The sequence below is a fragment of the Dipodomys spectabilis genome, unplaced genomic scaffold (genome assembly GCF_019054845.1).
Source record: "Dipodomys spectabilis isolate Male_0828 unplaced genomic scaffold, ASM1905484v1 ptg000440l, whole genome shotgun sequence".
Lineage (NCBI taxonomy): Eukaryota > Metazoa > Chordata > Mammalia > Rodentia > Heteromyidae > Dipodomys > Dipodomys spectabilis.
Window position 1 is genome coordinate 30,747 of NW_024871117.1, and position 72,089 is coordinate 102,835.

Below are 72,089 nucleotides of genomic sequence, written 5' to 3' on the forward strand. Positions count from 1 at the left end.
TCAATAGAAACACACTCAGGTTTGCAAACTTTTTCCTGAGCAGATGAACTTCATGTAACTAGTGTCAGCCAATCAATTAAAGCTTTTTGGCACATAAAGGGGTTGAGATTTAAACTATCCCCCACATTTTATAACATTAGCTTTTTACTATCATAGAGGACTGGCAAGTTCCTGTCTCTTACAAGGTAGTCATGAACATTAGGCATGCTTCCAAACTATCTTCCTATGACCTCCCGGCTCTGACCAGTTTTGAAAGGCCACGCACAAATGACACTAGGATCTGACATTTCTGCCATCCAAGCAGTGGCTTACTGCCTCTGGATGCTCCTCCATTGCTTTTGTCCCAGGAGTGTCTTCTCCACATTGGGATAAATGCCTCATTGGCATTTCCCTTTAGCTGGTTGCTGGACTCGAACTCAGGGCCTGAGCACTGTCCCTCAGCTCTACAGCTCAAGGCTAGCACTCTGCCACTTTGAGTCCCAGACTCAGGGCTTGAATGCTGTCCCCTAACTCTTCAGTCCAGGGCTAGTACTCTGCCAATATGAGTCTTGAGCTTGGCGCTTGAGTACTGTCCCCTGACTCTTTAGTCCAGGGCTAGTACTCTGCTGGCTGAAGAGAGGTGACAGTCTCACAGGGACCTTTGTCTGCCCAGGCTGGCTTCGAACCAGTTTGCAGATCAATGCGTCTTATGAAAGGCCACTTTACTCCAATTAAAAGCAACAAGGTGGTCAACATAGAAGTAGCTTTTAAGCATGCTCTTACCTGAAACTTATTAAGAGTCAAAGTTACATCTGACAAACTTGTAAGAATCCTCTGTGCTTTGCTCTGGGCTTGCTGGAAACTTAAAAAACCTATAAGAGCAAACTAGAATAGCAATTCTTTTGATAATCTTAATTTTTCCTTTGTGCACATTGAGGCCAATGTCAAGAACAGTTTTACATTTAAATTTTATATCCAAAAATCCATTTTTTAATTAATTTTTTTAAAAGCCTCTTATTAATCACCTTTAATATTTCATACTTTAGTTTTCATTTGCGTTTTGAAAAGATCCCTTGAAATCTTGAGGCCAAGTGTCACTCATTGCCTCTTGGTTGCTTGTTTTAAAGCAGACACACATTAAGATTTTTAAACTCAAATGACAATTTTTCCTTAATGCCAAAAATTACAGTCACCATCATTATACCACGAGGCTAGACTTAACACCTCTATAACTTTTAAAAACATCCTAATTGTAAAACATAATTGAAAGTAAGCCACATTATACAAATAACCTTTTGGCCCTCTTTTTAAGGCCTTTCTAATTTTAATGTTAACACATCCAAGGGAAAGTTTTAGCAATACTAATCAGGTCATCACATCACTTATTTTAACCATCATGTTTTCAGTGTCTGACTGCAGAGAAAAGAGAGAACGAAGATGGGCCGTTCGGCCCCTTCTATGGAATGGGCACACCCAATCTGACTCTTTAGGGTTAGATGAACTGCGTTTGTGCCAGCTTACCCTCTTTCACCCTGCGTGGACTCTTCCCAGGGCCTGTCCCACCATGCATGGCCAGCTGAACTGCACTTCTGCTTGTTCACCCCTTACCCCTAAAGATAGGTCTTCTGTTGGTTTCTTTTCTCCATCTCTTCTCTTGGTTCTCGAATGAAATACAGTTTTAGACAGACAGAACAGGTAACATCTTTGACAGTGTTAAACTAACCTTTACATTTAAATTTTTAATATTTATCTCCAAATTTTAGCCAAGGGAATTAGATCTCAAACTGCCAATGCATTTTTGTTAAGCCAGATAATTTGATTACAGTATAAACAGTCTTATGCATTTTAAAACATTAGTCTGTTAAAATACCAGATTTTCTAATTTGCAAGTTAAAGAATCTTTACAAAGCCATTTAAAACAATGTGAAGATTTTTTTAAAATCTTTGGTAATGTCCAAACCTCATAACCTTTTGAATTTTAAATTTAAACTCACCCAATTGTTACAGCATGCTGACAATTCTTATCTTTGAACATGTTCACAGACACACACAAAGCACTCACACAGATCTTAAAGCGCGCAAAAATCAAAATCAGTCGTACGTACACCTTTTAAAGTTCTTAAACAAAAATTTAAGACAGTATTTCTTTTAACTAGGTACCTTTGTTGGGCTTTATTTTCCCAGAGCTTGCTTATCTAGCAAGGCAATTCACTAATTAGTCTTTTGAATCCCTTCTGTAGGAGGAGGGCTGGGGGAGGGGGTCACCTAAAACTAAACTGGCCAGATTTTTACATTGTCAGGACTAGTTGAAAAAGTCCAAACCAGACACACAGCCTTTTACACCCTCCCTGCTAGCAGCCTGCACAAGGAGAAAAATGCAGCCTGAGGCTTGAAGGGAACCAAACTAGCCCAGTAACCTTCCATGCCTCACAGGGAGGGTGGGCGTAGCAGGTCTGTGACCCAGCCCAGCTGGAACTTTTATTCCCCCAGAGATGTTTAAATAAATAACAAAAACACAGATAAACACAAAAACCAAGGATCCACATTTAAAACTGGTACCAATTCTAAAACAGAACTAGACAAGAACTGAAGGCTGAGTTGGGGACTAATGAGCCCCCGTTTATCCCTACTGGAACTCTGTGCTGTTCTCACTCAGCAAGCTGAATCCAGAGGCTGCTGATTGAGCCTGTCACACTCACCCAGAACTTTCCTACCCCAGAAAACATAAAACAAACACATACTAAAGTTAACAATACAACCAAGTGGCCACAAAGACAAAATCAAGTCTCAGTGAATGGGGCGACATTTCACCACCATTCACTTACCAGGGGGCTCAAACCCCCTATTTACCTCCGGAGGATTTTTTCTTTTTTTTTTTTTTTTTCTCTTTTTTTCCTGCAGACGTTGACCCAGGGGCCTTCCAAGGCGGAGGAGAATTCCCAGTCATCTGGGGCAAGGGAAAAGAAAAATCCCTAGCGGCCGTCCCCTCAGACTGGCAGGTTCTCCCCCACGCTCAGACCCCCTGAGCCAAGGCCCAAGGCTGAAATCTAACTGGGGCCACTCACAGGTGGTCAGTGGCAATTTCATAATTGACAAACAAGCAAGTTCCTAAAACCTGACAATCTAGGCTCAGGCTGTCCTTCCAGTGCTGTAAAGTAAGGCTAAGGGGGGGTTGTGACAGTCTGTCCCATGCTTAAATTTTAACAAACACAAAAACAATACTGACAACACTTAGAACATTTAGCTTCGCTGCGCGTTTTTGCTAACAAACTGAAAGCAAAACCTGATGGAGACTTTATTGAGAGTCCGGATCTCTCGTCTCCCCTGATGAACCACGCGTCCAAAAGGACCGGGTTCCAGATGGGCCACTTTTTCAGGCCCTCCGATGAGCCACTTTTTCAGGCTCCCAGAAGCCCCCAAGACGTCTCCTGGGGACCGCGGTCGGGAGTACGAGCTCGTCAGCTCCTCCACGGGTCCGCCTGATACAGACGAGAACGGCCGAACTCACCAGATTCGCAAGCGCACAACACTTGGCCACACAAGACTTCAGACAGCGTACAGACAGCACACAGACGACACACAGATGCTGGCCAGCTTACCTCCCGAAAATGGGTCGGTGGTCCCTGGGTGGGGGTCTCTATCCCGGACGAGCCCCCACATGAAAGACCCCCGAAGACTTGGGGTGTCCTTCAATCAGAAGAGACCCTTCCTCAAGGAACAACGAGACCACTTGTGCGGATGCAATCAGCAAGAGGTTTATTCGGGCATGCCTCGGCTCCCAGGTGCACTTAACCACGAGATCCACAAGGTTCGAGTCAAGTGTCTGAGAACCGGTTACACGGGTACCCGGGGCGACAAAGTCTATCGGGAGACTTGCGCGCCGAGTGCTTGAAAGCACCCTCTTTTTATGGACAGCAGAAGCGAGGTTACAGAAGCGAGATGCGTGGTTACAGGGGGATGATTGGTTAATTTCAAATTACGCTCAGGGTGAGGATTGGTCAGGTTAAGCTAGCCAGATGGGGTAGGTGGGGTTGGGGGGAAAGCTGACGTGTCGGTACTTGCCCGGACAAGTCTGTGCGGGTCGTTATGCACCGAAACTGTTTGTTCCCTAATTTTGACAAGTGATTTATTACATCCTGCCCTACCCTGCCATTAGGGTTAAGTTTTACAGGAAGGGACAGGTGGGTCGGCTATTTTCTAGGAATGTCTGGCTTTAAGGCATGTACTAGGGTCAGGCTAGGGTCTGCAGGCGGTGACTCAGAGGCTCGAGGTTTCGTTTCCTGGTTAGCGGCCTGCACTTATCCTGCCCCACCACCCCCTTAGGTATGCAGGGTAAGGGGCAGCAACTTTCTTGGGGTACCTAGTGGGCAAGCACGGGCTGGGGTCTTTCATTAGGAGCCATTATAGCTTACCTGTGTAACAGGTTCAATTAAGAGAACAGAAAATCAAGGGAAAGTACAAGTATATCAGAATTGAGCTTCTATTTTTAGGTGGAAATTCCAAGAGAATTACAAAATTGTGTACTAAATGAGGTTAAAGACAATGAATGTTTCAAACAAACAGACTGTTATTTTCAAATTTTCTATATAAAACATCAGGTGGAAACTCAAAAATTCACTAGAAGTTGGAGAAGTGTTGCAATTTCCCTGTTGGGTAATAGTTCCTCAACTGAGTTGTACTGATGGGTCATTCACAACATTACAGCTTGTTATTCTTTTAAATTTTATAGCATTATCATTAAGAAGAGGTAGAATTGTATGAGAGAAATTGCTTTTCAGTTTTGGAAACTGGGTTGGAATGATGTTCTTTGTAAGAGAACTTAGTAATACAATGAAGGATAATTGGAACTAAAAAAGAGTGAGTATATGAATGTGCCAGTGCACATTGATTTTAAAAGAACTGAGAAAAATAAGTTATTGTTTTAAGAAAAAAATACATTTTCAAAAAGGTGACTTTACTTTTCTCCAAAGAAAGGGACTCTAAAAAGTCAAGTCAATGATAAAATTAATGTAAACATATAATAAATAATTAGAAATAATATATGAAGACTAGAAATACAAAAACCACTAAGATAAAGTAGAAATTCAAGGTTACCCCTAACATGATTACATCTTTTGATTTCACACGAGTGAAATAAAACCATAAATATGTAAGAAGAAAGTGTGGTTTAATTGAGAAAGAAAAGAATGAGGAACAAACATAAAAGCCACTGGGTAGGTAGGATGCAGAGAAGGCCAAAGATTTGAATTGTTATGACTTACAACAACCAGAAGTAAAATAATATAGTTTAAAATAATAATAGTTTAAGCTAAATATAACCTAAACTAATAATAGTTCAATAAATGGATGTTGATACAAAAATAATACAGTATTAACCACATTTTAATTTGTCCAATAAATTATCTTAGAAACCTTGCAAACAATATCTCATTGGACTTTAATAAAACGTTGACGTAATTAGTATAACCCAACTGACATTTGAATGGAACTCAAAAGTCTTGGGAAAAATGTGTTAAATATTTTGTTAATTATGCATTAATCTATCATTTCACTAATGCAGTTCTGTATTCCAGACAATTTCCAGTAGCAAATGCAAGTCAGTCCTTATCCACTCTTCTTTTTCCATTGTTTTAAGGACAATTATCTTTATTTTTGAAGTGTTTACCAATATTAAAATGTTGAAAATCAAAATTCAACAATAAACAATCAATAAATGGTTATGGTATATTTATAAGTCAATACAGTGCAGCCTTGAAAGTTATGCAAAGACATCTTAAGCCAAAAGAGTTGGTGAAAAAGCAAATATAAATAAACTTCCAAAAACAACTATCAAAAGCCATGGATTAATATTTGTCAAAACAGAGTAAGAGTATTCATCAAAACAGACGTGGTTGTTAGCACTAGGTGTTGAATAATCGTATCATTTGCCTTCCATTTTCATATTTTTCTTCAATTGTTCTATACCCATGTTATAAAATTGAAACAACAGTGTTCTACTAATAAAAATAAATTAATAAGATCAATCATTTTTAAAGACAAACAATGAAGACTGATATTTATAAGTGTAAATCTTTAAAAAGTATTATCTTTTTTCCAGTGTTTCTTTTTTATGATTATTTTATTGTGAAAATACTGTACAGAGGGGTTACAGTTACATGTAAGGTAATGAGTACATTTCCTATCAAGCATTATTACCACCTCCTTTGTTTTTCCCCTATCATCCCTTCCCTCCCACCTCCACAACTACACTCCCACACTTTCCTCACCACCCCTAAATTGTAAAGTTCATTTTTCAACATACTATCTTGTACATCTTATTGTTACAATAGATCAACCTGTGTATCTGTTTAAGCATTTTGTTTTTTCCCCTCCCCTCCCCAAGTCAGAGAAGCATATATACAAGATGCAGAGCACCAACATCAAATACAGTGAAAACAGGGGTTATACCATGGGAAAGGAACATACAAAGGAAAACAAAAATAAATACATTAGGAACAATAGCAAGAAAGAAAAAAAAAAAAAACACTTGTATCTCTATTTTGCTTAACATCATCTTATCTGGTCTTATGACCTTTTCTGCTTGTCCCAACATTTACTAGTTATTGCAAATAAGGGAAACCATGGGCCCTATGTTTCTTTGGGCCTGGCTTACGTCACTTAATATAATTTTTCCAAGTCTTTCCATTTCCTAACAAATGGAATGATGTCATTCTTAAGACTCCACATAGAGCTCCCCTATGACCCAGCAATCTCACTTTTGGACATTTACCCAAATGATCAAAAAAGGCCATACTAAAGCTACCAGCCCAACTATGTTTATTGCAGCATTATTTACCACAGCTAAGATATGGAACCAACCAGATGCCCTTCAGTAGATGAATGGATCAAGAAAATGTGATATATATGTATATATATGTATATAAATATATATATATATATATATACTGTGCATATATATGTATATATATATATATATATATATACACACACACATGATGGAATTCTATGCCTACATGAGAAAAATATTTAAGTGATTATTTCAGAGCGATAACATTTAACAAAGCAGTATAGGAATACAATGAGTCTTGATCTGTGACATCCCCGTCAACAATCTTATCCACCTTTAGCCCACCCCATCCCTTACATTTCTCAGTGTTTTGATAAACAATGAATTCTTCACTGCACTCCTTCTCATCCTCCCTTCATTGTCTAAGCCTCTCCTCTTAGTCTCAAACCTTTGCAAATACCCATTTCTTGGTGATTATTTTGCTGAACTCTAACTCAGTCTTTCTAAAAATGGTTGTATTTAAGCTCCTTATGTCATCTCTTAGAGTTCAATTAATTAATTTGGAGCTGGTTGCATGCTACCCAGAATGAATGCTTACTCATAGATTTATATGCACATTCTATCTGCTACTAATGAGAAGAACTATGTGATCTTTTGCTCCCTGTTTCTGGCTTATTTCACTTGATATAATTCTTACCACTCTCTCCATTTCCATAGAAATGATGGAATGTCATTCTTTCTAACGGATGAGTAAAATTGCATTGTGTCTACATAGCACATTTTCTTAATCGATTTGTTCCCTGGGGGGCAGCTGGGCTGATGCTGTATTTTGGCGATGTTGAATTGTGACGCAGAGGACATGACTGTGTTGGTACTTTTACTATAGCCTTGTTTGTATTCAGTTCACATTTGTGTCCTCACATCCTGTATTGGAGTCCATCGTAATCGCTTGAGATTTTTTGTACAGTGTCACACTTTTTTGACTCAATCATCTACTCTAGGCTACCCTGCTCTCTCTTGCCTCATGTGTTGCCTGTAATTCTGGCTGTGTGTCTTAGTAATGGTTGTTTGGTATGTATCATCAGACACTCAAGATGAAACATTTCAGCACTGACTCTAAAGAAAATCTCAGGTAATTTTTGTTTGTTTGTTTGCATTTTTGGTTTTAGTTTGTTTCTTTGTCTTGACTTTGTACATTATCTGAATAAATTTTGGTGCTAATATTGGGAAAAAAGTTATCTTTATCCTAATCAACCGAACTTTGTTTAGACAGAATGACAAAAGTATCCTCTGGAACAACAATTTTTATTAAGAGCCAAAGGTAATTTTCCTACTTTAATATGTATCATGACATTTCCTATAAGATTGCTGAAAATTAAACGGGGTAAAAAGTTAAAGGTTTGGTCAAACTATGAAACACCCAAATATATTCAAAATGTTGAATGCTGAGCAGCTTTGGCAAAGTGCCCAGAAGAATAATTTATATTATCCTGGCTATGTAAGCAGGTAGAGGGTGTTACTGATTAAAATCTATTTGTAAATAGAACTCCTACATATTCTACAGAAAATGACCCAGGTTTTCACCAAAGCAGTTCCAAACTTCATGGAAACATTTTAAATCAACAGTTTGTCCATTCCAGCTTAACTTGAAGAAAGTCTTTAATACAGAGGTCAATACAGACTGGAAACTGACAAAGAGTTATCATGGTCTAGGTCTAGGCTGATGGTTGCTCACATAAATAATAGTGAAATTGTTCCTGGAATACATAATCCCTCAGAAATTCCTTATATTCCCAACATCCATTGACCACTATGCAACTCCATAACATCACATACATGTTCCCTTGATCAAAAACAACTTGGAGATGGTGTAGGAACAAGGTCATGTGCTCTGTGAACAACTTGGTGATTCCCTAATAAGGGATGTTATTACACAGGTGGATGTTGTGATAAAAGCATCCACTTTGGCCTGAGGTCTTGCTCTAATGATACTGAATCCATAGAAATCATTGTTTGTTATGCTGCATGGTGGAAGGATATCCTAGCTCCTTTCCTTGCTTTAAATATTCAAGAGTGGGTATATAGTGTCTGTGCCAGAATGACATGACACCATTAAATGGAGAACTCTAACTGGTGTCCTAGGGACAGAGAGTTCCTGCAGAGACAGAAAAGAAAGTGCCTTATAGTTTGAAAGAGCATGGACATCCTTCCTATAAATGGCTGCCTCCAGCTCTGTACAAGGCTCTCAATGACATAGCAATCCTTTGCTGATATGGAAAGTATCTTAAGCAATGTATATCTATCTCATAGAACACCAATGCCTTCTCAGAACAAATTACTCATTCTTCATCACTCCTGCCTCTAGTAAGATCACCTCTTGAAAGTACATTGATGTAAGTTTTATCCTTGTTTGAAAAGAAAATTGTGTTCATGAAAATCTATGTTAATGTGTGTTGGTTGTTTAGTACATGACATTCATTCAGTGGTTTTTATTCAGTGACAAATTATTAAGCACAAAGTCTGTACTAAACACAATTTCAGCTTTCTGAAACCATATTTATCATACCTGCTCCATAAACTCCATTTATGTTTGATAGTGCAATCCAGACCATAGAAAATAGTGCCTCTCTCTTTTTCCTCAATTAACATTACTAAGCTAGCCAGTTGCCTTTAGGATTTTGAAACATATGATGTTTATTTGAAACAAATTATTTTTATTCAAAAAATATTTTCTTGGTAAATGTTCTTGTTAGTATAATTGTGCCTGAGTTTTCAAAATTAGTGCCAGTATACCATGTCATTGAACTTATTTAAAATCCATGAGCTAACATTGATGCTGATAAACAGAAATATTTTTAAAATAAATGACATATACTCAACATTATCCAGGAAATTAAAAACATCCTAATCTGAATTAGGAATGTAGCCCAAACAGGACACATACAATGAGAAATGTAAAAATGAGGTATGACAAGCATGTCCTTGAAGGAAAATCCAAAAAATATGGAGAAGTGTTAAACATGAGAGAAACAGATACAGACATCAGGTATGGAAACAAAATCAGGTCTTCAGAGAAATAAAATAAACGAAATGCAAAAAAAAAAGGTACATGCAAAATGTGATAGCAAGCGTGAACGTGACAGAAACACACTGAGAATTAAGACAAGGTTTAGGAGGATGAGCATGCGTGTCAGGAAAATTCAAGCATCTGTAATAGCAACGGAAGTAAATTTCCAAAATTAGTAATTGTTTTTTAGTGTAGTACGTTTAAATGTTTAAAAAGTCAACAAATGATCAAAACACTAGAATCAAGTTAACCCATAAATTCATGTGAGAATAACCATGGTTTATATTACAATAAGGAGATTGTGTCTGGGCAATGGGCCTTGATAGTAGAGGACATCCTTTGATTTGCAGATGTCTCTTGAGTTGGTGGGTTCCAGAGAAGTCTTACTTTCCTTAGATGATTGGTTCTTGGTTCCTCTTTATTGTGTACATATTTGATTTGTTTTGGCTATTGTTTAACATCTTTGTTAGATTTGGGTGTTCACTGTTTTTTGACTTACTTTTATTGTGTTCACATCTGATTTGCTTTCTACTTTGTTAAAATAATTTCATGCACCTTGTGTGGTTTTGGACCACACAAGCAGTGTGCTACTTGTATTCAGCATGGTAGGGCTTTGTGACTGGAGTGGCCCTGCTACCCACTATAAAATCTTAATATTTGGCTTTGTTAAGTAGTGGCTTCTATATTCTCCTGACTAGATCTACCATACAACATCATGACATTAAATTCAGGATCTTCAACACTGCTTTGTTGACTTGTTTTGTGTGTCTGTGTCAGTGTGTGTCTCTGTGCATTCCAGTCCTTGGGTCTAAACTCAGGGCCTGAGCACTGTCCCCGAGCTTTTTAAATCAAGGCTAGTACCCTACCACAGATCCACCTCAAGGTTTATAATAGTAAATTGGAGATAAAAATCTCACAGCATCAAACCTTAATACCAAGATCCTCAGATTCAGGTCACAGAAATAACTAGGATTACTAGTGTGAGCCACAAGCACTTAGCTCTTGTTGAAGACTTTTTAAGCTTGATAGGCCATATTTGTGAAGTTGAAAAGTCACTACCACTTAATATGGAAAAAAAGGGTTAAATGGAAGAAGTAGAGGCAGAAGCATGCTAAGGTGTAACTGCAAGGGTTTAAACATGATAAGATGGAGAATCTAAACACAGAATTTGCAACAGAGTTAAAATGTGCAGGTAAGACATTTCAAAGAGAAAATATTGATGACAATTATTTTTATGGGTTTAAAATCAAAGTAGGAGAAAATATGAAACAAATGACTATCTTTGAGTACTAGAAAAAAAAAACCCAGCATTTTGATGAGGTGACTCAAAAATAGATGGTGGCTGAGAATAAGGAGGTTGGACAAGCATGTAGCTGGAAAAGTAAAGTGGATTGTGTGAAGGAAAAAGCTAATAGTTATGAAGGCATAGGGAAGTTCAGACTCCAATTTCATTTAAAACATACAATTAGGAATTTTCAAATAGATAATGTAGTCTTACTTAGTATCATCTTTATTCTGTATAGTAGATCACTTATGATTTTGCTTCCTATTTAATTGAATCTATTTACACTTTAACAAATGAAACATTCTCAACCTATTTCCTTCTAAATGTTTTTAGAAAGAAGATAAATATACAAAATAATAATTTTAGGGATATTGACTGAATCATTCTACAATGTAAACACAAAAGATTGTAATGCATAAAATAAACATGTAATATATACAAACTTATTATAAGTTGAATTTTAAGGTTCTTAGTATTTTTATTTTTTTTTTCTTGTTCAGAAGTATCTGAGATTATTCTTTAAATTCACATTGGTGAAATTTTTAAAAGTATATGTACATAAGAATGAACATTATAGTGAAAAAAATCTAGCTTTTTTACATGACTCAAAGAGAAATTTACTCATTTTGTGTCACTTAAACATTGAAATATCTATGATCTATCATTTATTCACTGGAGAAAATACTGTAGTCCTTTACAAGTACTATCACAAAATCATATAAAATAATCTATGCATTTAAAATTATGTCTTTATATTTTGCCCAATTCTGGGGTTGAACTCAGGGCCCGGCACTTGCTCTGCTCTGGCTTATTCATGAGTATTGCTCTACCACTTGGACCACACGTCCAGCCTGACTTTCTGTTGACTAATTGGTGATGGAGTCTTGTTTACTTCTCTTCCTGAGGTAGCTTTGAAATTTAGTCTTTCAGATCTCAGCCTCTGCTGGGGTCTGTTGTAAGGTTTCTTATCAGCAAAGCCACATTTTGGAAGATGGAATACTGGAGTCTTTCTTACAACACGAGCAGTCAGCAGGCTTCCCATTGTAATAAAGGTCTGCAGCTCCCCACATAACACGGTTCAGAAACAGGCCAGCGAGGAAAGAAAGATAAAAAAAAAATTATACCAACAAACCAATTCGGCTTCGACAGAGAGCTGAATTAGGATGCCATGACCACCGGAGATGAGCCAGGAGACAGGACACAATCACGGGGACACACGTGGCACGGCAGCCTGGTGCCTGTGCTGGTCTGGGCCTAAATAAGGTCCGAGCAGGAGGCAGGTCTACAGGAAATTCGCAGTCCCAGGTGCTGAACTGACAGGTTCAGTAACCTATCAGCCAAGTGCTCGCCCCTGCCTCCAGGAATCCAGGCACATCCATTACCTGGGAGGTCAGGCCTTTCTTTCTTCCAGCATGAAGACAAAATACCAGACCCCACTATCCACCCTGTGGCCCATATTGCCCTGCCCAGACCTGATCTCCTTACTTTAGTATGAGCCACATTTGGCCCACGTTAAAATTCTCTCTTGACTGGTTTTCTTTTATAACGATCTTGTACTTTTATTGTTACAATGGCAATGCTATTTTTAAATTTAATTACTTATAAACACAAATTTTAGATTATCTAATTTTGTTTACGATGCAATTGAGTTTGAAATCTTGGTAATTATCCTAGTTATAATTATCCGTGAAGCAGCACATTTTCAAAGTGTTAAATTTCCCTCGGTTTTAAATCTACCCACTTGTAGCAACTAAATGCATTTGTTTAAAATAACAAAAACACAGATAGGTTAGTTTTCCTCATTTGAATGTTAAGTTGCCTAGTAAGATCATCACTGAAGTAATGTCTGGAGAACAATTTATAAGTACCAAAATTATTTACTATAAAGATAATGCACATATTTACTCTCCCTTTCTTCCTCTTTGAAGCTTCACACGGACCAAGATAAAGGAGACGGAAATTTAAAATACATATTAACTGGAGATGGGGCTGGCAGTCTCTTTGTTATAGATGAAAATACAGGAGACATTCATGCTGCAAAGAAGCTCGACAGAGAAGAAAAAGCCTTGTATATTCTCCGGGCCAAGGCCATCGACAGAAAGACGGGGCGGCAGGTGGAGCCGGAATCGGAATTTATCATCAAAATCCATGATATCAACGACAATGAACCGAAATTCACAAAAGACTTGTACACTGCCAGTGTCCCTGAGATGTCTGGCGTTGGTAGGTATATGCTAACCCACCCGTGCTAGCGTTGGTGTTTGTTTTATAAGGTACTTACCATGACGCGTGATTATGATATGTAAATTCCTTCAAGATAGGAGTTATATCTGGAAACTGCTACTTTCTTGTTTGTTTGTTTTTTTTTCTGTTTGTTTGTTTTGTCACCACCCACAGCCTGGGTGCTGTCCCTGGGCCCTTTTTGCTGAAGGTCAGGGCTCTACTACTTGGATCCCCACTTGTGGTAAACGATTGGAGATAAGAGTCTCACAGCCTTTCTTACCCTGGCGAGCTTTGAACCTCGCTCCTCAGATCTTGGCCTCCAGATTAGGATTATCTAGGAATGTAGGCATGAACCCTCAGTGCCCTGCCTCATGTAATTTTATCTAGCTTCATGTCTACTTTTATGTTGCAAATTATCGAGTACAGTTCTTTGGTCACACTAGAATTATCACCATCACCTCTAGACTTCTGAGTAGAAGTGGAAGGTGGTGTTCCTCCAGACTTCCCCATAGAGGTTGAAGGCATTGTTTCTGGAAGTAAGGGAACCTATTGGTTGCAGCCTAAGGCACTGGTGCTTGTGTTATGTTGACTAATAACAGCTAACCTTTGCTTTTGATGGAAATTCTTCTGAATGCTTATGTTATATGATCAATAAAACAACCCTATGCAGTAGGCTTGGAAAATACAACATTCAATCTCCCCATCCTGTGGTTTTGCAATCTACGATTCAGAGATAGATAACAAAATAATTTTGATCAAATATCCTAGTAACAAGATTACATATTTCTTCAATCTATTTCTGTCTTGAACCATTGAAAACTGTTGAACGATACAAATTGAAAATAGTTTAGTTTTTAAGACTGTCTTTTTTAACGGTATATGTCATCATATTTGATTGCATTCATGTGAAGAGTTTGTGAATGAAATAACAGCTGATACTTAAATCATAAAATATTTCTCGAAATCATAATAAAATTATAATACGTAAAAAGTAAGCATTTTTCTGATTTTAACATAATTCAGTTGAATATCACTTATAAATCAGTTTCAACTCATATACATGAACAATCATACATATACAATTTTATTCTCCTTAACCATTTCCTATTGAACTCTAGTTTGAAGTATTTTTTTTCTAGCGAATTGCATTATCTGTGGCAAAACAATCATTTTGCTTGTGTGTAATTTTGCCAGCTATTTTCCTGTATGAACAGACAATTGTACTTTTTAATTCTTAGAAAAACTTGACATATTTGGAACTGTAAAAATCAAAATTAAGATGACAGCAATCTTTCCCTGATGGATTTAAATTCATTTTAAGAGTTATTTCCTTCAAGATATTAAAAGTATTTCCTCATTAGAAATCATTGATGTTTAAATTTCTTGTTAGTATTTTTCTCCTGTATCATTCTGTATTATTCAGTAAATTTTAATAACTTACACTATGCATTTTGATTATGTGATTGCTTGATTCATATTGAATACTAGATGGATCTATTCTATATCACCACACAACCACGTCAATTCTAAAATGTTATTTGTAAAAAATATAAAAATAGCTTTCACAGATCCATCTTCTCAAACTATATTAAAATTATACAAGTTTAGGCATGAAATTAAATTTGTAGATTACCATATCCAATAATACGTTCTGGAAAAGGAGCTATGTGGCACTTACATATGCTTTTATCTTTGAGCACTGCACCTTCTGATTAGTGTAGTCTTTGAACATAAGAATTGGAGCCTTTATCAGTCAAAGAATTGGAGCCTTTATCAGTCAAATCCTCTCCAGGTCTAGGATTCCTATAAAACTGATAAAATCACATAGTATGACACTGGATACTAATTTGGTAAAAGTAAATAAAATCTTAAGAATATGAACAACAACAACAACAACCACAAAACATAAATTCTTCCTGGTTAAAAGCAGTTTAATTATTCTGTATGATATCTCCCCTAGCTTCTTTCATTGAGTTTATGTATACACATATTATATGCTTACAGTTTAAATTTTAAATCACCATATCACTGTCTACAATAAGCATATGCAGAAGACAACATACTTAGTTTAATAAAAATTAATATAAAGAAATTAAATACATTTGTCCCAAACTAGAATGAATTGGCTATTAACTTACATTGTAATAGAAAAATAAATAGACCGGCAGATATGTATGTAAATACATAGATATATAGACAAAATAAAAGTCAATAGATATAGAGGTATCTGGACATCCTTAATGCCTATTTTCCACTAGTGGTTGTAAAAAAAAAAAACTCCTATTTTATTAACTTCTAAAGAATGTCTCTCAAAATAACATTGCCTTATACTATTAAACTTTCATTGAAGTTAAATTCAAATGAAGGGAAAAATCCTTGTATTTCTCCATGTAGTGTAGGTACATTACACACACACACACACACACACACACCTATTAAAAGATGTATTTTTGAGCCTATCATTATATGGATCTTTGGTTCTAATTCAGATACATTACTTTTTTCAATTTTTTTTATTGTGATTAAGTGGTTACATAATTTCCCAAATTTATTGTGAGATAGTGATGCTCAGTTAAAGTCACAAACACATTCTAACTTTCCTGGAGCAAATTGACTATCACGGTCTGTAACATTTATGAGTTCTATGAGCTTTGCGATACAGTTATTTATTCCACGTTGGGTGGTATGTACATTTGTTTTGCATAGCATTAGCAGTTCCCTCTTTCCCACTTGTTCCTTCCCTCCCATCACTGCCATTAAGTTACTTAGTTCATTTTGGTCATTGTCCAGTACAGCTGATGGGTCCCACTGTTATATGTTTTTCCCTGATTCCTTCTAGTTTTGTGTCATCTTCCTGGTTTCCCTCTGGTGTACACATATACACCATACATGTGATCAGCAACAAGGGGTGATTTAGTAGTGGTTCGACCAGATGAGTGGAAGTCCTTTGTTTCTTAAGTCCTGTTAATTTTTATCACCTAACATTTTGGATTTAACATCCACTTATCAGGAAGACCATGTACTGTTTGTCTCTTTGCTCTTGGCTTACCTCGCTCAACATGATTTCTTCTAGCTCCGTCCATTTCCCTGCAAATGCCATTATTTTATCATTTCTAATGGCTGCATAATATTCTATTGTGTATAGATACCACAATTTTTGGATCCATTCATCTGTGGTGGGACATCTGGGTTGTTTCCATATCCTAGTTATTGTGAACAGTGCTGCAATAAACATGGAGGTGCATGTGTCCTTGTATACTGGTTCCTGTTGTTCAGGATGGATGTCTAGAAGTGGTATGACTGGGTCATAAGGGAGGTCAATATTTAGCTTTCTTAGGACCCTACAGACTGCTTTCCAAACTGGTTGTATAAGTGTACATTCCCACCAGCAGTGTAATAGGGTTCCTCTTTCTCCGCATCCCCTTCAGCATTTGTCGTTGGCTGACTTGTGGATGTGGGACATTTTGACTGGGGTAAGGTGGTATCTCAGGGTTGTCTTTATTTGCATTTCCTTCACAACCAGGGATGGTGAACATTTCCTCATGTGTTTCTTTGCCATTTTTATCTCTTCATCTGAGAAGTCTCTCTTTAGTTCCCTTGCCCATTTAGTAATTGGTTTGTTAGGTTTGGGAGGGATTAGTTTCTTGAGTCCCCTGTATATACTGGATATTAACCCCTTGTCTAATATATTGCTGGTAAATATTTGGTAAAGACAACCAATTGGTTGGTTGTCTTTCTAGCTTGGTTGCAATAGCTTTAGCTGTACAGAAGCTTTTTATTTTATGGTAGTCCCATTTGTCGAGTGTCTCCAATTTGTTGTGACCCTTTGACTCTGATCAGGAAGTTCCTTCTTGTGCCCATAAGTTCAAGTGTCTCTCCTACTGTGTCCTGCAGTAGTTTCAGAGATTCAGGTTTAATGGTAAGGTCTTTAATCCATTTTGAGTTGATGTTGGTGCATGGTGATAGGCTGGGGTCCACTTTTAGTCTTGTGCACATGGCCGCCCAGTTTTCCCAGCACCAGTGGTTGAAGAGGCTGTTTCTTCCATTGTATGTCTTTGGCTCCTTTGTCAAATACAGATAAATTATTTAGATGGAAAAAAGATTATGTCTTCATAATTACTGCAAGTGTAATTTCCTTAGGTTTTAGTTGTACGAGTAACTAATTTTTCAGTGCAAAACTAAGATAGATCCATTTTCTGAAATTTTGGCAGCTATATATTATTGATTTATCTTCATTTATTATCAAATAATAAAGAATATATCCATGTGTTCCTTATGAATATTGAAAATAATACACACCAAATAAAATCTAATATTTTATTACATAAATATTTTCATTTAAATCAATGAGTTAATACATAAGTAGTATTAATTTCTTGTGGAAATAAAGTCTAAAGCAGTAAATGGGAATGTAAGACAAATCCTTCAATCTACCTTTTCACTCATTTTTATTTATCTATTATATATAGTTATTGTTATTGTAAAGGTGATATACAGAGGGAATAGCATTATATAAGTCAGGTGTGAGTACATGGTTTTTTTGAATAATTTCACTTTTTCTCTCCTCCTCCCCTCCCTTCCGCACCCACAGGTTGTATAGTTCATTTTCAACACAGTGTCCACTGTGTACCACTGCTGTTTTATTCACCCATTGTCCTTCCCTTTGTGCCCCCTGTTAGCCTCCCAGAAACAGATAAATTTTCAATTTTGTATCATAAGGTTGTTACTACTTATTTTTATTCCTCACCTGATGTCCTTGTTTTCCCTTCTCTGGGCTTTCAAAATCAGATTCATATTACATTTAACTCTCAGAATCATATTCCATCCCTTTAAAATAGAATTCACTTTTTTTTCCAATGAAATAATGAAATCTAAGCTACACTATGGTCTTCTTATTCGAACATGTTAGTCAGATGATGAAGATACACGGTGATTTAAAATGGGATATTATTTGATTAAAATATTAGTGGAAAAATACACACACAAACATATTGTGTTTCCTATTTCCCATAGTCACAAAACTCTTGGTAAAAGAGTTTTGGTAAAAGATTGTTTCTCTCACCTTTCTGTATATGAGTAAGTTTTTTGGGAAGAAAGCTTAGAGGAGGTGGACACATAAGTCTGTGTTTTATCCCTGAAGTGACATGATGGATAAATTTCATCACAGCTCAGGTAATAGGCTTTCAGTTCTCATTGTATGTGAATTAATTTTTAGAAAACTGGAGAGACACTTGTAGCATTCAAATACTTTTCAAGGACTTGAACTACTAGCATCACTGTAAATGGAAAATATGTTTATTGAAATTTGCATACTTTTGTACACACAAAATTTAATAAATGTGCACTGCAGCTCAAGAAATGAACATTAGAGGAGTGAATAATGTATGTGAGGATTCATCTACATGAAGGAGTCAACATGGGATTTACTCTCTCTAAAGAACTTTTAATACAAGAGCCATAACAAGGATTTTAAAGAAACTAACGTATAATACATTGAAAATAGTCTATAAGTTCCTCTTGAGATCAGGTAAAATAATAGATCTATGCCTTGAATTTTTACAATGCTGAAATAGAAGATATTCAGATTATATTTCCAATATTTATCATCTAACACTAACTAGAGTTCTCTAGACTTTTAAAATAATATTTGTTTAATTTTTGACTTGTTATATTTTTATTATCATTTAGTAACTGTACAAATGAGTTACCAACAAAAAATCAGTTTATGAATATAATTCATCTTGATTGTTTTCACCCCTTTCATCATTTTCCTCCATCCTTCCCAAGCTCAATTTTCTAAATTTCATAGGATATGTATTCAGTGTTTTAACTTTTTTCTTTTCTTTTCTTTGTTCATTCATCTATGCTCCTCCTTTAGACTCTCTCCCTCCTCCCATACCTTTCAAGTCCCAGTTTCCTGTTATTCATTTTGTTGGACAGAGAGTTTCTCTAAGGATTTTCACTGCTTGAAATCTCCCTTGCAAATGTTGCATTTTGGTTAAAACACTTGTGTACACCTGCATACAATCCAATAAATGCATGCTTGTATGTATATAAATTAGTTCTAGCTTCCACATAAGAAAAATAATGTCTGCCCTTTGTCTCTCTAGATCTGGTGACTTTTAACCAAGTTAAAATGTCATTTTAGTGTTCTAATACATGACTGAAGACAAAATATTGATTTTTGATATGGTCTGTTGCATATAATTACATTCTTACATTTTGGAAACTACTGATATTGAAAGCTACTGATTTCCAGCCAGTAATTAACACTAAAGTATATAAATGTACATAACCATATCAGATTTACATATTAATGTATGTTGATAGATACAGGCATAACTGTGTCTCCATTTTAAAAATAAGCAGAAATACTTCACACAAAGTCCATGTATTTCTGTCTAAAAGTGCATGCACACAGGTGCATTCATTTTAAAGTTCAGTATGTTTTTGATGTGTTCGGGTTCTGGTTCTTGTACTCAGGTTTCACATTCTCAGTTGAGGCTATATCACTTTATGCCTGTAATTCCTTCACCACTCAATTTTCTCTATTTTTTACTATGATAATTTAATACAGGGCTTCTCTCTTGCTGAATCTACATTCTACAAGCAGGAGTATAAGAAATTTAAAGTTGCCAGATGAAAATATGTGCTCTAATGGCAACTTTGTTATATTCATATATTCTGTCCTTTAGAATCTTTCCACTTAATATTTCAGTTCATTATTTAGTCTCATGATATCACCTTTGTGATAGCATGCATAGCTATTATTCATTAATTTATCATAGCCAAAAGTAAATAGGGGATGGTTAGTTTTTTTTTTAATTGAGGGAAAAAAGGATTTTCATTGATGTTGTTCTTGCTTTAAGACAGTATCACTTATGTAACTTTTGTCAAACACACCATAGTCTAAAACAGCACACTACTATCTATAAGTTTTCAGAAAATGGGAAGGGGTGTAAAGGGGAAACAAAGGAGGAGGCTACAATGCTTGATAAGAAATGTACTTATTATCTTACCCATGTAATTGTAATCCCTCCCTATGGTATTTTCACAATAAAAAAATAAGATAAAAATAAAGTTTTCAGAAAAACAAAGACTAAATGTTTGCAATTCAAATATGTAGTGGTATTCACACCTCTTCCTTGGGGTGGGGATGGAACAGGTACCTCTGTCATACAAGTGACAGCCACAGATGCAGATGATGCCAATTACGGAAACAGTGCCAAAATTGTCTACAGCATCCTGCAAGGGCAGCCATATTTCTCCGTGGACCCAGAATCAGGTACAAACATTTATCTTGGTCTGATTCTCATTAAATCATACATTTGACTGTACAACTGTTTACTAAAAACATATCTCTGTGTTGTGAAATATACCCACGCATTGTCAGATTAGTGTTTTCTAGGGTTCTCCCGTGAAGACTCAAGCAAACTTTCTAATACTGAAACAACCTACTTGGCTGTTAAATTATTATTCGTTAAGTTTAATAACTACAAAATTTCACAGAGGTACAGCATATTTTATGACATTAAGGACTGAAACCTAAAAACTGAAAAGTATCCAAATTCAACCATGTCATATGCTATGTATTTTTTTCTAAAATCATTTCTTCTCTTTTCTTTCTTTTTTTTTTTTTTCTGATAAGACATAGGGCCTAGACTCTGTCCTTGAGCTCTATTCAAGGTTGGTGCTCTACCAGTGTAAGCCACAGACCCACTTCTGGTTTTAAAGTGGTTAATTGGATATGAGTCACACTGACATTCCTTCATAGGCTGGCTTTCAACCATGATCCTCAGATTTCAGCCTCCTAAATAGCTAGGATTACAGGCATGAACCACCAGCACCCTCCTCCAAATTCATGCTCCCCATCCCCCTAAAGATCATTGCCACTGATTTACCAAATTCAACTCCTTGAAAAACAGTCCTTTGGTCTTCAATTGGCAATTTTGTTTGTTTCTGTTTGCTTGAATGTTGTAAAATCCATTAGCAATATGACAAAGGTATTTTAGAATGCCAAGATTTTTGCTCATTTGTGATACAATGAAATTTACATAGCATGGCTTAATTTTAAAAGGCAGTGACTTGTTTATTTTTTTTTCCTGAAAGGCATAATAAAAACTGCATTACCAGACATGAGCAGAGAAAATCGAGAACAGTACCAGGTGGTTATTCAAGCCAAAGACATGGGTGGCCAAATGGGAGGTCTTTCTGGAACTACCACAGTGAACATCACTCTCACAGACGTAAACAACAATCCTCCTCGATTTCCACAGAGTAAGGAATGTCTCAGTGCTCCCCTGTAGCAAAGCTTCTGCAATGTACTAGGAGCAGAATCTAACATTTGTGTTTCTAAGTTCATGCATCTGATTAAGTCATCAGTCCTTCCCTTCACAAAAATAATCGCATCAATCGAATTAAAATCGAATTAAAAATGATGATCTTTCTCACAATTGAAGAGCTACTGAGAGAAAGCACAAATGAGAAATTCTGTTGCAACTTTAAAATCTCTATCTTCCTTGTTGTAGAAAGCAATGCAGACTCATTTCTCAACACTTACAATGAAGCTCTGATGCTTTCCTTCTGCCCTTCTTGGTTAGCAGTGTGGAATTTGGTTTGCCTTCTTGAATTCAAAGTGTAGGTCTTTCGCTTGCCTTACCTCAGTGCTCTCATTTGTCAATAGACATTATAGGAATTTAATTCATGCTAACTATTAGATTTGATGTTTTAATATCTCTGGAACTAATTTCTATATTAAAACCAATGCCAATGGTTAAATTTGTAGCATTTCTATATTTTATCAGTGAATCTAAACGTCATGATTTACATTGGCTAGGATGATAAGTTATTGATAGTTTACAATATGGGATGACATACTAAAATGCAGTATTATCAAATTAATTTAGCCACGAAGAATAAATTATTAAAATCCCTTTCAGTTGTCACAATTCTAGGATATGCTTTAGACTATAATTACTTTGTTTTACATGAAGATTGTATTTAAAAGAAGATTTCTGTTTGGTGCTATTTTTTTCTCAATAATACACTAAAGTTGATATTTTCAGTTAAGAGTACAAAGTTTGACTTCTAATCACTGATTTCAATGCAATTATTTTAATACATTATTTTCAGTAAATGTGCTTCAGCTTGCCAAATTTTGAAATATCTGTTGAATCATCATTGGTGGACGTATCCATAACATTAATAACATAACAAGTTTCTTTAATAATGAATAATAGACCTAAATAACATAAAGGTAACCACTGTTTAACAATTCCTTAAATATAAACTAAAAGTAAAACTTGATGAGTTCCCTCATAATTTTACAATTTGTAATTCCAAGAATTATTAGAATAGTAACAAATGACTTGAAACTATTACAGTTAAGATACTTACAGTAGTAACAAAATGATGAGAACCATATCCCCAATGAAATTAATTTCAGATCTCTAGTCAGTGTCCTAGCAAACATATGAACTTCTGTTAGTGTCTTTCTTATTTTATGAATGAGCACATTGACATCCAATTTGAGATAATACAACCTGCCCAATGGTTTAGATTTCTGGTTTAGATTTAAAAGAACATATATGTTTTAAAACATAATTTAATAGCTGTAAAATGTATGTTGAAGCAAGGTGCCGGTGGCTCACACCTGTAATAATAGCTATGCAGGTGGCTGAGAATTGAGGATTGTGGTTCAAAGCCAACCCAGGCAGAAAACTCCTTGATACTCTTATCTCCAATAAGCCACCAGAAAACCGGAAGTGGCCCTGTGGCTGAAGTGGTAGAGCACTAGCCTTATTGAGCTGAAGAGTTGAGGAACAGCACACAAGCCCAGACTTCAAGCCCCACGACCCCTCCCCCCCAAAAAAAGTAAACTTACTGTACAGAGCGGTTACAGTTGCATGAATAAGGTAATGAGTACATTTCCTATCGAATATTGTTACCTTCCTTTGTTTTCCCCCCTACCATCCCTCCCCTCTCCACCTCCCCAATTCCTCTCATCTCAAGTTATAAAGTTCATTTTCAACATAGTGTCTTGTACAACTCATTGTTACAATGGGTCAACCTGTATCCATATGTCAGCATTCCCACAGAGAAACAGTAAACAAAAACTGTTTGGGTTTGGGAGGGATGGGTGAGAATTTTGAAAGGAGTGACATGGATGTGTCCTATTCAAGTTTTTAATGGCAACTACTTTGTACAACTACTTAACGATAATAAAAATGGTTTTGTCTTATTTTCACTCCAAATTATAGGTTATAATATCATATTTCCATCTTTAATCTAGATAACTTTGGTTACCTTTATTTCACTATATTTTTCATTAACAAAGTGAGAATTTCTAAAACTTAAAAATGTTTTCCCATTTAAACTGTAATTTTGACAGCTTAAAATTCAACATGATGTAAAATATTTCCTGATTTAAAATTGTTTCACTAAAATAAGAGAGAGGGGGGAGAGAGAGCAAGAGCGAGCGAGAGAGAGAAAGATGACATGCCCAATGTCTCTGATTTAATTTGCAGGTACCTATCAGTTCAATTCTCTGGAGTCTGTACCTCTGGGAACCCACCTTGGAAGGATTAAAGCCAACGACCCTGACACGGGGGAAAATGCTGAGATGAAATACAGCATTGCTGACGGAGATGGAGCAGACATGTTTGATGTCATCACAGACAAGGATACACAGGAAGGGATTATCATTGTCAAACAGGTTCTTCTTCACCGTCTACATTCCTTTTTCAAGGGCTCTGTAATTTACTCTTGCTGTTCAGGAAAGGCGAAAGCTCAGAGTATATTCTTTTCAGATTTTATGTGGTTTTGATCCTTCACAGAAGTGGTAAAGGCTGTGACCTCACTTCACATAAGTGAAGGGTTTTCATCGCTGATACTTATAAAGTGGTATAAAAGCTCAGTAACTGTTTGTAGTAAACAGCCATCAGACTCAAAAGCACTTGTTTTGTACTTGTGTATGAAGGGGGGAAAAGAAATGTGTTCAGCTTCACTTTTATTTCATAGACTCTTAAAGATGGTTCTAGTGCTATGGAAGGTGGTGGATTATTTAGGTAAAAAACAACTCAGGGTCATTTTTTGCATTCATGTCCTTGATTTTTAATGTAGTATTGGAGAATATGCTGAGACTTTTAGATGGTATAATATAGGTCAATATTAATTATTTTATTTCACTTTTTTCCCCTCACATTTTTCTGGCTATAAGTGCTCAAATTAAGTAAAACTACTTATTTTCTAAAAATTACATTTTATTCAATATTCTCATCTTCACTACCTTCCATTTTAATAATATCAATAATATATAATCACAAATCCATTATATGATGCTTTATTTACCTCTCTGAAGTCCATTAGCACATACTTCATTCACCTGTGTTTAAAAATATTTAAGTACCTTACCCAGTAGAAATAAATTTGAATATATAATATGTTATATTTAGTTAAATTCTTAAAATACCTATAAAGTAAACAGAAAGGTACTAATTTATATACCGGTAATGACTGATGAAATTATTTAACCATACTTGTTGAGTTCATTAAAAGAGCAGGTTATTAAAATTGGCAGCCAAGCCGGGCGCTGGTGGCTCACGCCTGTAATCCTAGCTACTCAGGAGGCTGAGATCTGAGGATCGCGGTTCAAAGCCAGCCTGGGCAGGGGAGACTGTGGGACTCCTATCTCCAATAAACCACCAGAAAACCGGAAGTGGCGCTGTAGCTCAAGTGGTAGAGCGCTCGCCTTGAGCTGAAGAGCTGAGGGACAGCGCCCAGGCCCAGAGTTCAAGCCCCACGGCAGACAAAAAAAATAAAATAAAATTGGCAGCCATTGTTATTTCTTCTAAATTATGCTGATTTTTTCCTGTTTTATTTAACTTTAGAATTTAGATTTTGAAAAAAAGATGCTGTACACATTACGAGTGGATGTGAGCAACACTCACCCCGATCCACGCTTCTTGCACCTGGGGCCATTTAAAGACACAGCAGTGGTTAAAGTGTCTGTGGAAGATGCGGATGAACCTCCGGTGTTCAGCAAATTCTCTTACTTAATAGAAGTTGATGAAGACGTCAAGGAAGGCAGCATCATAGGACAGGTCACAGCATATGACCCAGATGCCATGAACAATGTAATCAAGTAAGTTTCCAAGTTGAAGCCTTATGTGGAAAAGCTGTATTGCACGGTTCAATTGTCAATTTGAGTGATAAACACTTGAGGGGGGTAAAGTCTTACCAGACAGTTGACTAATTGCTCTAGGTATATTGTTTTCCTTAAGTCTTATGATGCTCTGGGTATGAGACTACAATATTTCTCTGGGAATGATCATACTGAGGCACTGGGCGTTTACATATTTAGCTTCATAGTGGCAAAACTAAAATCAGCAAGCAACACCAATCTCTATTTGTTGATATGGTTCTTATACATCATTCTTCTTTGTTAATTAAAAAATTAAAAATAATTTAGAAAAAAAATAGAAATTATTGGTAAAAATATATCTATTCTCTATAAACACCAAAATATCTTCTTCAAAAATATCTAATAAACCTAACACATGCCACAATTGTGAAGCAACTATATAGCAATTATATTTTCATTAAAACCAAAATGATAGCAAAATGATAATAACATGTAAATTAATAGGAGATATAAAATTACTAGTAGCTAGTAAAGTGACACTTCTCCAAATATGAATATAGTATCCACCACCTAAAAGTTTTTAAAAGGTCAAAATTTTAACCAATTCTTAAAATTTATACTTAAGAAGGATAAAAAATTGATTGTAATATAAATGGGTATGATAGGTATATGGTAGTGAATGTGTAGGAATATAAACAACTCAAATTTTCTCATAAATGCCTTGTTAATAAGAACAAAATTTTCTTAATATTTACTTAATTATTTACTTATGTATGTACATATGTGTATATATATGTATGTATGTGTGTATGTATGTATGTATGCATGTATGTGTCAGTTGGGGGCTTGAACTCAAGGCCCAAGCGCTGTTCCTGAGACTCTTTTTTGCTGAAAGCTAACAATCTACCACTTAAGCCACAGCACCACTTCCAGTTTTTGAGTGGTTAATTAAAGATAAAAGTCTCATGCAGGAAGTGGCGCTGTAGCTCAAGTGGTAGAGCTCTCGCCTTGAGCTGAAGAGCTGAGGGACAGCGCCCAGGCCCAGAGGTCAAGTCCCATGACCGACAAAAAAAAAAAAAAAAAAAAAAAAGTCTCATGCAAACTTTTCTTACCAGGCTAGCTTTGAACCCTGATCAGCAGGTCTCAGCCTACTGAGCAGCTAGGATTACAATTGTGAAATACTGGTACCTGGCAATATTGTTTTGTTTTGTTTTTAATGACAGAAAGAAAATGCTTAGATTATTTTCATTCCAACATCCCTGAACTCTAGGACTTTTCTTTTTCTAATTTAGATTCAGTCATAATTTTTTGGAAGGTTATCCATGTTTTCTGACATTATGGACAAATTTCTTATTATTCTCCCATATGGATGTTTGGTATTTATTTTCCTTAATTCATTTTCGGGACAGCCACCAGAATACAATTGTATAAAAGTATCAAAAGAGAAGTCATAAGTGGGCTTAGTGTTTTATGGGGAAATTATTTACTATTTTGTTCCCCACTCTGATATAATTTACAACTTTATTTCCTTTATAAAATCGTGTGCATCAGCCAGGTGTCAGAAGCTCAGGCCTTTAATCATAGTGACTAGCTGTCAACGTCTAAGGCGTTGGGGTCCCTCCGTAAGGGTCACGAAATCACCAGGACACAGTCAATGCAGAGTGTAAACAGCAATTGCCACTGCATGCTGTGCTTTATTGTTGGTGGGTATTTAAAGACAAGCAAGCATTATCTTTGCCAAGATTTAGTCAGGAGACATTCATACAAAGAATTTCAACAGATATATTTTTTCTTAACCTATGAGACAATGTCTTTGTATATTATTATCTAAACTATTGTAGAGCAAGCTCAAACCACTTCCCCAATCTCAGGAAAATGCTTGACTAGCTGTTTATCTATGCTTAAGCAAGCAGAAGAGCTACTTCCTCAGCTCCCAGGAGTCTGTGACATGTGTTTTGAGATAGGGAGAGAGAACATGTTCACTCTCTAGCCCGGCATGCCAAGAGCTCTCCATATACACAAACACAGTTCTCAGAGATAATCCTGAGGCTGGAGCTTGCATCATTCTACCCCTTCAAATAGACCTGAGTTTTCACAACTAGCCTTGAGCCAAAAAGCTAAGGGACCAAGCCCAGGATCTAAACTCAAACCTACGACTGGCACAAAATAAAATTAACTAAAAAATAAATAAAACAAAAAATTAGGTTCATTGCCATTTATTGAGAGATTGGTTTAGTGTGTGCAGATGATTTTCAAAGCTTCATGTTTGCTAAGCAAATGTTGTACCTCCTGAATCATGTGTTTTTGCTCAGGGTTGACCTCAGATTTCAATCCTATCTATGGTCTCCTACATATCTGTGATTAAAGAGAGATATCAACACATCCCTTTAAAAGTTGGGATTGGACCATGCTAACTTTTCACATGAACTTGATTTGATACTGGTGCTCTTGATTTTTGTCTTCAAGTAGATGAGATTGTCACTGGGACTAGCCTATCTTTATTATTTATTTGAGGAATAAATTTATTCCTCGATGTTATTATTAAGATATCCATGTGGTTTGCTAAAATGGTGGGATATTTTTATTTTATAAAATATTGAACAACCCTGAATTTATGAGATAAATGCCATATAGTTGTTTTTGTCCTTATAAGTATTGCTACTGATTAGCTTTTACTTCCTTTGTTGTCATTGTCTAGATTTGGTACCACAGTCATAAATGACTTTGACCAGGATATATTGTATGCCTGTAAAAAATGTCAGAATTAAATCTTGCCTTGATGAAGTAATATATATTAAGAAACAAAGAAATAAATAGATTAAATGAATTTTAGGATAAAAAGACAGTAGGAAGCAATTGTCTTATTTTCTAAACTTTCTTGCACAGAGATAGTCTTTTCCTTTCATATTTGACAAGATTTAACAACTACGGTATTTGGCACCAATAATTTCTTTTTTAAAAATTTATTTATTGTAAAGATGCTGCACAGAGGGGTTACAGTTACATGAGTAAGGTAATGAGTACATTTCTTGTCCAACATTGCTATCCCCTCTTTGTTTTTTTCCTACTATCCTTTCCCTTTCTTATCTCCCTCACTCCTCCCCTCCACCCAAAGTTGTAAAGTTCATTTCCAACAGAGTGTCTTATGAGTATCATTGCTGAAATGGGTCATCCTGTGTCCTTGTCTCAGCATTTTGTTATTCCCCTTCCCTCCCCAAATTTGATAAATGTATATACAAAGTGCAGGGTACCAAAATCAAATACAGTGACACAGGGGATATATCATAGGAGGAAGTGCATATAAAGGGAACAAAAAAGATCACATAGTGCATTAAAAACAACAACATTAAAGAAAAACCTCTTGTCAGAAATTTTTCATAGCTTACAAGCCGCCTTCTTTCTTGATCTAGGGGTTAATTTTTGTTTTTATTTTTTTTTTCTTTTCAGAGTATCTGTGAGTTCAGCTAAAATGTCAAACTTATTAAAATATATTTGTTCAAAACATACATAAATTTTACAGTAACTTTTGGATATCAACATGGTTCATTTGCATTCTCACTTAAAACACAAATTTACAAAGGGAGTATGTGTTTTTATTTTAACCCTAAATTAATATGCTGTTTGTTAATTGGAATATTTAGACCCTTGCTTTAAACCATCTTATCAATTGCTTCTTGGTTGTTTTATTTATGTTGTTTCTTCTTGTCTTCAGCTTACTTTGAATTACTTCAGAATTTTCAGATTGAGTGGTACAATAAAATACTGTCTATACAATTTTTGTTGTATCTCTCTTCCTGTGTGTCTCTTACTTTCTATGTCTCTCTCTCTCTGTCTCTGTCACACACACACACACACACACACACACACACACACACACACACGTCTTAAATATACCAGGGATTCAACTCAGGATGCCGTGCTTTCTAGTCAGGCACTTTAACACTGAGCCATACTTCCAACATCTTTTCTTTCAAATAGGTCTACTGTGCGTCCATCTGCTTTTAATGCTGTCAGTTGTTTCAAGTGACTTGATTTGGCCACAGAAGACTTCATTTTTGTTCAAAGATTATTTTGGTTCTAGGATCTGTGAATTTTTAGGTTCTGTCTGAAACTTTCAGTCATCATTTCTTCAGTGTGTTTTGCCTTACATTTAGCTTCATATCCAAGTCCGATAGTTTTTTATGCAAAATTTTGTTAGTTTTAAATCCATATTCGCGCTATTTTTCAATGCTAGGTATTTATTCACTTCTGAAGATGTTTTACACATACATACATACATATTATATTACATATATTATATATTATATGTTGCACCAACTGTAATATTCAAGTTGGAACTCAGGGCCTTCCTCTTTCTAGGCACATACTGTACCATTTGAACCCCACACTAGCACCTTTTGCTTTTATTGGTCTTTGAATACAGCTTTGCCTTTATTAATTGGCCATTCTGGAATGTGATCCTTTTCATATTTGGGCAGCTCATGTAGTTTAAGTGACAGACATATCTCACCATAGCCCTCTTTAATTAGTTTAGATGAAGTCTCCTGACAATTTTGTTTGAGTAGCCTCGAAGAAAAATCCTCTTGATCTTTCCTACTGAGTAGTAGAATTATAGCTGTATAGAATTATACACCTTGACGAGACAAGACGTTTCTGACCAATCTACTAAACTTCCTGTAAGCTACTATTTTCCACTCTCTATGGTGAGAATATTTCACAATTAGTCCTTGTTTATGTTTTGGCCCTTTATCCATATGAATGGGTTCCTCTATGGAATGATGCTCTGATACAGTCTCTTGGGTAAAGACTGTGAGCCGGTGGCTCACACCTGTAATCCTAGCTACTCAGGAGGCTGAGATGTGAGGATCTCCGTTCAAAGCCATCCAGGGAAGGAAAGTTCGTGAGCCTCTTATCTCCAATAAACCACTAGAAAGCTGGAAGTGGTTCTGTGGCTCAAGCGGCAGAGCGCTTGCCTTGAGCTGAAGAGCGCAGGGACAGCACCTAAGCCCAGAGTTCAAGCCCCACGACCAACCAAAAAAAAAAAAAAGATTTATGTGGTATCTTGCAAACTTTTTCTACCTCAGTCACCATGAACTCCTGCATCATCATTTCAACAGAAGCACCTTGGCAGACTCCATCTCAATTCTATATCCTAGATTGTAACAGATCTCCACACTTCATACAGAAGTCCTAGAACTCACTTCCCCTTCATTATATCCCATTTATCCAGAATTTTCATCTTCATTTCTAGAGATTTATTTCTTAAAATCTACTGTTTTACATATTTGGTTGACTTTCAGGGATTATAGTGCTATTATAAAACCAATCTTTAATTTTCTGTCTTTTCCAAACTAAGGTAGAAAAGTTATATCAAAACATGGATATTTATTGAATCATAATGCTTTGTTTTAGGTGACACAAGAGCTTTTGCAGTAAATAAGATTGCATAGCTCACTGCTCTGTCATTTCATCAATGTAGTTTTTCAGTCACATTAAATGTTGTATATTTGAAACTATTTTTCACCTTGCTATCCCAACTTTGTATCAAGTTCGATATGTATACATATATCTTTATATTAATTCCGAGTTTCCAGTTATCTCACTAAATATCTTAACAAAATGTGTTTTTATGAAGTGTGTGCTAGCATGTAAATAATACATCACTGATGAGCATTTACAGTGTTTGAATGCATACTACTCCCGAAAATGCTATAACTGCCTAAGAAAAAGAATGTCAAACATGAAGTTTCCTGATCAAAGACTAGGAGTACAATTTTCTCTCTTGCTTTCCAAGCTGCTTAGTGTAATAAATGTAGTTTATACATTTTTAAATTTGTTTTTCTCCCAAAGACATTTACACTATCATGGGTTTACAAATATTGGAGAAAACTAAAACTAAAAAACAAAACAAAATGAAATAGCAAGTCTTGTTTCATCTAGATTCCCAAGAAATATTAAGAGAACAAATTTTGAAGTGTTACTAATCCTGCTATCGTTTACATATCAGGTGATTCCCATTGAAAAGTAAGTGTGTGTCATAAATCTGTAGCTCTCCCAGCTACAATGTGAAGAAAAGTCACTAATAGTTCTCCAAGAATGCTGTGTTGTTATATGGAACTATATTTCTTGCTCTGATTTACTTCAGAAGAGCATCCGATCTCAAGAGCTAAAATAGACAATGGATAGTATCATGCAGACCTGTACCTTAGGGAAAGTTTGAGATTGAGTTCTCACCCCTCCTCTAGATCGCTACATCACATGCATTTTCTGAAGCACATCTGTCACTGGCACCATGAGATTGTGGTTACAATTAGCAGCTGTTGTCACCTCTGCTTCACCTCATTAGTTTATCATGGAGCTCCCAAATTAGGGGGTTGATTATAGCTTTACAAGTTTCAAAAGAACATCTTGCTTCATTTCACAGCTATTTTATGCTTAGCATATTTAAAGTTCAATGATTTTTAGAAGAAATCTTTTCTACTGCTGTCAACCTAAAAAAATAAGAAAACAAATTTACTGTCAAGAGATTTAGTTATACTCTAATACAATTCCTTCGCACACCGTGGCTTGTATATCAGGCATTCTTACACATATACAGAGCCTAGCCGTGCTACTTTACCATTTCTTTTATTTTATTACAGAGGGCAAAATATTTAATAATCTACCTGGGCAGGATGTCAAACAACTGTAATCACAGAACACAAGAAGCTGAGGCAGGAGGACCCTGAGTTCAAGGCTTATCTGGGGTACATAAATAATTCTACTTAAAATAAGATTATTTCTGAATTGTATTTGAAATATTGAAGTAAAATTACAGGGAATTTACTTAGTCAACATCCACATTTTTTAAAGAGGCATGGACTATTCATAGTTTTCAGCTACATTTGGAAAGCAGTAACTAGAAAGAAAAAGGAATATCTATATGCCAAATATTGAAATACTGAATTAACTGTCCGGATTTCAGAACAATAAAGCAAATTCTATCAGAACCCACTATTTCATACTACTTACTTGTTTGGTCATGAATAAAATCGCAGGGATATATAATTAATTTGTGTTTTACACACATATGTAAATGAGATATATTTGATTACAGAACACAAAAGGAAAATAAATAAAAATATAAATACCAGAGCTCAGCTTCCACATTCTCTTAAAGTACTTTTTTTGTTTGTCATTTGCTGTGTGTGTATGATTAGATCCTGTCTCTCTAGAAATAGCACATATAAAAAAAAATCACTGACTTTTCTATGTTATTGTTCAAAATTCAATACAGGGAAATCAATAAAATATTATTGTTATTGTAAGTCATTTACTGGGAACCTGAGATGTTGACTCTGTGTAAAGTGTTTATCCGGTCATTTGTTTTAAGGTGATGTATTTATTATTAATAAGTAAATCAGAATGTTTCTACTCAATGCTGAAAATAGAAATTGGCTGCTACATGAAAGAAAATTATCTCTGAGCTTTGACAAAAATGAGGCATCATTTGCACTGCAGAAAAACTCTAAATATAGACCAGGAAGTTTGCAATGTTAATGACAGAAAGTGAGAGTGAGAGCGAGCTGTTTCTAGAGTGTCAAAGTGACTCTCCTTCATGAATTCTTAACTTGAAAGACAATGCTTTCAAGGTGAAGCCAAACAGTAAGACAGTGGGAAACCCATATCTATTTTTGATCCTACATAAGCTATTAGTGAATTAAGTTTGACTTCTGATCTTTATACTCATTCCATGTGAATCTAATAGCAGGTAACAGTGAGGGAGAGAGAGAGAGAGAGAGACAGAGAGAGAGAGAGAGAGAGAGAGCTTTATTTTCTAAAATCTATCTAAGGATAAACAGATAATGGTAACTTCATCTACTACATAGGTGGAAATATTTTTTTACTGGTGAATATTGAGAATGGAGTTGGCATGTTTGTTTACTTCTTTTTGTTTTCTTTTTTAAGCAAAAGAATATGGTTATGTTATTTTGCTTTTCTTTCCTACATTCATTTATATTTCTATAGATACATAAGATGGATTTTTTAATGCACAAAACATATGTTTGAATGACTTGCCTATTACACAACATGTAGCAGAAATGTGATCTCATATGTAAATAAAACACACATTAAGAAATAAATTATAGGAGAGTTGAAACAAAATATTTTTGTTTACCTCACTACATGCAAACAGTAAAAATAAGGGACAACACATTCCATATGCTGGCCAGCCCCAATTTTGGAACATTAATAATTACTTTAAAAATTAGATCTGCTGTTCTTTCTGTTAAGGATCATTTTCACTATATTTGATGAAATAAGGATACAGGTGGACCCATTACAACAATGATATATACAAGAAGTTATGTCGAAAACGAACTTTACAACTTTGGCGCAGGGTGGGGGGCGGAGAAGGGGCGCGGCGGGGTGGGGGGGGGTTGGTGATGGGAAGGGATGGGAAGGGGAAACAAAGGAGGAGGCAACAATGCTTGATAAGAAATGTACTCATTATCTTGCTCATGTAATTGTAACTCCTCTGTAAGATATTTTCACAATAAATGAAAATTTAGAGGGCTGGGAAGGTGGCTCAGTGGTAGAGCGCTTGCCTTGTATGCATGAGGCCCTGGGTTCGATTCCTCAGCACCACACAAACAAAAAGAAAAAAGCTGGAAGTGGCGCGTGGCTCAAGTGGTAGAGTGCTAGCCTTGAGCTGAAGAGCTGAGGGACAGTGCCCAGGCCCAGAGTTCAGGCCCCATGACCGGACCCAAAAAAAAAAAAAAAAAAAATATATATATATATATATATATATATATATATATCTGCTATAGATAATGGTATGACAATGAAGTGTTTGCTAAATATGATTTAAACTAGATTTCATATAATTTTTATTCTATTTAAGTTTACTACTTCTCTTGAGCAGCGAAGATATGTCAAGAGGTTTGGGTTTAATTTGTGAAGAACGTTTTTTGTAACTCTACCTAGGAAAATTATATAGTCATTATGTAGAGCAACTTTAAAAAATGGGGGAATACTATCATTTCTATGTTACTGTAATGTGTAAAACACAACAATTAAACAGAAAACTGAACTGGTTCCATGTAATAGAATAATACAGAGATAAATCTGAGACAATAAATTATAATTTTCCTCAGAAATGAAATGGATGGATGGTATTTATTTTCCAAAACCCAAATAGGAATTTGAAGTAGAATCTGTATTACTGTGGTCATCAATTTCCAAAAAAAGTAATTTGATAAAACCTTCATAAAGCATATTGCATTGTTAAAACCTTTTTTGAGATCTGAATTTTCATGGGGAGCATGGAAGTTCAAAATGTTTCTTGTACTTATATATCAAATCATACCATCTTTGTTAATGTAAGCCACCCATAATTCAGAGAATTTAGATAAATACACTTCAATAATCTTAAGTTAGCACCAGTTTACAGTTTTTGAAAGTTCAATATCTATTAATAAAAGTTATCAAGACATTGTCAGATAATGGCCACTGTACAGCTTTCTAACAGAAAATGAAGTTTTCTAATTCAGTAGATCAAACAGAAGTTCTTTTTTTTTCATTTTTAAAAACTTCCTTCAGTAAAATGCCTAGAAAACTGAGAAGTACTCCATTTGCTGATGAGGCTTTTTTCTGCTATTCCATTGATATAGCTATATCTGCTATTTTGAACTAAGGACTAAGGACTAATACCTAAAGGACTAAACTTTCCAGTCTCTCTCATGGATTTAAAATATATAGCTCACCTAAGAGTTTCTCACAAGTGTGGAGTCCCAGTTCCCACACTGGAACTCCTTATTCAAATTAGATATTCCTGTTTAGCATATCCAGGGATTTGTGTACACTGGGCAAGCACTCTACCTCTGAACAATACAACCAATCAATTCCTGTACATAATAAAATACAGAAGTGATTCATGTGAATAACAATCTTCTATAACGTTCATTCTTCCCATATGGCTTTTTTCTCTACTCAGCAAGAAAACTGTCAGACAGGTAAATTGTATTTGCTAGCTAGTTATAATATAAACATAATGACTTAAATAAACAGAAATCTATTCTCTTACTATTCTTTATGTGAGAAACATGGTATGAGTCTCCCTGGGCTCCAATAGACATGAAGGTGTGGAAAGGTACATTTCTTTCTTCAGACATTGGAAAAGAATTATCTGCTTGCTTATTTAGGTCGCTGTCAGATTTCAAATTCTTGCATGGATAAGGTTCCACTTTCCTTCCAGGCTCCCCTCAGGACAGTTGTTAATTTGTTCTTCAGTCTTTAAGATTAAAGTCAAGTCCTTCTCACCCTTCAGTTTTCTCCTTTATGTCCCTTTTCTTCATCTCCTTAGACCATTATCCTACTTTCCCTCTTATTCTACTCTAAAGGGCTCTTAGCATTAAATTAGATACATCTGGAGAATCAAGAATAATCTTCAATCTTATTGCTTTCTATCTTAATCACACCTGTAAAGGTAACTTTCACCATGTCACATAACAGATCTATGGGTTCTAGGGATTTGGTAATGAAACTTTTTGTGACTGCTGCTGATATAAAGCTTATAGTGACAGCTGTGTCTTCATATTCAGCGTGGTTGTAAAATTACAGAGCTCTGAAGTAACGTAATCATATTTTATTTTTAATTTAACTGGTTGGGGGAATAAATGAGAGGACTATTCAGCTGATCATCTTCAGCAGAGATGTACCTTAGATATAGAGACATTCACAAGGAGGGTACTTTTTAATATGTTCTCTATATATTTGAAAGCACATTTAACTGATTTAATGCTATGGACCATCCAATTTAACATGAAACATTAATATGTCTAAATTATGGAAATAATCATTTCACAAAATATATAAATTTATTTAAAATTTACTAATCCACTTAGAAGCATCTGCAAAAATTTATTGTTGTAAACCCTGATTTTAAAACATTCCAACTAATACAATAAAAAATAATGGGCATAGTCAAATATATCTAGGTGTTTATATATATTATCTCTACAATTTAAAATTTAAAAGGTTATCATCACTTTATATTTCCTGTTTTTGTTAACTCATACTGGGAATAGTCTATATAGCCTAAGAAATAGTGGAAGAATGAATATTATGAGTCTCTTTCCTGTCAGGTATTCTGTTGATCGGCATACTGACCTGGACCGGACTTTCAGTATCCATTCAGAAAATGGCTCAATTTTCACTCTGAAGCCTCTTGACCGAGAATCTTCCCCTTGGCACAATATCACCATCATGGCCACGGAAATAAGTAAGCTGTAGACATGTCCATGTAAACATTTAACTTGCAGCAAACTCGGAAAATAGTGGCACTAAGAAAATAGTTCTGACTTCAGTGGTTGTACTGTTGGGAAGACCTTAGGGGGGAAAAATATTTCAGAGGGTATTGCAATTTATAGTAATATTTAGGATGTCTTTAAGAACTTATAAACCACTTATCCATTCTGCTTTCACAGTTTACAGTCTAATAAACATGCAATGCAACCTTTGAAAAAATCATTGCTCAGCCTATGAAAATGATCTATTACAAATGATATTCAGTTCTCACTTATGCTTTCCTCTTTTTATTTTTTGCTTACACCAGGTAAGAAAGTTGGTGCATCAAAATCTAAACAGGAATTGTAACTATAACAGAACTGAGTTGTTGCTAATTTGCAAAGGGAAATGTAGTTTTATTGCATTTCTCTTAATTTCACTGAAATCTCAAGTGTGTTCTCTTGACCACATGTTCTTTTTACAGATAACCCCAAGCAAAGTAGCCACATCCCTGTCTTCATCAGAATTTTAGACATAAATGACCATGCGCCAGAATTTGCCACATACTATGAAACATTTGTTTGTGAGAATGCAAAATCTGGACAGGTAAGTGGAATTCATTGGAAATGTTCACAAATGTTTCTTTCCCAATGAGTATGACTGTGTTTTATCTCTATGATTTTTCTAGTTATTTTACTTCTTCTCATGCATTTATCAGCTCTTACCAAAAACTGAGATAATTTTGGGGGATTAGCAGGGGGAAGTGGGGCTTGCACCTAGGGTTTGGGCCCTGTCCCTGAACTTGTTTGCTCTATCATATCATCAGAGCCACTTCTCCACTTCTGCTGTTGTGCTGGCTAATTGGAGATAAGAGTCTGACAGGCTCTCCTGCCATGGCTGGCTTTGAATCAGGATCCTCAGACCCCAGAATCCTGAGTAGCTAGGGTTATAGGTGTAAACCACAGGTGCCCAGTTTAAAAGATTATTTTTTTAAATATCTGTGGAATGTGGGCTGTACTAGAGATAATTACAATATTTATTTGGATTTACATTCTACAATATAATGAATAACACATATACAAAAAGTTAGCCAAGTGCTGGTGGCTCACACCTGTAATCCTAGCTATACAGGAGGTTGAAGTCTGAAAATTGTGGTTTGAAACTATCTGGGGCAGGAAAGACCATGAGACTTTTATCTCCAATAAACTACTCAAAAAAAGTCAGAAGTGTTCCTGTAGCTCAAGTGGTAAATGCTAAGACTTGGGTAAAAGGATTTGAGGGCCTGGATTTCAAAGGCTAGGAACAAAAAAAAAAAAAAAAAAAAAAAGTAAAGAAAATTTCTTACTGGACTCAATATTAGATTGAGTTAGGTAAATTAAAATAAGGAAATAAGGGGCTGGGAATGTGACTCAGTGGTAGAGCGCTTGCCTTGCATATCTGAGGACCTGGGTTCGATTCCTAAGCACCACATAAGCAAAAAGAAAAAAGCCGGAAGCGGCGCTGTGGCTCAAGAGGTAGAGCTCTAGCCTTGAGCTGAAGAGCTGAGGGACAGCTCCCAGGCCCAGAGTTCAGGCCCCATGATCAGATCCGCCCCCCCAAAAAAAGGAAATAAACTATGAAGTCAATATGAATAAAATATATGTAGCTCAGTCAGGAGTCCAATAACAAAAAAGTGTTTTTTTATTATTTATAATTTGCAGATTGGTGAAATAAATCTAAGTTAGAATTTTCTAAATTAAGGTAATATTTTAAGTATATCTAAAACTATTTAAAATCAGTTATATAGAATATATTCATCTTGACAAAACATATTTTCTAATAATATTAACTAAGTTCTTTTTGCTGAAAGTAATTCCAACAGTTATTTAGGCATATTTTAACAGAGGCATTATGGAAATGTCAAGAATCATCTGTAATTTTTTCACGAAATCCTTATTAGAAGATAAATTGAAATGCTGTCTTATATTCTAATAGAAAGTATTTAGATTGAGTATTTGTGCTCTTGCTGTTTATATGTTGGGCTCTCTAAGGAAATAATGAAGGTCAAATGAGGTCTTGGGATATGATGATCTGAGAGTCTCCCTAAAAATAAATAAATAAATAAATAAAAGAAAAAAGATGCTTGAGCTGACAAACCAAGGGAAAGCCATGAGATAGCATTTCAACGTAACATTTTGCTATGTTGTCTCCCACATGACCAAGAAAAAGTTATTTTCCACAGTTGTCCTCTACAGAAACACCAGAGAAGGCTGAAGAGGTGTCATAGTTCTGATAGGCTAGCTGCTAAACTGGCTGAGGTATGAGGACCACAAATGTGAGGCAAATCTGGGCAACATGCTGTCCAAAAATAAGTAACAAATTTTAATCCACATAAAGTCATTTTATCAAGTTTTCACTTCAAAATTGTTATATGGTTTGGTACTTTGTTGCAGGTCATGGTCAGTTCCTCAGTTCAGTAAATAGTTGCTGTATTGGATTATTTTTATATTCACACTTTAATGTATTCAACCAACTCCGCTGATACACATTCTACTCAAAACAAGATACTATTAGTATTGCAGCTAGTATTATTATCTGTTATTTTTTTCCTCTGAAATAGTCCAGGTAGGCACAGATAAAATTTATCTATAAAATAGTAAATACTGCAAAATGATTTTAAAATATATTATCTTTGATAGTACTTGGGTTAAACGTTGGGGTTTCATGCTTACTAGGCAGATGTTCTATTACTTGAGCCGTAGCTTCAGGCTTGTTTTGCTATGGTTTTCAGATAGGATCTTCAGATAGTTATCCTAAGAGATAGCCTGAGACACCAAACTTCCTCTCAATAGCTTGGATTATGGCCCACCATTGCCCACTTATTGCATGCAAACATTTGCCTGGTCTGGCTTTGAATTTAAATTCTCTCAATCTCTGTCTTTCTAGTAACTGAGATTACAGGCATGAAATTGCCGTGCTCCTACTAAAACTTTTTGGCTTACTTTCTTGGATGACTATTACATGTCTATGGACTTCTAAATATTCTGTAGCAGTATAATTTCCCTCACACTCAATAAGACTGAATTTTTCATGGAGCTATGCATGCATTAATTCGTTCATTTTTAGTTTTCACAATTGTTTGTCACAATTAGGTTCCTGAGAGAGTCATGAAAATGTATTACAAATTAGATGATTTTTCCCCTCTTTTACAATTTAGGGATTGTGGTAGTGCAGTATCATCAGGGTTATGATCTCTTCAAAGTCTCCAGGAGAGAATTCTTCTTAACATACTCAAGATTCTTGGGGTTTCCAGGAATGTCCCATGGAGTATGGAAGCCTCCACCCCGATTACATTCTTACTGTTTCTTCTCCTGGATCCAAGTTCATTTCTTTCTAGCAGGATGGAATCATTGTGTTAGAGCTTTCAGAGTCCCAAAACCATCTCTTTTTATTTTGATTACATCTGTGAAGTGTTTATTTCTCAATGAGCCATATTAACACTTTCTGTGATTTAGGATGTGAGTATATGTCCAGGGGTCAAGCACTAAGCTCCAACGGCTTACAGATACTAGCCATGTGTTTACTATGTTTACATTCTTCGGATTTATTTGATTTACAGCTATAATACATATTAACATTTAACTTATTTAGGTTAACTATCATTAATGTAGGATATTATTTCTTTATGAAAAATCAAACAAAATAAGTTACTGACATATTTACATTCTTAAAATTTAAGTAAATCCATCTAAAAATTAGAATAAATTTCTGTACATCATCAAACTAACAAAAACTTTGACAGAAAATTTGACTAAAAATAGCTTTTTTATTAGCATTCAGGGCAAGAATTTGGGCAAGAATGCTACACTGAAAAGTTGGATGCTGGTGGCAGACATCTGGAATAGAAGCTACTCAAAAGGTTAACATTTCTGAATCACAGTTCAAGGCCAGTTTAGACAGGAAAGTCTGTGAGACTTTTATCTCCAATATTCTAAGAAAAAGCCAAAAGTGGAGCTGTGGTTCAAATGGTAGAGTGCTAGCCTTAAGGGGGAAAAATGTTCAGGGACAACACGCAGGCCTTGAATTCAAGCTCCATCATACATGTGTGTGTGTGTGTGTGTGTGTGTGTGTGTGTGTGTGTGTGTGTTCTTTTTTCCCCTAAGGAACAATGGAGCAATGCTGAGATACTTTTGTAGTATTTACTGCACAATTTAGAAGCATCCCTGAAATAAGTATAAAAGCATGGTCTATTTTGTCAATAAAATGAGTGAAGTTAAAGCTAAGATATAGATAAATTAGAAAAAAATACTGTTAGGAATTGTGTAGGATGGTTTGGCTGGAGAAGGTTTTTGGAAACATCAGTAACCATACACATTTATAAAGGAATTACTATAAAATTTCAGTAACTTCACCACAGAATGTTAGCTTAGAATATCGGCCAATGATAAAGCTGCATACTTTCTTAGAAGTCAAGACTGAAAGTAAAGACAGCTCCATGTCTCACAGCTGTGCACCCAGGACTAGAAGAGGAGCATGCCCACGTGGGGTCCGTGGTTTCTCCACTGTCAGACAGTCCACCTGCTGCTTGCTGTCCTGCTCTGTATTCCTCTAGGACACATGACTGACAATACACTCAGCTACACAGTTTTATCATCCTGAACTTCCACATTGTCTTTAACATTTCTTCATAGATTTATATTTGCAAATGACATTAAAACTAAAGCATGCAAACATAAAAGGAAATATTCAATACAATGTTCACAGTGATTCTCAGATCTTTAACATCTTTATGATAGGAACTCTTTAATTGGTTCATTTTCCCAAAACCTAATGAGATAGTATTTTAATATCTATTAGTGATGCAGGTACTCATTTACATTTCTTAAAGACATTACTTAAGATGTCTTCCTTTGAGAAATTATTTTCAAGCAGAGGAAACTGAATCCCATCCAAATGGTAATAACGGAGACAAGTACTCTTTCAGCGCACAAATAGCGCAGAATAGGACCTGAGTGATAACATTTTTCTTTGAAGGTGGAACGTTGTCGTGGCTTACTAGCAGAAAATGAGGCACAGGATGCCATGGAAACTAAAATGTGATGGATGTTTTGCATAATTACTTAAATGTTATCTTGGACAAAACTATTTAAACTTACCCTTGGCGAAGTTTTCTGCAAGTGACATGTTTGGTTTCTTTAAGTTTTAGAGATAGAAACCGAGCATGAGCCAACACACTTGTAACTCTCCTAGGGACAGAGAGGGGCTTCTTGTTCCTTGTGCCTGAATGAATGCTTCTATTTGCATTGCAGCTGATTCAAACTGTCAGTGTCACGGACAGAGACGACCCACCTCGAGGCCACAAGTTCTTCTTTGAACCGGTGCCAGATGTTCCTCTTAACCCGAACTTCACCATCGTAGACAATAAAGGTAGAGGAGAGCCTTAGAGATAATCATCCCCAACCCTTGAGAAGGAAAGGAAAGAAATGAAAAACGACTGCGAAGTGCTTTTCTTTGTGTTTCTCCTCAGATAACACGGCAGGAATCCTCACCCGTAAAGATGGGTACAGTCGCACCAAAATGAGCACCTACCTCCTGCCCATTCTGATCTTTGACAATGACTACCCTATTCAGAGCAGCACTGGCACACTCACCATCCGCGTGTGCGCCTGTGACAAGCATGGGAACATGCAGTCGTGCAACGCCGAGGCCCTGGTCCTTGCTGCTGGCCTGAGCACGGGGGCCATGGTAGCCATCCTGCTGTGTGTGGTCATTCTGCTCAGTAAGCCAATCCCCAACCGCCAAAGCTCCACCACTGCCCAGGCACTGGGTGTGAAACTGCACTCTTCCCCACACCTAAGGGTCCAACACTTGCACTTTGGGAGGGGCATGCATAGTTTACATTCAGATTGTTTTCATTACCAGCTATTATTTGGACAAGGGGGGGATTTTGCTCTGTAACTACAGACAAGCATACAATGAGCATGCATCAGTTTCAACATCTCCCACCAGCTCTGCCCCCTTCCTTTGAAAGACTTCAACAATTTGCATTGCCCTGCTTCCATGAACGGTACAATACCCATCATTCATGTACGTCCTTATTCATGCTCTCCATTCGCCCTCCCTCCCCCTTTTGCTGGTATCTGTCCTCAAAGAGAGCCTGGCTTACTATTCTGTCAGTCATTGTAGTGGACATGATTGGACCAAGGTGTTTCACCCTGGTATTTCATACAGACATCTTACATTTCAATGATACAACCTTCCGGAATTGTCCCTCTCTCATTACCCTCTACTCATCTCATATTGACTAGATTCCAGGAAATCCCTTATGAATCTTCATAACTGTAAACGATATATTTTGATATTTTTCACCCTCAGTCCTCCTCTCTCTTCTCCTCCTCAATGCAGAACAAACATCATATGTAATATTATGTTACATGTATGCTCATATATGAATATGTATTCTTATATATGAATGTACATGTCTATGAATGTATGTTTTTAAGGACCAGATTACACATGTAAGGAAAACATGAAATTTGACCTTTTGACTTTCGTTAACCTCATTCAAAATGATAATCTCCAATTCCATCCAGTGTCCAGCAAATGGTATGATTTGATTTAAATAATTTTTATTAAGCAATCATACTTTTGATTAGAGAAAAATACTTTATGCCTTTGGGGATAGGTCTAGCATCCTAGATATCATAAATAGGACAGAATACAATAAATTTATTATCAAATAATCTTACATCATTAATTGTAGATTACTGCTCTAAAGATATTTGAATTTTAAGTCAATCTTCTTAACTCTTCAAGGTAACCATTTTTGTTCTATTACAGAATGCCTAAAGAATATGTCTAATTTTCATTTTTCTAAAGTACTTTAACAGCAATCAGAAAAAAGAAAAAGAAAAAAGTACCAAAGGATTATCTATTATTCCTCAAACTGTACATAATTTCACCTCTCTATATAACTACCATTACTAACATGTTTTGATTTGTTGTTTTGTTTTGCGGGTCCTGGGGCTTGAACTCTGGGCCTGAGTGCTGTTCATAAGCTCTTGTGCTGTAGGCTAGCACTTTACCACCCAGATGCTCTACCATAGCATCACTTCCAGTTTATTGGTGGTTAATTGAAGATAAAGAGTTTCATGGACATTCCTTCCCAGGCTGGCTTTGAAGTGAGATCCTCATATCTCAGCCTCCTGAAGAGGTAGGATTAAAGGCATGGGCCATAAACACCTGGCTTAGTAACATGTTTTAAATCATTTATATCACATATCTACAGGAAAGGCCCTGAAGGTTTTTTTGTTTTTTTTTTTTGGTCCAGTCGTGGGCCTGAACTCTGGGCCTGGGCGCTGTCCCTCAGCTCTTCAGCTCAAGGCTAGCGCTCTACCACTTGAGCCACAGCACCACTTCCAGCTTTTTTCCTTTTTGCTTATGTGGTGCTGAGGAATCGAACCCAGGGCCTCATGCATGCAAGGCAAGCACTCTACCACTGAGCTACCTTCCCAGCCCTGAAGTTTTCATAATAAGACAAAATATATTCTCCATAGAATTTATTATATGTAGGTCTAATACAGGAAGTATTTTTAAAAAGTTTAAAGATAAGTTTTAATATATCATTGTGTCACTGGTCACAACCATCCTGAGTACTTTCTAAATTCACTCATGCCTCCAACAGCAAATGTTTTATTCAAGCAGGACACCACTTTAATTCAATTACACAGTTGTTTCAATTCAGCCTCTCCAGAAATTATTTCCAGCCAACATTCATCCAAAATTCTTATGCTTCAGGCATGAAAACGAGCCAAATTTACATCCCAGTACTCATATGTGCTGGCTTCTCATCACAAATGCTCTCGAGCTAGCTGGATGGAATCCTTTGGCCAAATCCTTGCAGGACTTCACTGGGGGCTTGGTGAAAACGAGGGGAAACCATTTGTCTCAGTGAAGTTGATCCAACTAACTAGAAAAACATTTTCTCACAGTGGTTTAGCCTTTCTACCCCCACCATGAGCATTTCCCACCTCCATCTGCTTCTTCAAAGTTCAATTTCCTCATAAAATGCTTTTCTTTTCCTTTCCTTTTATCCCTATGGGAATTTAAACCAACTTTAACCCTGGTAAGTTAGATACTACTGATTTATATTGTTCTTTTTTCTCAGAAATCATTGCTTTTCTAACTTAAAATATGATGGATCTGTACATACTTCTATCACTTTTTTAAATTTCTGTATTCACATTATATGCATAAAAACTTTCATGGACATATGGGAGAACAAAAGCACCCCATAAATAAATTCAAATATGTTAACATTGCCATAGTAATTTTGACAACATTTTTGCCTAGGGAGAATCTTATAATTACCCTCTTAATCAGAAAACACCTTAACTGAGAAATACAGAAGGCACCTATTTCTTTCTCTTTTTTTAACCTTTCAAACTTATTACTTAAATATGGAGTGATTTTTTTTTGTTTAAAAGTTGTTCCAAATCAGATACTAAAACATACTTGCTTTCATATCAAGTCTTTATAATAATGGAAGTAATAGCATGGACCTACTCACGTATATTTTTGAATAAATGTAGTTCTTTCTTTCATTTTTTTCTTTCTTTCTTTTCCTTTTTTTTTTTTTTGGTTGTTGTTGTTGGCTGTGGGCCTTCAACTCATAACCTGGGCAAGGCCCTTGAGCCTCTGTGTGCTCAAGCTTAGGATTCTACCCTTTGAGCTACAGCACCACTTCCAGTTTTCGAGTGGTTAATTGGAGATGAGAGTTTCATGGAGACTTTTCTGTCAGGGCACTCTTTGAACTGTGATCATCAGATCCAAGCCCCCTGAGGAGTGAGGATTACAGGCATGAGCCATTGGCACCTAGACGAATGTCTATGATATGAGGCAAAATTGGAGACTGAAACTAGGATATGTATGCATAACCATTTTTGTTTCCAAAGAAATTTCTAATAATAAATTAATCTTGTCTATTTACTTAGGATACCTATATGCATTTATGAAAAAGGTAGGGGTATAGCTCAGTGGTAAAACATGCTTCTTTCTTCTATAAGACCTTGGATTTAATCCCCAATATTTCTAAGTGAATAGATACTGTTTTAGTTGGCAATAATAATGATGATGATAGATAGAAAGATAATAGATAGATGACAGACAAAATAAAATTAGAAGAACATTTGTATGTAAGAAACATGAAGCATATATCCTTGAGTGAATGAAAACAAGAGTATCCAGTGCTGTAATAATGATTAGAGATATCTCTTATATTATAATGTCACAGAAAATCTGTAACTTCCCTTAGCTCAAGGGTCATGCATATTGATAATGTCATTATTATATGATAATATGCAAAATAGAAATGGTAAATTCAAGGGGCAGAATAGTTAAAAAAAAACCTGATGCAATTTTTCATTTCTTATCTGAGCATTTAAATTCTAATCATATACCCCATCAAACCTTTAGTTAAGAAAATGAACAAAGAACTTTGACCTGGAAAAGGAGGAAAATATACTTATAAAGTATAGAAATTAAAAGACATTTATAGCTAGGGAAAACAAGATGATTTTCCTATGTGAATATTAACTTAATCAAATAATGTTGAGAAGAAAATTAATTCATTTAATGAAAATTTCAAAAGAAATCCATTTTTAGTGCATAGTTCACATTTGGTGGATATCAGATGTATTTGAGCTGTTCTTTCATTTAAAAATATCTTTATGTAGTTGGATAAAGGAAGTGCCATTTAATAAAGCAGGCTATGAATATAATTTATCTTGATCAATGTCACACCTTTCAAGATTCTCATCCATCCTTCCCCTTCCCACCTCTTCCCTCATTCTTCTTTATATTGTAGGATACACACACATGCACATACAGACAGATAGATAGATAGATAGATAGATAGATAGATAGATAGATAGATAGATAGATAGATAGATAGGCAGCTAGATAGATAGATAGACAGACAGACATATAAATAAATAGGTAGATAAGATTCTTTTTTTTTAATTGTGAAAATACCATACAGAGGAGTTACCATGACATGGGCAAGGTAATGAGTCCATTTCTTAACAAGCATTGTTGCCTCCTCCTTTGTTTCCCCTTCCCATTCCTTCCCATCTTCACCCCCCTATGCCCCTCCCTTCCCTACCAAAGTTGTGAAGTTAGTTTTTCAACATTACATTGTTGCAATGGGTCCACCTATATCCCTGTTTAAACGATGTGTTTTTTCCCTTCCCCTCCTAAAAGTATACCAACATCAAATACAGTGAAAACAGGGGTTATACCATGGGGGAGAGACATACAAAGCAACAAAGAAATCATCTTATAAATATGTTAGAAACAATGGCAAGAAAAAAATTGAATCCTTATCTTGGGATTCATTTTGCCTAACATCAACTTATCTGACCATTTCTGCTTGTTTCAGACATATACCAGTAGATGAATGGATCAAGAAAATGTGGCATATATACACAATGGAATTCTATGCCTCCATCAGAAACAATGACATTGCCCCATTTGTTAGGAAATGGAAAGACTTGGAAAAGATTATATGAAGTGAAGTAAGCCAAGCCCAAAGAAATATAATCCCATGGTTCCCCTTACTGCAATAACTAGTAGATAGGATTCTTGACTTCATTCTCACTCTCTTTTCCTTTTATTTGTATTCACCTTTTCCCTTGACCCCATCTCGACCCTCTTTTGAGTACCTGCTTCCTGGTGTTTTATTTTATTGAACCCTGACTTTATTTTTCAAAGGAATTATACTATTTGTGTTCTCCCTTGAATCTACCATATTTCAGTTAGTATATTTGTATGCACTTGCATACTAACTCAACAAATATTTTTTTATCTATTATTTAATGGAAAAGACCACATAATCAGCTATTCTTAAGCACAAATATTTTAGGAGTTCCATAATAAACCAGAATATAACAGCACCAAAGCTATTAATGTGAGCATTAAAAGTTGTTGCTATTAATTAAATAAAAAATAATTCTACAATTTTAAAGACCTTGAAATAAGTGTACATGCCAATATAAAAGCAATACTGAAAGGGTCTGGTCAAAGATCTTGACTGATTGTACTCTCTATGTACATGTTTTTATCTTTTATAGACTCATTAGAAAAGCTAATAACATGAATTGCACTTTTTGAACCAATGAATTCTTATTTTGAAAGACATAAAATTATTTTTTACAATAAATATATCTGTCCTAAAATTAAGGAAATATGTATTTACTTCATCTCAGGAAATGCTCAGGTATGTCATGGAGAAATTTTCTCAATTTAATGCATATTTTTCTTACAAAGAAACTTAGAAATCTTTAGAAAAATTCCAATGAAATAGAATATTTATATTTGGAAGTCATGAATGCTTTTGTTTCTCAAAATGCATTTTACAAATTCTGCATGCATTTTTTCCCAAAACTATCATTGTGAAATGATGATAATTTAAAATCTAGGCCTGGAGCTAGAAATAATATAATATGCTGATATATTTGGTATAATTACATAAATATAACAAGGAAATATTTGCTACCATTATAGCTAAGTTTTTAATAATAAAAACAAGTACCAAGTAGGGAGAAAAAACAAATATATCAGCCCCAAACTTAGAATGCAATTTTGTAAATCAAGGACGTTTCCATTAAAACAATAATACCTGAATAATTCTAGAAGGTGAGAATAAGGTAAAAAAATGGCTTTACATTTGCATGTCATAGCTCATTAATTATAGTTCTGATTTTCAGGCAGGCTTTCAAAATCAGGCCAATTGATGGCTGCTGTTGGCTCATGCCTTTAATCTTAGCAACGTGAGAAGCTGAGATCTTGAGGATCAGTGCTCAAAGCCATCCCAGGTAGAAAAGTATGCAGACTTCTCCAAAATAACCAGCAAACAGCAGAGCTAGAGCCACAGCTCCATTTGTAGAGCACCAGCAACTCCACCAAGTCAAGCAGGCAGAAGGCTCTGGGTTCAAAATCTGAAACTGGTGAATCATCATCATCATCATCATCATCATCATCATCATCATCATCATCATCATCATCATCAATATCATCCAGTGAAATAATTTAGTTACATATACTTAAGATACATGGGGAAATCATTAGTTTATACATATTCACTTGTGTGTACAAACACATCCATGCATGTACAATATATCAATATATCCTCTACGAGTAATGCTCTGCACATATTCCCTTTAATTATGAAAAAAATAATGAAAGGCTCCTCGATGTCCTTGATGTTGACACGTGTTTTGTTTAAAAGATTTGTATGTTAAAACAAAATCTCAGTTGAGAGCAGTGGTGCACCAAGTTTTTGCCATCAGCTAAATGAGGGAAATGAACCCGGTGAACATCCTATCACGTGCAATGCATTATACATTATACATGTCTATATTTTACACCATTTACGGTAAGAGCACTGACCTGTCCGCTTTTGCAGCGCATGCCCGGCGCCCAGGCGTGGACCGAGCTGTGGATCTGTGCATGTGTGTGCGATCGCTCCTCCGCCCATCCAACCCATCGCATGAGCTGCACAAGTGCAGGTGCGCTTTGTCTCCACTCACCACCTCCTCCTCTGTGGCCCTTAGTTTTAGTGGTGCTGTTCGCCGCGCTCAAGAGGCAGCGGAAGAAGGAGCCTCTGATCCTGTCCAAGGATGACGTCCGAGACAACATCGTGACCTACAACGACGAGGGCGGCGGCGAGGAGGACACGCAGGCCTTCGACATCGGCACCCTGCGCAACCCCGAGGCCCGGGAGGACAGCAAGCTGCGGCGGGACGTCCTGCCCGACACGGTCTTCCAGGTACGGAGGACTGTCCCGCTGTGGGACCACATCGACGTGCAAGACTTCCTCCACCGCAGACTGAAGGAGAACGACGCGGACCCCAGCGCGCCGCCCTACGACTCCCTGGCCACCTACGCCTACGAGGGCGACGCCTCCGTGGCCGACTCGCTCAGCTCGCTGGAGTCGCTCACCGCCGACGGCAACCAGGACTACGACTATCTCAGCGACTGGGGGCCTCGCTTTAAGAAGCTGGCGGACATGTACGGCGGCGATGACAGCGACCGCGACTGACCCGGGGACCCCCCCCCCCCCCCCACAACACACACACACCCAGGACTTGATCCGAGTCGGGCCAGCGACCTCTGTGCGGTTGGAACAGGAGCCTGGCGTGCAAAAGCTCGAACTTCCCAAAACACGACCGTAGGTGTTGTCTTAGTAAGGGTTTGCTTCATCAGTCAGTTTCTGTGAATGAATACGAATGATCTAGATTAAAAACAAAAAACAAAAAAGAAGAAAAAAATCCAGTAATAATAACCAGTTCACCCTCTTTGCCTAATAATCTTGGAAGGACATTATTATGATCGTATCAATAATCAATAAAAAGTACTTAAAAGGCTTTTTGTGCCTTTTTTGCTTAGGTAGAAGACCTTTATAAATGTTTTCTTAACTGACTTCGAGTCACCTTTACTATTAAATTAAACATTGTGCAGCGACTTTGTAAATTATTATGGAAAAGATATATCCTTAATGAAATAAGAATGACTATTACTGCCATATTTATTTAGTTGAAGAATGTCTTTGTGTTAATTCACTCATATTTTTATAAATGTATATTTATATTTTTGTATTTTTATGAAATAAACCAGTATTTATAAAAATGAATTTCATTTTATTTAATTTTGAGAGTTGGTTCTAGCAAACAGTAGACATGTTCTACAGGATTTCAGTGTAAAGCAGTGAAATCACTCAGGGAAAAGAGCTGAGCAGTCAGTGGGTGAACAGGAATCTGTTTCACAGAGATGGAACACTAAAAGAGCTTATTTACTGACTGTTCTTTTTATTTTCAATTGATTAAATATGGGCACATTTTATGAAAACACTGGTGTCTATGTCTATATTTGGTATAAAAATAGTATCTATATATAGTTATGGATGATAAACTAAGCTTTTGCAAGTCTATTTCAACCAATGCATTGTATTTGAAAGGAAATACAGTGTTCCAATGATGTCATGAAGAAAAAATAATCTAAATCATTTTCTGTCGTTAATAATATAGTTTTCAAAATGAAAAGTATATATATATATATATATATATATATATATAAAACTACATTTTGTGCCTCTGTTCAGACAACTTATGGGGTATGAGCTCAGGTCTGGATAGCATTTTTATAGTGATTAATTAGAGATTTGTTTATAATGATTGCTGTTTTGAGAAAATCAGATCTAAAAGAACATATGGTTCCTAATTATTCCTAGAGAGCAGAATTACACAGTCACTCCGACCTACAGGAGCTGAAAATGATGGCAAACTCTCTGTACTTTTGCAGAGAACTCTCTGAAAATCTTTGAAACATTCACTGCACAAACCTTGATTGCCCTAAGCCAAAAGACAGAAATTTCTTGGGCAATTTGCATGTTATGCATGTTTTGTGCCAAGAATTATCCATGTGTTCTTTAATTATTCATCTTTTGAGAAGCAAATGTCTTGGGCAAAGTAGACTTTATTTGGGCAAAATTTAACATGGATAATTTCTCTGTTAAAAGTTTCTATGCAGTAAAAATAATTCCTATATTATAAATAGGTATTCATGTGTTATACTAGGATCTTAAAATAATTAAAAACTCAGTAATTATGAATACCTAACATAAATATTTAAATTAATACTGGGATAGAAATCATAAAGGCTACTTAAGCACTATTTGAGAGTTTTCTACTGATTAGAAATACACAGAAATGAAATCTCATTTAAGTTTATTTAGAAACTTCTTTTAGTTTCAAGAATAATGTGTCCCTACTATTGGATTCTATACCATGAATTGTATACACACACTGGAGGAGCATACAGTAATTTGAGGAATAAGAACATTAAATAATGCATCTAGTAAGACTTTGATTATGATCCATATTTTAAGATCTATGATCAATTCATAGTTACAAAAGAGCTCAGTGGCAGTAAGTGAAAAACAATTCCAAAGGGCATGGTCCTGATTATGTATAATGGCTCTTTAAAAATAATGATGCAGAGGCTGATGAGAGAGTTGTAGTTGCGTAGATTTCCAGAGATTCCATTGTTTTAAAAGCAGCACAAATGATCGGGATTATTCTAAAATACACCCATAAATTGTATCTGAAGGAGGCATAATGACACCAGATAGAACAAGACACATCAGAACTGTGAGCTGGAATTAGAACTCCTCAGGAGACTGAGATATGAAGATTACAGTTTTAATCCAGCCAAGGCAGGAAAATCCATAAGACTCATCTTCAATTAACTACTAAAAAGATATAACTAAAAAGACAGAAGTGGAGCTGTGGCTCAAGTGGTAGAGTAAAAAATATTCAGGGATAGTACCCAAGCCCTGAGTTCAAGTCACCATTGTTAGCATGCATATGTGTGAGAACACACACACACACACACAAACCATAAACGTATATATAATATTGTAAGTTCAGGGAATGGATGTGTGGTTGAGTTGGTAGAGTGCTAGTCAAGCAAAAAAGCATCAGATACCACATTCAAATTCCAGCCTGGGACCCAAAATAGTGTTTATGTTTGTGGTTTGTGTGTGTGTGTGTGTGTGTGTGTGTGTGTGTGTGTATCTCATACATACATATTAACTCCAGATATTTTATACTAAAATAACTGCTGTAAATTGCTCTTTTCTATCAGATTCTATTGAATACTCTGAGTGTCTATAAGTATGAAAGGTATATTTGAACTTCTTAACTATTTAATAACTATTATATTACTGTTTCATTTATTTATATTACCTCCTAGCTCTTGATAGGTATTTGGGCATCTAAGTTACTAACTCCTCTTATATAATATTAAGCAGAATATATTAACTGCTAATACCAAAATATTTTACTTTATTTTTTATTATAAAATCAACATTATCTTCATACCACCAAATGATAATCACCTGCTTATAAAATTAAAAGAATACATTTTTGAGAAATTAGGTTCTTTTCTGCATTGGGCCTTGAGTCTGTTCAGTTGGTCCTTTATCTATAAGGTCTATTTCTAGCACATTTTTCTGCTTGTTATTTTGAAGATACAATCTTTTGGACAATCCTGCAGAATTCAAGCTTTTAAGCTACTAGGATTACAGGCATGAACAACTGGTAACCTACTTCAAACAATTATATCTTGAACTGAATGTGGTTTCTTTGTCTTTATTCACACAATGCTAATTTTCAATTTCCAATATCACAGATAACAGCTGAATAAGGTAATTATGGATAGAGTCATATAATAAATGAACATATTCATTATTTTTCAAGCTATTAAGGATTAAAATTGTGCAGTTAGATGAGAAATAAAACTCCAAAATGCACAATCAATTTCTATTTTAAAGGTGTATAATTCCATTCAATAGCTAAGAACTACGAGAAGCAACTAATATATATTTATACATTATATACATAGAAGTGATTCGGGCTTAGAAGAGATGAAATGATTAGAAACTGGTGAAGATTTGCGCTTCACATATGTTTCACAATTATGTTTAAACATTGAAAAATATTTGATCAGGAAATACTAATTTTGAAGATAGTCCAAAAGATAAGTTTGCATAAAATATAGTACGATAGATACTTAAAGGTGATTGAATTTCTGAGACTTCAGCTCAGGGGCTGAGTGCTGCTCCTAAGCTTTTTTGCTCAAAGCTAGCATCTATCACATTGAGTCACAGCTTCACATCCACTTTTTATGAGGTTAATTTGAGGTTAGAGATGCCTGGCCTTTACTTCACTTCCCTGGCTAGCTTTGAACCAGGGTCCTCAGATCTGGGCCTCCTGAGTAGCTAGAACTTCAGGCATAAGTTATCAAGTGCCTGGCTGAAGTGTCTATTTTAATAATAAAGTTTAATGGTAAAGTAGAGCAAGGAGACTGAATCTTCCTATTTTGTTCTTGCAAAAGGACTTTGCAAGTGGAAACAATCTATTATTCAATTCACAAGCATACCCCTTTTGTTTGTACTTTATTTTTCTGAAGGGTCTTTTTAATTGTTCCTGGATAAGCCTCACTCTCCTGATCCTCCTTTCTCTGCCTTCTGAGTAGGTGTAATCGCACAGGTGTGTCACCACATGTGGCTAAACACATCTTTATACACAACTGCTAATTGCATTAAGCCACACCAGATCCCTGGAACTCTACTTCTGGTCATGTTGGTAAGATAACCTGGATATTGCCTCCTTTGTGAGACATGAAAATTCAAACCACACAAGTCCTAATCAAAGCAGTATGTGCTCACTGAGCATGTGATCAACCATAATAAAAGCCAAGTTAGAGCCTTTCCTTTATTCCCTGAAACCATTTTGGTCCTACTTGAGAGGCCTGTACTGTTTCCAGAGCTATTGTTTATGTTGAATAGTAAAACAATTTTATAATCCCTAGTTGTGTTTGTGATGTTCTCAGGCTGAAAATGTAAATCACACTGAAGAGAGAAGAAAGTCTGCCTCTGCAAGTGACTGATGTGCTCAAATTATAACCAAGGATTTTGTTTAAACATATTTACTTATTTATGTGTTTGTTTATTTACATAGTGGTGTTTGGATCAAACCAAGGTCATTGCATAAGTAAACTATTGGCAAGTTTTCTGCCACTGAATAATATGTCTTATGCCTAGGTTTGAATATTCTACAATAACAACTTGATATTATTTAATATTTGTGTAATTTTATAAATATATTTTATTCACTTATCTTCAAACTAGAGATAGTATCTCCTACTTTATTCCTGAAGTTGGTCAAAATTCAATTTTACCTATTTGTCAAGCACAATGCATTACTAGAGAAGATGTTTGTGATTCTATTTGCTATTTTTGTTGTCCATGCTAAGAATTCATCATATTACCTCTTCCATGAGAAACAAGAACTTTATCATTGAACTATATCCCAGACTGTAACTTTAACTTCATAGTGATATACATTTCTTTTTTTCTCATTTTTTAAGATTTTTTTATTGTGAAAATACCATACAGAGGGGTTACAATTACATAAGCAAGTGAGTGCTTTTCTTATCAAGCTTATTGCCTCCTCCTTTGTTTCCCCTTCCCATTCTTTCCTATCTCTCCCCTGTCCCCCCATCCCCCTCCCCCCTCCAAAGTGTGGAGGGAAAGGGAAAAACAAATTGTTTAAATAGGGATACAGGTGGAGAATGATTTCATTTGAACTGACATATGCAAAGCCAGTTTAACTGACAATGACTATGGATACTTACAGACATTTTACCAATGATTACATAAGAATTAATCAATTATTAATTCTTATCAACAACTTATGAATAACTTAATCAATTGGAAGTCCCCAAAGGAATTTTGTAGAAACAAGGAATATAAAATATTTGTTCTTACAAATAAAAGGAAGGGAAATTATGAAATAATTTCTAAACAAAGACAGCAAATACATCTGAAACATTTAATATCTAATAAAAATAGGCAAAGCTAAGTTAAAATTGCAATATATGATTTGGAAAATAATTATAGAGCTTGTAGCTGATTATAACGCAAGACCTACTATGGACTTAGAGTGAGCAAAGGTTCAGTTGAGAACTTCATAGCCATACTTGAGTGACAAGAAAATAAGGAATAGGTTGGAAAAAACAAGGTGAACTTTCTTGAAATGCATAAGATCGAAGTACAACATACCTCTTGTTGACCTTTGGACATGGTTGTCACACTCAAATGGGAAGCTATGTATCAAATGTGGCAATGAGGGGCTGGGAAGGTGGCTCAGTAGTAGAGTGCCTTGCATGCATGAGGCCTGTGTTTGATTCCTCAGCACCACATAAGCAGAAAAAGCCAGAAGTAGCACTGTGGCCTTGAGCTGAAGAGCTGAGGGACAGCGCCCAGGACCAGAGATCCAGCCTTCCCGCCCCGTCCCCCCCCCCCCCAAATGGCACTGCCAAGAGATGGTGGAAACTTGAAGAGGTTGGGCCTAGTGAGAGCTGATTCAAGACATTTCTTGGAAAGAAATGAAGTCTTTCTCATAGGACCCAACTTAGGTCTCACAAAAGGGTGCATATAAAAGATCAAGTTAGTCCTCACCCCAAGTCTGCTTCTTTTCTTGCCTTATGATCTCTGCCTCTGGCATGTGTTCCCATCATTGTGAGATTATCTAGCTAAGGGACTCACTAAATCCTGAAATTCAGAACTCAACCCACTGTTGGACATTAAAGGCTAAAAGTATTTTAAGGTAAACAAAGAAAAACAAAAACACTTCTTGTAAAATGTCTATTACCAAGCATTTTATTTTAGTAACACAGAAAGGGCTATATATATGTATATATATGCATATATATGCATATACATACCTTATAAAATACTTTTATTAGTTATGATAAACCCTGAAAAGGTTAGGGAATAATTTCACAAAGATGCTCTAAGAGAAATGAGCTATGATGGAGGATTTCTGTCATTTCTGTAATGCAGAAATTAATCAGAGAAGAGGAAATTCCTATAGAATTTTGTAAGTTATTGTTGTGAAGTGAAAAGTAATTCATATGGGATTGCACTGGTGTTTGTAAGTCAAGAGATATAGTTTAAATTGTGCACAGTTGGAGGATGTAAGAGTGTGCCGATCTCTTTCATAACTAAATAAATATATAGGTTTGAGGTAAAAACTAAGTTTGTATATCTTCCATTTTACATGATGCCTTAATGTTTTAAAGCATGAGTTTTGACTTAATCTTTGGGCCAATGAAATGTAAATGAGTCTGAACAATAGTAACTCTAATCTCAAGATGTAAACTTGAACATCAGATGTGTCCTTAACTATGTTCATGGGAAAGATAATAACTTAGATATAAGTGTCTGGGTTTGTGTATGGGAAAACAGAATAGAGATTTGTGCAGTGGAGATGCTAACATATTGTTTTGGTTTTTTTCCCCCTCTGAAGACAGAGAAAAACAGTATGTCCTTTTGTTGATTTCAGTTTTTATTTTTATTTTTGTGAATTGTATTTAATTAAAGGAGAACAAAGGTGAACCCAGAATATGCATTTAGTTAATACCTACCACAAAACCACTCCTCCTCCAAAGGCCCACCGATTTCCTCCAAAATTTGGTTGAAATTTATGAAGATGCAGATATATTCTGGAGTGATGGTAATGATAATTTTCAGTGCTTAAAAGCTCTGTGTGCTGCTAAATCTAAAACTAGATACTTGTCCTAAATAGAAATTAATTACTCAACCTTGGTCATTATTTAGATACATATAAGGATCAATTTCAAAAAAATAGAATTGTACTTACATGACATGACTGTATTTGGGTTCCACAATTTTATTTTAATAGAAAAAAATGACATTTTAAGTCTCATCTTTCATTCTGCAGGAAAGATTTTTTTGCGGTAGACTATTATGTTCTAAATATTTGCCTTTTTCCTGTCCCTTTACTAAATGGCCTCACTTGAAACTTTTTATTTAACAAACTCACACACTTGTTTCAGTTTGAGAAGTATTGATGGTTTTAGCTTAATGAAATAAGGCATCTTATCAAGAAATAATCATGTAATACGACCCAGTTTTTACTTGGATGCTATTTATTGAATCATATTAACCTAATGAACTGATGCAAATGCTGATCTGGTGCCACTCAATAATAGACATGCTCTGAATAGGAGAGTTGATTATTCTGCTCTCAGTATTGGTGAATAAAATAGTGGGGAAGTCATTTCCATTTCATGGTCTGTAAAATTAATTCCTTAACCTTCCAGCTATAATGGACGATCACAGTCTGCATTTTTTCCTTTATTAATCTACTCTCATACTCATTATCATGAAATTATATTAAATATTCTCAACCTTCATTCATTAAAACATCAATGTAATGACCATTAGTTTTGTTCACTGAATAACAAATAATTTAGAAACAATTTTAAAAGATATTTAAATGCAAATCTAGGTTAAATGTAAGAATGATCCCAATTCCTAAGATTATTATTTAAAAATCTGTTGCTAATTCAGTTGGAACTAATAGAACTAAACTGCTTTCTGTTAGTTTATATGAGACAAATTAATTAATTAGTGTGATTTGTTTTTTGCCCCTCGGTAGCTTATAAAATGTTCTATTTTTTTTTCTCCAAATGCTATAGTCATTTTCCATTACAAATACATATGCATGCTACCAGGCAGAAGCAGAAACCCCAAAATAAAATAATAGCTCATAAAGAAAACATATGTGCTTTTCATTTTCAGCAACTATTTAGATAAATTCCTGTATATATAGCAAGCATATAATTATGAATTTGAATCAAGGATATGAACTTATAACAACATGAAAAGTTTGCTTATATGTGATATAAAGTCTTTTAAAAAGTTTTTTTAAGTATATGTCCAAGAGGAAAAGTAGTTAGAAAAATAAGAGTTTAAAATGAAAATTCCAAACCTAAAAAAATGGATATAAAAAGGTAAGTGTTGCAAATATCATAGAAAAGTTACATTTTCAAGTAGAAGCACAAATCTATTCTGAAGAAAAAAGAAGGAAGGTGATCTTTATCCTTGTCTTATTTATGCGGAAAAAGATACTCCATTAAATTTTAATTCCAAATAGAAAAAGGAAATCAACTGTAGAAGTGAGAAAATTTATAATTCTCTGAGAATGAAGATGTCAATGATTTAAGGATAAATATGCTCAAAGGAATGTATTCATGTGTGTTTTAGCCATATACCATCCTTCTGACAAATGCACTTTAGAGACACAGATCCTATGGATGCACTGTCATCAGAGGAAAAAATAAGCAGAGAAATAGCCAACATTAAGCAAGAAAGAATGTCTGTGCTCCCCTAGTTTGTCAATTTTATTCAAATTGTATTTTAAAATATTTTTTTTAAAATTACTGTGACCGATTCTTAGTTTTCTCAAAAGCAGTCATAGCTCAGAAAGAAATCTCAAGCCTGGTGCCACTCAGGAGGCTGAGATCTGAGGTTGGCAGTTTAAAGCCAGGCTGGGCAGAAAAGTCCCTGTGACACTTGTCTCCAATTAACAATTCAAAAACCAGAAGTAAAGGTGTTGCTCTAAGTGGTAGAGTACTAGCCTTGAGCAGAAGAGCTCAGAGATAGTGCTCAGTCTTTGAGTTCAAGACCCATGGCCAACAACAACAAAGATAAAAAAATAAATCTCAGCTTAAAATTGTGTATAATAAGAAAAAACATACACACATCACAGGACTCTGTGTGCTCCATTGGACAAAAAAATTCTGGGATCAAAAACTCTGTTTAAACACTGCCAGATACTCCCTCAGGCAGATCTGTTATTTCCAAAGGAAAATGTATGTATATATGAATACATATTGTGTATAAACAATGAAAGTTTACATTGACTCACATAAAATTATGTAAAATTATTATATCTAATTCCTATAATTAAAACCAATTTATAAAATGCATGTATGGAAATAGAAAGGCTAATTTATTTGATTGGATAATATGTTTCAAATATTTTATATTTACTTGAAGATGCCTTGTCTAGGCACACATTCACTTATACCAAATAAAGAACTGTGATGCATAGCAGAGAAAGGAGATTTCTTTAAAAACAAAATATTGTAAAAGTGATAACAGAGGGGTTACAGTTACATGTCAGGTAATGAATATATTTCTTTTCGAACAGTGTCACCCTCTCCTTCATTTTCTCCCAGATTTTCCCCTCCTGAGCCCCCTTTCTACCAAGTTACATCATTAAATTCCAACCTAGTTTCTAGTATCACTGCTGAATTGGTTCACTCTTTCTCCCACAATTTCTGTGCTTCCTTCCTCTCCCCAAATCAGATAAAATTACATGCAAAACAAAGGGCACAGAAATCAAAACCAATGACAAAAGGGAATAAACCAATCAAGAAAAATAAAGAAAAAAGAATCATGAACAGTACAGAAAAAAAGCTCTTGTGTGACTCTTTAGAGTGCTGTCTAATTAATCATGTCATATGTATTTATTTGTCTGTTACTATCCATTAGGTTTACTTGTAGATTTATAGACACATTGTAATTATTACAAATGAAGGAAAGCATGCATCTTGTGTTTCTGTGGGTCTGGCTTACTCTACGTGATATAATTATTAATTGATGTGATGTCACAGGATGATGATACTTCAATTCATTTCAGCCATCTTTGGTGTACAGATTTGAGGGTCAGCTTTATGCAGAAGGACTGGGTTAAGATGATAAAGATATGCACAGTGTCCCAATTACAGGTATGGCTTGGTTGATAATTATCTCAGTTCTGATTCTTCTAGTTCAGGGAAAGCTGTCATGGGAACAAATCTGGTTCCCATGAGATGATTTCTCCAGCCTCATCATTAAAGACAATCTGTCCTTATTTGGGGGTTATATATCCTGCCAGGGCTCTACTGTTTCCAGAGGTAATTACAGTTCCTTGCAATAAAGATTATTTATCATTCTTTCATAAAACCCAAGGTGATTGCAAAATGACTGTATAGAGTGAAGCTTAGAGCAAAGAAACATAAAAAGTTCAGGCAGAGTCACCCACCTCCCCCAACACACATACCTTTAGTTCACTCATGGAAGTAGCAATTTTAAGTACCTATTACAAATACATCTTCAATAGGCTGAACAGAGGTTGCTTGTAGGGTGAGAACAACAGTATTAGCCACTGGAGTTTGAGCCTGTGATAAATTTCTACTCCTAGGTCCAATCTATAAAGCTGGGGTCCCTGGAAGTTGGGAAGTTTTGATTACAGTGCAGTGTTTTCTCTCAGAACCCTTATGATCCTTTTCCCGTGGCCAATGCTTCAGCTCACTGACATCCTCCTATAAGGACTGGAAGCCTTGAACAATTTTCCATTTTTTGACTCCTTTGCATATCTCCATCACACATGGCTAGCTGTTACCTATTCATAGCATACCTGAAGGAAGTGAAAGACTCAAGATGGACTTGCAAAGAAACTATGTAATTAAATCTTACTATGAATTCTATGGATGCCAATGAAAGATCACTCCTATAGGAACTGCTTCCCTTTGTGTGCAGTACCAGTTATGCAACAACCTTCTTTATGCAATTCTACATTTGGTCACTAATCACTATTTCAGGGAAATTATCTATAATCCAGTGCACTATTGTTCCACACAGAACTATAGAAAACAGCAGAAGATATCAGACACTCTTCTTAGCTTGACATGGAGCATATGCAGAGAAGCAGGCTGTAGGAACAGCGACATAGTGCCCTGTATCGTTCAGATCCACAGCTGTTCTTTACATTCGTCTTGAGACAGTGTTGTTGGCTATTTCAATGAATATCAAAGTATTGAACAGAAGTACTGGAAACAGCCACTGCCATTATGTTCATGACATACTTTTTAGCTCCCAAAGGTAATTCTGTTTTGCTTTGCTTTGCCTTCTCATGACAGCAAAAGAGCAAGGACATAGACTACTGCTTACCAAACATCTCCTGATAGTGATTAAAAAAACAGGATTGCATTTTATACATATCTTTTTTGGATAATATTTCATAGTTTTGCATCAACACTTTTCTGCCTTTGGGGATTAGAATTTGGGGATTGAAAAATAAACAACAACAAAAAGTAGCGACTTCCTACAATCAATCCCATCAAGAATGAAATTTTGTTCACCCATATCTTATACCAAGGCTGACTTGTGTGAATCTAGTTAAATATGAAGGACATGTTGGATTGTTTGCCCATTCCCCAGAAAAACCTTCTTCTACCACATAAACAGCCTGGTGAGCCTCCTAGGGTAACAGCTCCTACTCAATTGAAAAGAGATCAAGCCAGGGAATGAGAAGGATCATTGCCAGGGAATAAAGCCAATTATCAACACTGGAATGGTGATCCAAATGAAATGGCTTGGTTGTCTATCACTAACCATTAGGGTGGCTTTTTATACAGTAACAGGTTGTGAAAATACCATTTCTCCCACTGCACATTGAGAGCGACAATTTTAATGCCAATTTCTGTGAAAAAAAGGGAAACTGTCTAAATCTCTGACACGTCAAGTCTCTCCTTCTTTTGTGTATAAGGCTGTGTGTGTGTGTGTGTGCATACCAGTGCTGATGATTGAACTTAGGACTCTGTTCCCACTTTTATTTTATTTTATTTTATTTTTGCTTAAGGCTGGAGGCTGGTGCTGTACCATTTAAGCGATACATCTATTTTTGGCTCTTTTATAGTTATATTTTTTAATTAGAGATAAATGTCTCTCAGATTTATCAGCTCAGATTTGTTCAGAACCATGATCTCTATATCTCCATCTTTTAAGTAACTACAATTGCAGGCAGGAGTAGGGGATGCTGAAATTATATAACCTTAACTATATAAGATCAGGAGTGTCGTGGTTGTAGAAAACAGACTTTTCAATGCTTGCATACTTTTAAATAATCATTTATTAATGCATTTTTTATTTCCTTATATCTCATTTATCAAAAAGAAAGATGCCACACTTAATATGGTTACCTGAAACAGGGGATTTTGAACACAAGAGTAGATGGAGAGAAGAGAATCAACAAAGGAAAGTAAATCAACCAGTAAGCAATTACAGTGAGAAGACTTTCTACTCATAAACCACAAGGAGAGAGAGAAAAAGGAAAGAGATAGGGGGAAACATTGCATTGGGAACACATGGTAAAGAAATTTGTCTAATGTCAAATTCATGACAAAGAGAAAGAAAGGCAACACCTCTCCTTATTTGCTATATGTTTTGTCTTCTACTGGCTATCTCATAAGACTCTAAGGGATTAAAGAATTTCAGTGATGTAGTCTATAAAGTTTAGAGTCCTATAATTCCATGCTGATAAGGAAACTCAGCATACTAAGCCACATTATCAAAGAGAGAAAACAAAACAAACACAGGTTGTTGTTTTTAATGTACTATGTGATTTTTTTTGTTTCTTTTTTATGTTCTTCCTCCTACAGTACATCCCCCTGTTGTCACTGTAATTGATTTTGGTACCTTGCTTCTTATATATACATTTATCTAATTTGGGGAGGGGAACAGGAATAACAAAATGCTGAAACAATTACACAGGATGACCCATTGCAATGATGATACTCACAAGACACTATATTGAAAATGAACTTTATAACTTCTGCTAGGGGAGGTGAGAAGCCCAGAGGTGGGAGAGGGAGAGGATTGTAGGAAAAACAAACAAACAAAGGAAAGGATAACAATGTTCAACAAGAAATGTACTCATTACCTTACTGATGTAACTGTAACCCCTCGGCAAACACGGACACCTTGTCTGTCATGAGATCATGGTGAAAATGCTTTCAAAATCCTCAGAACAAATTGTTATTGAGGGCTGGGAAGGTGGCTCAGTGGTAGAGCACTTGCCTTGCATGCATGAGGCCCTAGGTTTGATTCCTCAGCACCACATAAGCAGAAAAAAGCCGGAGGTGGCACTGTGGCTCAAGTAGAATGCTAGCCTTGAGCTGAAATGCTCAGGGACAACGCTCAGGCCCCACAAACATAAAAAAAAAAAAGTTACTGACTGTTCTTTCATGTCAGGCATTATGCTAAGTATTATCAAGCATCATGCTAATTATGTTTTTTCCTAATCTATCTTTCTACATCTATTCCTCTTTCAAACACTCAGAATTTGATTTCAATTTATCCCCATGGAGTTAAGGAAAAAGACTGGGAATTCATTGGATATACCATTCTTTCAGAATGTGACTTGAAAACTTTTGCTGTATTTTTTATTTCAGAATCATTACTGATGAAATGAATGCAGAACTAAAAACATAGCCACAGTGTAATTCATAAGTATATGTAATAAGACATTTTCTTTTTTTTTGGGGGGGGGGGTCCGGTCGTGGGCCTGAACTGTGGGCCTGGACACTGTCCTTCAGCTCTTCAGCTCAAGCCACAGCGCCACTTCCAGCTTTTTTTCTTTTTACTTATGTGGTACTGGGGAATCAAACTCATGGCCTCATGCATGCAAGGCAGGCGCTCTACCACTGAGCCACCTTCCCAGCCCCATAAGACATTTTCAAATGGAGCCCAAGGAAGAGATATGAACTAGCTATCTTCCTCTCACTATAAATATTGAGCAAAAGCAGCCAGGAGGCACCTTAGACACATGTTCATCAGACAGGAAGCAAACTCTCTGTTCCTCTTGTCTCCTAGAAAAAAATCCCCTAAAACCTAGACGCAAACTCTAACTTAATGCATTGTACTAAAACTGGTTAATTATATAACTAGTATTTATTCAACAGTAAATCTTTCAGTTGCTTTAGAGATCATTTAATTCAAGAAGAATGAGTGTATGAACACCTTCAATCTTGGTGAGAAATCTTGTAAATCTATTATTATAAAGCAGGCTAAGGTCAGATTATGATTATGAAATTATTCCATAATCCAAAAAAATCCAAGTATAAGTGTAATAGTTATCTGGTATATATCTGGTATATATCTGGTATATATATATTTATCCATATATGTATATGGATATATATACTTACATACATATAAATATATTTATACATATACATGACAATAACTTCTTAATGTTAGTAAACCTACATATCTGTAAATATTATTGGATTTTTGAATTTTGACTTAATAAATTCTCATGAACTGTGATCTTTTATGTTAGTGAGTTTTAATATTTTATTCACTTTTGCTTTGTTTTGGTAGCAAATATGAGCTAGTAAGTGTATTTGGAGTAAAATGTAAGTTTTCCATTTGTAGTTATTAATACAATAGTCTCTCTTCTTCCTAAATACAGTGACTGACAGAGAAGTGAGGGACGTAAGTTCAAAATCTGGTCTATAGATATTCTTGGTAAGGTACATGCATCTACCCCGCCCTCCCGTTTTCCAACACTGAATACATTAGAGCTCTCTAATATAACAGCAGTTACTCATATCATTCTTAATCTGATTCTGACACTTCTCCCACTACTATTTTTGCTCCAGAAGAATAGAGACAAATGTTCCACTCACTCACTCAGAGTTCAGATCTGGTAGAATCAGTTAATATCTGTCTGACTGATAGATGTTTGGGATAAATAGTACTTACTTGAAAAGAGGGCTAAATACTTCATAAAAGTCAGGAAAAAAATACGATAAAACAAAAAATGAAGCCGGGAGCCATTGGCTCACACCTACAATCCTAGCTACTCAGGAGGCTGAGATCTGAGGCTCAAGGTTCAAATCCAGCCCAGGCAGAAAAGTCCATGAGACTCTTACCTCTTATCAACCACCAGAAAACCGGAAGTGGCGCTGGGGTTCAAGCCTTGAGGTGAAGAGCACAGGGACAGAGCCAAAGCCCAGAGGAAAATGAAATCAGGCACAATCTTTGTAAAGATTTTTTTTCAGCACAAAAAGTATTATTGCATGATTACAATAAAGTTAAAAATGGCTTATTTGTCCTTTGTTCGCTGAGAATTAACAAATGAACAGTAAGTGTAAAGAGTCTCTTATGACATTTTGAGCGACTTAGGCTTATAGGATCAATGAATCAGTGCTGGAGAGAAGTAGTACTATTCTGGTAGTCAAAGAAAAACAATGTCATTTAAATGAGGAAGATACTTGAGAGAGATGATGCCTTTGAGAGGTTACAGAGTGGCATTCTCTAATATCCAGTTTATGAAAGGAAGAACTGAGAAATGATCACAGAGAAAGTTTTCCCTTCATTGTGTATGTAAAGAACACTGTTCCTCTAAAGCTCCAGAATGAATCAACATTTGGCATGCACTGCAGACATGTGCTACTGAGAACAGATGGAAACCAAAATGGTATGAAATATATCTACCAAGGAAGCAAGCATTTTAAAAGTTAATAAAAGGCAAACAACAAGGGAATAAAATAGGTCTTGTTTGTGTAATTACAAAGTAGAATATACCTACATTTTCAATTATAGTTCAAATGATAAATGATAATAAAAATAATAACAATAGAAATAATAGTGGCTACAATAGTTAACATTCTTTTTTAGTCATTTATCACAGGCAATCCAGCTATACTATCTTACTTCATTGGATAAATTGCTTTTGAAGAGACTACTTTTGTCAATACTATTAAATTAGTCACAGGGATGAACTAAACCTTAGGGAGTACAGATTCATCATGTAAATATTGTTAGGCATGTTAGATCATTAGCATTACTCTACACCAATTTCACTGAACTATACTTTGTGTAGGATACTTTGAGTATACTTTGTGTAATAACAAATAATAAAAGGTGATGGAAAGTTTTAAATATACTAAGTAAAATGTTTTAGTATTTAGTAAATGTGAACGCCTTTGAGTAATGGGAATTAAAAAAAATATAAAATTCACAATAAGGCCTTGATTTCTTTCTTATCTCATGTCAAAGTATGTATCATGGTTGTTGGTAATTTTCAAGACCGTATATTGAATTTTTATTATTTCTTTAATATTATTCTTTACTTCTTATTCTATTGCTTAACAATACCCCAATTAAACTGTTATTATCATTTCTTACTAAGTTAAGATGATGGAAGAGGTACAAAATGAAGAGATTTTTTTTCTCACAGTTAATTAGTATCAAAGCTGGATATTTCCTCCTGGTACTCTATCTCCAAATTCTCAAAATTTAATCACTGTATCATAATCCAATTTTATCAACGTGTTAGCCTAGATTCTAAATGGCTTGTTTTAATTTCTCTCCAAATTTTGCTTCCTTAAGAACTTTTTAAATTGTTAAAACCTAAGGACAGAAATAATAGCTTAATTAGTGAAAAGTTACAACCTATAATCTGAAGATAAATTGCCACAAACAATAACCTGAATTGAAAAGCTGGAAGTCATTTAGAATGTAGCCATATCTCCACAAAGTGAATCTGAGAGCCAATTATAATGACCTTGAGTTAGTACAATAAAGAGAAATAAGTATCTATTTTTGTAATTAACTAGATGGTTTTGGGATATTTTTATTGTAGCCCATATTGTCATGACTCCCTGAAATGATTAACAAAAATCTATTTTTTTCTTCTTCTTAGGTTTAGGTCAGATATATAACTAGAAGCAAAAACAGTAAGTATTATCTGTAGCTTGGTAAATGGTCATGCATAATAATGATTTTTCAGCTCCCTTACTGCTAGTTTGACCACATTTTTTACATCAATCATTAGTAAAGCATATCAAGAGTTCAGCCTCTGAAATGAGCTTTCTCCTTCCAAGGTCTTTATTGCTGAGATGGAAGAAATATATGTACCAAAGTAAATTTTTAGAGGCAGTGCTAAGCTCATATTCATTTTAGCTCAATCTTTCCTCTACTTAAGTAACTCTCTCACACATAATAGGTTCAGAATTACTAAGGATGTCTAAATTTATCAATTGCCAAAAGCAGAATGTCTATTCAAATATAGATGGGGGGGCATTCACTTCCTTACCATCTCTAGAATCCTAAGCAGATCTTAATGTCAAGTGCACCCAGTCTCCTGTGCGTTATTGATGTGCTGAGGAGTTTAGTCTGTCATGTCTTTAAAATTATTTCCTTCTTCACCTGGTAGCTATTATTTCTCACTTTTCCAAGTTTGGGTCACAAAGGCTTCATAAAGAAAGAGGTAGGTTCATCCTCTCTGTCACTGTGACAAGTACCTGACAGGAACAGTTTAAGTAGAAAAGATTCATAGGATTCAGTCCAGAGTCACTTGATTCGTTTTTTTCTTCCCCTGTGTTGTGCTGAGGAAGAACATCAATGGCTGAACTTATGGGCAAGGAACAAACACACCTCATTGTGAAGAAGAGGTGGCCTAGGCACAGAGATACTCTTCACAGAAAAGCCTCAGTGACCTACTCCCTCCAAGTAGGTACTGCATCGCATAATTCCACTAATTGATTCCATTATTCCATTAGTATACTCATATTTCAAGTAGGCTATTTGATTGGACCCTTTATTAGCTCATAGCTTTCATGATCTATTATTCCTGGACACACCCTCACAGACTTATCCAGAGAAGAAGCCTTTGAATAATTACCCAGGTGCCTTTAATCAAATTAAGCTGACAGTCGTAACTAAACTTTCCTGTTATTAGCAAATTGATGTGATTATAAAATAGCTCAGGTCATTCTTATGTCTGGTTCATATTAGACATATACAAACAAATACACACACCCACATGCAGTTAGAACTTGGTTGGCTAAGGGTTTACTTCCAGGATATAGCAGGACCTTCCACCCTATCTCTTAAATGATCTTATCTGTATAACAGTCCTCCAAATATCCTTGGTGGAAATTAGCCTATCTTAATATTTTTAAAATACCTTCAAATTCCAATGGTGTGATTTAGTGAAATTCAAATCTATTTTGTGTCCATTGAAAAATGGAAAGTAGTCATGCTGAAGATGATTTTCCAGACAGCAGTTCAGGAACTCAACTGAACCATGTGACCCCTTCCATTTTGCAATCATATCATCTTTTGTAAATGGCATATGAATTAGATGAGAGAGAGATGTAAGAAGATGCAATTCAATGCATCTTTTGTGTGTATGCCAATACTGCAGCTTGAACTTTTTCAATCAAAGCTGGTGCTCTACCATTCGAGCCACAGCTCCACTTCTGGCTTTATGTCAGTTAACACTAATACATATTCCATACCAATAAATTTCCCTCAGATTAGCTGCTTGGGCTGGCTTGGAATTATGATCCTCAAATCTCAGTTTCCTGAAAAGCTAGGGTCATAGGATGGTCATGAACCTCTGGCACTTTGGGGAGTACAGGTTTTTTGATAACAAGGTTTAAACATGTTATAATTAATTTACTCTACATTTATTCTAGCTAAAGTGCAAATGCCTAACCATTGGGGGAAAGGTAACCAAGAACTATAATTTGGATAAAGTTCCATCAAGATAGAAAACATTTAAATAAATTAGTAGCTAGAATAATAGCTATTCTTCAATGCATTCAATAAATGTTAAGACTGTGTCTCATATACTTTGGTGATATGTCTTTGACTCTTCCATTGGTTCTTCCCCTGGTCACACTGAAGTCTTTCACTTTTCTTATCATTGTTTATATTTATCTTTCTTAATATGGACTCTTGTTGAAATATTTGAGTGCCCAATTATTTCTGACAAATAATCCATGCTACACAGTTTTTGCAATTTTCTTAGTTCAGTTTCTGCCAGGGGTATTTGACTGAGGAAATCTCATCATAGATATTACAAATAGATTTCAACTGTCCATGTTTTGGGCTGAGCTTGTATTGTGAAATGCTTCATCAATTACGTCATATAGTCCTTCTCCTAGAAGGACTACATACCCGAGGAGAAGTATCTATTTAAGTGACATTGATTTGTTAAATGGCAACTCCTTTGCACAACCACTTAAAATAGCAATTAAAATCATAAAAATAAATGATATTGGGACTAAAGATATGAAGGATTAAAAAGGAAAAGATTTCTGAGAAAAGGTGAGAGAACAAAACTCAGGCTAACTTGGATTAGTTATGGTAAGGGGACAACAAACTAAATTAATATAAATGTAAATAATTTTGGTAAATTTCAGATAGGAATTTTTTCAATGACTTGTATTATCTCCTATTAGCTGAACAGTGTAAGAAATGGGAAAGGTGGAAAAATGGAAGAAGTCTCAAACCAATGACTGGTATTTCTCAAAGTGTATTTCATGGAAAGAGCGCTATGTATAGAATATTCATTGGTCATGTTTAGAAAGCATTGCTTATGTATTCAATAAAGATTCTCATGTAAGCATGTTGTAGGCTATGGATTCTACTAGTACAATGGTATCCATTGTTGAATCCCACAGTTCATCAAAACAATGTAAGATAAACCTCTTTTAGTTTTATCAATCTCAACACTATTGAGTGTAGTCTTTCAGGTCAGGTAAACTGTATTAGGAAGCAAGCTCTTATGACATATTTCCCAACTTCCAAAATGTTTTCCCTCTCTCTGTACATATGGACATAGAGCACAATTTTGAATTCTTATTATGCTGTGCCTCACATTCAGTTCTGCAGTGTTACCATGCTGACAGAAAGGGAAAATAACTGAATGGCAGATACAGGCTTATTTAGGAGATAAGGATTATAAGTTGGGATCATTGAAAGCCATAGTAATATTTTTTCTATATTTCATTGAAATAAATATACTCTTTCCCCATGTAGTGAGTTTATCAGAGTCCATAGAGAAATGGTTGGTCTGTTACATTTCAGAATGAAAGATAATGGGGACCAAAGGTAGGAGCCCTGGAGAATCATAGAATTTGATGGCTACTTATTCAAGTAAAGATTCCTCATGTAGTAATTTGAGCAGAAAAAGGAAGTTCTCAAATCTAGCTGAAAGAAAAAAATATTCTCCAAAAGCACCCATAAATTGAACATGGCATTCTAACTTCTCACTTTTATTCTAATGTGAATTCAGTCGTGTGTGTGTGTGTGTGTGTGTGTGTGTGTGTGTGTGTGTGTGTGTGTCTAGGTATATGCTTGTATGTGTAAACTAATATTTTGCCTAACAACATTTAAGAAATGTATTCCAAAGACAGGTGATTATATTGGGGCTAGGTAGTTGGCTCAGTGGTAAAGTGCTTGCCTCACATGCATGAGGCCCTGGGTTCAATTCCTTAGTACATAAGCAGAAAAAAAAGCTGGAAATGACACTGTGGCTCAAGTGGTAGGGTGCTAGTCTTGAGCTGAAGAGCTGAGAAACAGTGTCCAGGCCCAGAGTTCATCCTCACAAAAAACAAACAAACAAAAAGCCCAAAAGATAGGTGATTATAGCAAAACCTAACACTTTTCTTGACACTATAAAATTCTGTGTTTTTTTTCTGAATTATCAGAAAATTATTGAGCTTACAACATTTGCACCAAGTTTCAAGAAAAGTTCACAGGTCTGATAGTGTATGCATCTAAAAGAAACCATATAATAATTGACACTTTAGAAAATAATTAGGAAAAATTTATCAATCTATCTAATCAACAATATCAGTGCCAAAATGGTGCAAATCTAAAACTAAGTTGTGATTGTTTAGAAAGTTTATCCCATGATAACTCTGTACTAGTGCAATAATGACATATGTCATTAATACATGCTCCATTTTAAAGCAATGTTTCATAATATACTAAGTATAGAAGGTATTTTCAAAATGCTTAATGGATTGCATTTATATAGATATATATTCACTGTCATTATAATTATCTATGTAAGATATATTTAAACCCATAATCACAAAATACTAAGTAACTTCGATTCTGTATCAAGAAATTCACTATAGGAACTTAGAAAGCTATTTTAAGGATTTTTTTTGGAAACTTCTTTCTTCTTTCTGATCCATCTTCATTCAAATTATTCTTCTGTTCTTTTATTGATTTCTGGTAGTTTCTTTGTGCTTTGAAAGGCCTCCATCTGCAAAATATCTCTCTGAATCATGCGATGTATATAAGAAATGGTTAATTCCATTAAAGCTTTGTTGGACTCTGTGAGACAATTTGTAAGCTCTCTATCCTTTGCTCTTTTTTTTCCCCTCTCAACTCTTTCATTTGTCTCTTTGAAGATTCTATTTCTGCCACTTCTGACTCTCCTTTCTTCTCCTACTTCTACCTCACTTCTTGTAATACTAACATCAATGCAAAATAGACACTCCATTATGTAGTATGATTGCTTTCTAACTTTACTTTTAGGGCATTCTTACTTTGCTCCCTTTTTTGCACAGTAGGAGCATTATATATTTTTACCAGGAATCCATATTCAAGCTTTCAAAAAAGGTTATTTGACAAAATACCAGAAGAATGATCACACACTCAGGAAACCAAAACACTCTCCTATCTCTGAACCCCCTGCTAATCTCACTCCAAAGTCTCAATTATAGCTGCTGGGAAGGATCAAAGAAGCCATTAGGGTAGAGGTAAGTACAAACTGGAATGAGAACAGTTCTGCTTTTAACTTTTTATCACCTCCCATATATAGATTTAAATGGTACCTGTTCATTTTAGCTCTGCATTGGCAGACGGTTCTTCCCATCAGCTTCAATACTACTCTCAGTTTTTAGGTCAATGTAGTCATAAGCATTAAACAAAAGGCTATAATACTGCACATATAGGAATACAGAAATGATGCAGGCTTTAGAAAAATGTTAAAACTGCTGTGACTTGTACCACATGCAGAAGTGAAACACTTGAAGCAAATGGAATCCTTCTTGTAGGTCCTTTTAGAAACAAAAACATTTATGGACTATTTTTTTCAGCAGATGTCTTTGCCTTGCTGGTACTTTAAACAAATATTGGATTTAGCTACTACTTAGCACTACCATATCTGTTTAGCTTTTACATTAGGATGTTCTATTTTATCAAAGATAACATACCATCTTCATTGACTTTTCATGGATGTTTAAGCAATGCTAAACATATAAGCATGCCTTACTGTTATTCTGG

General features: G+C 35.5%; 1 protein-coding gene across 1 annotated transcript; it reads left to right on the forward strand.

Annotated features, from left to right (window-relative positions):
* Window positions 1–6,892: 6,892 nt before the first annotated feature.
* Cdh9 (cadherin 9) lies at window positions 6,893–49,829 on the forward strand. Its single transcript, XM_042668508.1, has 11 exons — window positions 6,893–6,937; window positions 13,047–13,341; window positions 20,507–20,626; window positions 21,451–21,618; window positions 23,868–24,055; window positions 25,230–25,483; window positions 36,610–36,746; window positions 37,236–37,357; window positions 42,040–42,157; window positions 42,258–42,509; window positions 49,342–49,829. Exons 1-11 carry the CDS (start codon window positions 6,893–6,895, stop codon window positions 49,827–49,829), a joined length of 2,187 nt encoding a protein of 728 aa, XP_042524442.1.
* Window positions 49,830–72,089: the final 22,260 nt, after the last annotated feature.

Excerpts from the sequence above, each read along its gene's own strand:
- Cdh9 (XM_042668508.1), top strand. The coding sequence starts at position 6,893 with ATGTATATAAATATATATATATATATATATACTGTGCATATATAT. Across the intron at positions 6,938-13,046 it reads TATATACTGTGCATATATAT|CTTCACACGGACCAAGATAA; the intron begins GTATATATATAT and ends TCCTCTTTGAAG. Across the intron at positions 20,627-21,450 it reads CTCCGTGGACCCAGAATCAG|GCATAATAAAAACTGCATTA; the intron begins GTACAAACATTT and ends TTTTCCTGAAAG.